This window comes from Myotis yumanensis, unplaced genomic scaffold (genome assembly GCF_028538775.1).
Source record: "Myotis yumanensis isolate MYYU_CA2020_CCGP unplaced genomic scaffold, mMyoYum1.0.hap1 SCAF_13, whole genome shotgun sequence".
Classification (NCBI taxonomy): domain Eukaryota; kingdom Metazoa; phylum Chordata; class Mammalia; order Chiroptera; family Vespertilionidae; genus Myotis; species Myotis yumanensis.
The window spans coordinates 24,081,311-24,142,258 of record NW_027223764.1 but is presented as its reverse complement, the minus strand read 5'-3'; the positions used below and the strand labels follow the sequence as shown (position 1 = coordinate 24,142,258).

Here is a 60,948-nt window from a genome sequence, read left to right as displayed (position 1 = left end):
CTCTCCCTTCTTCTCTGAAATGAATAAAAAAATATATAAAAGAAAAAGATCCTTCCCTTTGCTGAGTGAATGCAGTGTGGAGAAAAGAGCACAAATAGGGAGACCTATTAAGGAGGAAGTTAAGAATAGTTAGTTGTTCAGGAAAGAAATAAAAGAGATTTGAACTAGATTGGTGGGCAGGTATAATAAAACCAACAGAACTGCACTGGATATAGAGGACAAAGGTTTGGTTAGTGCCATTTGTCTAGATAAGAAAGATGAGGGTGGAGATAAGGAGGATAAAGAATTCCACTTTGGATAGTTCCATTTAAAAATATATATATATATTTTAAATATATTTCTTTATTGATTTAAGAGAGGAAGGGAGAAGGAAGAAGAGATAGAAACATCAATGATGAGAGAGTCATTGATTGGCTGCCTTCTACACAGGCCCCCACTGGGGACCAAGCCCGCAGCCCAGGCATATGCCCTTGGCCGGAATCGAACCCTGGACCTTTCAGTCCGCAGGCCTACGCTCTATCCACTGCGCCAAACTGGCTAGGGCAAAAATATATATTTTTATTTATTTCAGAGAGGAATGGAGAGGGAGATAGAGGCAGAAACATCAATGATGAGAGAGAATCACTGATAAGCTGCCTCCTGCACGCCCCCTACTGGGGATCGAGCCCACAACCCGGGCATGTACCCTTAACCCGAATCGAAACCGGGACCTTTCAGTCCGCAGGCCAACGCTCTATCCACTGAGCCAAACCGGCTAGGGCTGGATAGTTCCCTTTTTGAGATGCAGGTGGACCTTCTAAGAGGAGATATCAGTAGACATCTGACTATGCAAAATCTCCATTGACCCGCGATCGAGGCTTTAGATGTAGATGAATCTTGGGGGGAATACGGGGCCTGAGAGCTTTCCACTCGACCTGGCCGTTAACTTAAGAAACTAAAATAATATCTAGGTTCCTGTGTGCTAAGGGTAGCCAAGAAGCGCAGCTTCCAGGACTGGCTATGGCGAAAGCCCATAATCCGGTCTTTCCTTGACTGCGACTCACACCTAAAGGGGCTGAATCACAGCAAGCGTGTGCCAAGGCGCCCCTAGTGCGCATGCGGAAAGCCGGAGGTCACTGAGCGTGGACCCACCCCCGAGCGCTGCCTGTTGGGATTTGTAGGCTGACTACGGCCGACGTTTGCGCAACCTCCTTTAGACGCCCACGGGATGCTGCTCCAGGCACTTGGCGGAAAGCGCGCCCTGAGTCTGCATCAGTCCCTGCAAAATACAAGTCAGAAAGCGCAAATCCGATTATCCTTTCCTGCTTGTAATCGTTTAGCAATGGCAATGACTTCTCATCAGTTAAAGGATAAATTCAGAGTCCTAAAATGACATTCAAAAATGACTTTCATCAGGAGTTGGTGGTACCCGTGGTAGCCTTCTCTCTTAAATATTCTTCCTAATTATTCTTCAAGACTATACTGGACGCTGCCTCCGACATAGGGGCTCGTTTGGACCTCTCTTCTGTGCTTCTGTAGCACCCTCTTGCAATTCTTTCTTAAAAATATGTATTTTTATTGGTTTCAGAGAGGAAGAGGGAGAGATAGATAGAAACATCAATAATGAGAATCATTGATCAGCTGCCTCTTTGCACTGAGCCACGGCTGCCGGGTCAATTCTTTAATAATAATTATAATCATGGCCAGTCTTCCTGAACACTTACTACATATTCTAATCTATGCTATGTTACCGTGTTAGCTCATTAATCCTCACACAGCTGTCTGAAATGATTGCTATTATTTTTATTTTGCAGATGAAGAAATTTTGGTTTAGAGCTGTTATGTAATTTGAACAAGGTCGCGTTCAAGTATCTTGTTTACTCCCGGGAGTCTCTCATTGGATTACGAGTTCCAGCCCTGCACGGACGTACCAGATTTTTACTTTCCCGTGGGCCACGCCCCGAGGGCGGGGCTCTGGTGACGATGTCTCGTCCCATGGTGCCTTGCGCGCCCGCTCTGCAATTGGCCGGGCGGCTGGGCTCTTTTTTCAAATTGAGGCGCCTAGTCGTTGCTCGGTTTCCTGGCATCTGGCGGAGGCGAGATCGCTGATTTGACGGTCCCGGCTGGTGCGGGACTGCCTCGGGGCCAGTCCGAGCCCGCAGTGGAGAGCGGGGACGCCGAACTGCTTCCGTCGATCCCCCCCGCCAAGCCCGCGCCCGGCTGGGGAGGTGGGCATCCCAGCCCGCGCCAGTCCCAGGCCTTGTTTTCTCGGAGGGTCCCGTCATGGCGACCCAGCCGAATTCCTCCACGAAGAAGAAGGAGGAGAAGGGGAAGAACATCCAGGTGGTGGTGCGATGCAGGTAGGGCGAGCCTGGTGGGAAGCGGGACGCTGGGCTTTGCTGTTGGGCTCCCTCCTGCGCGGTCCGAGGAGAGGGATTTTTTTTTTTTTTTAAATTTCTGATGGGACCTAACCTTTCTGCTTCATAGTCCCCCGCATTCTGTTGAATAAAATGACACTTGCCGCGGTGAGGAATAAATTAGTGTCTTTTTCGGAAGACAGGATATGTGGGGGTGCACAGACATTTCCCTTGCACCTTCTGAATCCTTCTAGCTAGGGGCTAATAATTTAACATGAGACGGGTTAGCAGGAGAGAATGTTCAAAGTTTATTATGGAAGTGCATACAGGGAGGCCATAAGAGTGTGAGGCTCCAAGATGCATTGGGCATTTACGGCTTAATATGCCACTTGGGACAAAGGAGAAGGGGGTCGGGGTCTGGGATTTCCAAGGGAAAGAGGCAATATACTGGTAGAGGAAAAAGCAAACTCTTGCCGGACCACCCAGAAACTGGTACACAGAATGAAGATCAACAAACAGGCTTTGCTCGATTTCTGTCTGCTACATTTAATTGTATATCATGGTACCAAGGCGAATGCTCCCTTCCTTTAAGCAGTTTTTGTATCTGAACTCCTTTAGGCGGGTAAGGGGGAGGGTCTCCCCCCCCCCCCCCCCCCCGTCATTTATAACCAGCCTAAAATCAAAATCCCAAAAGGCATATTTTGGGATTGCAAAACTTTGGTCCCCTCCAGATATTTGTGTCGGAAGTTATAGTTTAACCGCTATATTCAGAAGGAGGATTTGATGGTTGTTTTTAGTGCAAAGTGCGTTCTTTTTTTAAAAGTGAAGTCGACAAAGATATGTGTGACTTTTATATGCCACTCCTGCATAGCCATTTTGCAGACGTTTTAGTACTTAAATTGGGATTGCCATCCTCTTCATCACCTCAAAAGCAATCAATCACCTGTTTATTCTAGATGCAATATTTTCTTAATCTCTCCTAAACATCACAGTATTTAAATTTTAAAAATTAAGTTACAGAGTGAGTTTATGTTTTTAAAAGGTCAAGGAGACTGCTTAAGCCAGGATAGCCATGGGCTTGTGCTGCAAGTTGGTCTCCCCTAGAACAAAGGAGACAGCCTTCTCTGGATGGTGGATGGAGGTGTTCAACTCTCCCCTGATTTATTTCCAAATAACTTCCCAGTTTTAAGATTAGATGGTACAGGAAAAACATACTTGTACAAACTGTTGCTTAATTAGAGATTGATTTATTCAGCTTTTTAGAAGCTCTCCACAGTTTACCGGTGAATGTGTGTTTTGCATGTTTGTTGTTGTTTTAAAAACTTTAACAACTTCAGCAAATTTTCTGTAAATCCAAAAGTATTCTAAAATTAAATCTTATTTTTGAAATGTGTCAATGAACTTTCCTAGGTTATCCTTTAGTCTGTTTTGGTGACTTACTTGTAGATGTCAAAGGCTATAGCTAGCTTCTCAACTAGGTGCCAGAGAGGAAATTTAGTGGTAACCTTATGTCGAATTTCCAGTTGCATTCTAGGGCTTCAGTTAATAGTTGCTTATGTTCTGAAGGTTTTTTAAAAAAAATCAGCAGCCTGTTTTAGAAATGAAAAATTTTAGGTTATTTTGCTCCGTTAATAAAGGCAGGCAATATTACATTGCTGTGTGGTTTTATTTTCTTTATTTTTTATTACAAAATATGTCAAGCCTATAAAAAGTTGTAAAGAATACTGCAATAGACATCTGTATATCCATCACCCAGATTCGAAACAAAAATAATCATTAGGGCTGGAGCACCAGTGTATTCATCCCCACTTCCCAACCTTCTTCCTCTACTCCAAGAGTTCAACATTACCCTGAACTTCATGTTTATTATCCCCATAAATTTCAAGCTTTAGCTTAGAGGGGATTTCTTTTACTTTATCACTAATGAAAAGTGCTTAGGTTGTATAGTATAAAGGATGTTTTATCAGATTAGCTTGGCTTTTTTGTTTTTGTTTTGTTTCAAGTAGCCTTTCTAGTACAAATATGTCCTCTATCTTTAGTAAAATAACAATTTAAGCCCTAGCCAGTTTGGCTCAGTGAATAGAACCTCGGCCTGTGGACTGAGGGGTTCCAGGTTTGATTCTGGTCAAGGGCACATGCCCAAGTTGCAGGCTGGATTTCAGTAGGGGGCATGCAGGAAGCAGCCAGTCAATGATTCTCTCTCATCATTGATGTTTCTATCTCTCCCTCTCCCTTCCTTTCTGAAATCAATCAAAATATATATATTTTTAAAAAACTCAATTTAATAGGCCCTCAAGGTGGTCAAACCTTTTCTGTAAAGGGCCCAGGTAATAAATATTTTAGTCTTTTCAGGCCACATATTATCTCTGTCATATATTATTCTCTATTTTTTTCCCCCAGTTTTGACTTTTTAATTCACACAGTTTATTGTACCCTAGGAGGCCAGCAAGATTTCAGGAGAGGAGAGATGACTTCATTACTTGATTATATTGAATACAACCTTTAGGATGTTCTTTACTTGTACAATAACTATATGAAAAAAGTTTTTATTCTATCTATAAATAGCTCAAGATAAAGGTATAACTTCTAGAGTTGAGGAACTGATAGTATGGAGAAAAATTTTAATAAAGAAATAGCTTTGATACAAAGACACACACATACACAAAACACCCTCTCCCCCTTGTATACTCTACAGGTTGGCAGAAACCCTATTAAAATCATAATACAAAGATTTTAGGATTTAAGTTATTTTTGGCATTTTAACCTAAAGTGCTTAGGCAATTTAGGTCTTAACCTATCTGAAGTATTCATATATTTTAAAGTATATCATTGTATTTTTTAATAGGCCCAGACCGTCTTTCCTTACACAGTAACCCAATATGACACCAGTTACCAAATGGAAAAGAAAATTGTGATTCTGTATTAAATCCATAAAGGATATTTGAGAGACGGGACAACTTGGAAAATAAAGACTTCAGAGTTCATTATTCCAAGTTAAGATCTTTTTAGTTATTAGCAGAGGTTACAAATAAGCTGAAGGTAAATTTCTTCAAGTTGCTGCTTATAATTTGCTTTGTTGAGAGAAGACGGTTCCACTAGTCCACTATACTATGGTGCAAGGGTTTTGTTTTATCCTTGAAAAGGTTTTCTGTAGTTGGTATTTTGTCAGCCAGGCGTCACTCCTGCCATACTCCTCGCAGTAGGACATGCGGTCCATGGTGCTGCTGAAACCTTGATTCGTTCACTGGAGGCTTCTAATCATAACTGCTGCACAGTTCCTGCCTGGGCTCTATTGTGGGTGTTTGCTGTTGTTTTGCTGGACATCTTTTACCTGAAGTCAGGAAGATGGTGTGGCCCAATGTTTGAGGTTTTAAGTAGAGGAATGAATCTGCCAGTGTACTGTTGCTGCTGCCACCACTGTTGAACACCCAGTATCTGTTTTTTTTTTTTTTAATATATTTTTACTGATTTCAGAGAGGAAGGGAGAGGGAGAGAGAGATAGACACATCAATGATGAGAGAAATTCATTGATCGGCTGCCTCCTGCATGCTACACACTGGGGATCGAGTCTGCAACCCTTGCATGTGCCCCGACCAGGACTTGAACCGTGACCTCCTGGTTCATAGGTGGATGCTCAACCACTGAGCAACACTGGCCGTGCTGGAAATATTTTTTATTGATTTTTAGAGAGGAAGGGAGAAGGAGAGAAACATCAATGTGAGTGGAATACCCATCCACTGCTCTCCTGCATGCCCTGTACCTGGAATCGAACTAGCAACCTTTGGTTACATCGGATGATGCCCAACCAACTGAGCCACACTGGCTAGGGCTGGAAAGCTTTTTACACCAAAATAGTTACATGGCTGGCTCTCTCACTTTATATATTTTGCTTAAATATCACCTTTATCAGAGAAGCCTTCCCTGACCACTCTAAAATAACAGCAGCAAATACTTATTTTCCCCATCCATCATTTCCTAACTCCTGGTCTGCTTTATTTTCATTTCAAATTTGTCAACACCTAATATATTGACTTGATTGTCATCCCTTCCTGACCCCCAACACACACACTTGGATAAAAGCTCCCTGAGAGCCAAAACCGGTTTGGCTCAGTGGATAGAGCGTCAGCCTGCGGACTGAAAGGTCCCAGGTTCGATTCCGGTCAAGGGCATGTACCTGGGTTGCGGGCACATCCCCAGTGGGAGATGTGCAGGAGGCAGCTGATCGATGTTTCTCTGTTTCTCTCTCATTGATGTTTCTAACTCTCTATCTCTCTCCTTTCCTCTCTGTAAAAAATCAATAAAATATATTTTTAAAAAAAAAAAAAAAAAAAAAAAGCTCCCTGAGAATTGGAACTTGGCATGTTTTGTTTTTCCCCCCTGAAACTTGGCTATGATCACTGCTATATCCCAAATACCTAGAAAAGTATCTATCACATAATAAATGCTTGCTGAATGTTTATGGGATAAATGAATAAATTAAATGCTTGCTGAGTGTTTATGGGATAAATGAATAAATTTAACACTTTTCCACAAGACCACTTTTTCTCCCCTTTTTAAAATTTTTTTTCAATTACAGTTGACATTTAATATTATAGTAGTTTTAGGTATACAGGATAGTAGTTAGACATTTATATGACTTATGAAGTATCCCCCCATAAATCTAGTACCCATACATAGTTATAACAATATTATTGACTAGAGGCCTGGTGCATGAAATTCATGCATGGGTAGGGTCCTCAGGCCTGGCTGGTGATCAGGGCAGATCAGGGCCTTCCGGCTGCAGGCCGGGGCCTCCCTTCCCCAGCTGCCAGCTGCCGGCCAGGGCCTTCCTTTGTTCTGCACCACCCCCCTGGTGGTCAGCGCATGTCATAGCGAGTGATTGAACTTCCTGTCTCCCGGTCAAACTCTCAAGGGGACACTTTGCATATTAGCTATATATATATACATGTGTGTGTGTGTGTGTGTGTGTGTATATATATATATATGTGTGTGTGTGTGTGTGTGTATATATACACATATATATGTATATGTGTATATATATATATATATATATATATATATATATATATATAGTATTACCTATGCTGAACTCTCCATCCTCCTGACTATTTTATAACTGGCAATTTGTACTTGTTTATTTTTGTTTGTTTGTTTGTTTAAATTCTGACCTGAGGGGCATTTTCATTGATTTTTAGAGAAAGGAAGGGAGAGTGAAACATCTATTAGTTGCCTCTTGTTCTTGCTCCAACTGGGCATTGAACCTGCATCTTAGTTATGTGCCCTGACTGGGAATCAAACCCAAAACCTTTTGTGTACAGGACAACGGTCCAACCAACCAAACTACCTGGCTAGGGCGACTGTTTGAATTTTAATAGAACACTAGTGAGGCCAAGGAATCGATGGGTTTATTAATGTCATCAGCAGAAACCGTGCAGTTTTTAATCAGAATAAGAAAATAGTGGCTTGGTAGTACTCTCTTTTGTAATACAATGAGTCCCTAAAGCTCCTCTAGGAGTTTTGATAACTTTTGGGAATGTGTGATCTGTGTGAATTTTTACTACTCTGTCCTGACAGCCTGAATGGTATCCATTTGGTAACTTAATCACATGCAAGAGATTCAAGGTTGCTAAGAATAGTAGACTAATTGGAAAAGCTTTAAGCACATGAGAATTCATGCTACTTTATACTCTTTGGCCTCTCAGTATAAATTGGTTTTGACTTAGTTTTGTTGAACTTCTAATAATGCATGCTGTGGATTACGCGTGCATTGTTTAGGTTTCAGTACATTTGGCAAATGACAGCATTACCAGATATTACCTGGGAGTTGCTAAGTTAAATTTCCTAGGATCACACATTTGGTCTTCTGATCAGTCAAAAATATGCTAGGGAGCCCTAGCCAGTTTGGCTCAATGGTGGATAGAGACTGATGGGTCCCAGGTTTCATTTTGGTCAAGGGCACTTACCTCAGTTGCAGGCTCGATCCCTGCCCGGGTCAGGGTGTGTGCAGGAAGCAACCAATCGATGTGTTTCTCTCTGTCTCTCCCTTCCACTCTCTCTAAAAATCAATGGAAAAATATCCTCGGTTGAGGATTAACAACAACAAAAAATATGCTAGGGAGTGGGGCATGCCAGAGTACATTGCGGTATCCTTAAAATGAAGCAACTTGGCTTGTCTAGTGATGAGGGGAAAGATAATTTCTTATTTGGCATGTCCTTCCATAATATGTGCTGCTTATTGGGGAAAATGAGCTCAAGTCAAGAGTACATCTCTCCCTTTTGCCCAGATGTGTGTTAAATATCTTATGGGTGCTACTATGTGGACTATGGGTGTTTTTTGTTTGTTTTTAGCTTTCCCATCATTCCTCTTAGGGTGACATTTATTAAGCAATATAATTGAACATATTTGAGTGCCTACTGGTTGCTAAGCATAGTAGCAGACTCTGGAGAAACAGTAAACTAAGAATTTCTTGCCCTACACTGCTGGTTGGTTGGTACTATAATGGTTGGCGGTATTACTAGGCCCACTTTTCAAATGAGGAAACAGACGCAAAGTGCTACATTGCCCAAGCAGACTGGCTCCGAGTCCTCACTGTACTGAAATGCCTAAGGAGGAATTAGCTTAGAAGATTACTCCCTCAGGAAGTCTTTGCCATCACCCATGCCTCCTCCATCCTGCCCTGTCCCAATCAGGACCACATGAAATCTTTGCTCTATGTTCCTAACAGTGCCTTTTGCATATCCTTTCTAAACATCACCTCGTTTATAATCATTTGTTTTATGTCACCATTCTCCACTAGACCTCACTGTGAGGACAAACTGAGTTTTACCACATATAACACTTGGAACAGTGAGTGCCTGACACATAGTAAGGACTCTATGCATTAGTCATTTTTTGTATCTATTTTTTATTTTGTTCAGTTACCCACTGGCAGGTTCGTATTTTGAACACAAATTTGGCATGTTCTTTCTACTACATCATAACCTAACTTGATCAGATGCTAAGAATAGTGGAAATGGAATTCTGAAAAATAAGTGTGACATTTTTAAAAAAATATATTTTATTGATTTTTTACAGAGAGGAAGGGAGAGGGATAGAGAGTTAGAAACATCAATGAGTGAGAAACATCAAACAGCTGCCTCCTGCACACCTCTCACTGGGGATGTGCCCGCAACCAAGGTACATGCCCCTGACTGGTATCGAACCTGGGACCCTTCAGTCCGCAGGTCGACGCTCTATCCACTGAGCCAAACTGATCAGGGCAAGTGTGACATTTTTTACAAGTTAATTCTGTTAGCATCTACTCTAAGAAACTGTCAGAATTGTAATGTTTTACATAACTTTGAAAATTTAAAAAGCTAATTTTATTTCTGGGAATTGAAACAATTCTGTTTGCTTTAGCAGTATCATTTAGCTACCATTTTGTCCCTATCACCAGTAGTGCAGTAAAAATGTCACATTGTTCTTGTCTAAGGTATTAATGAAAATTTCATCAGTAACATGATAACTAAAAGCTCTTGAATAACATTATGTATTTCTTTTTATAGACCATTTAATTTGGCAGAGCGGAAAGCTAGCGCCCATTCTGTAGTAGAATGTGATCACGTACGAAAAGAAGTCAGTGTACGAACTGGAGGATTGGCTGACAAGAGCTCAAGGAAAACATACACTTTTGATATGGTACTTCTTAAGATGCTGCTACTTCTCTATTATTCACTAATGTAAAGTTAACATAGTATACATATTTCCTCTAGGTTCTCGTGTACAATGACAAATTTCAGTTGACTTAGAGTTGTCAGTGGTTTCTAGTGAGCTGAATGAGTTAATATATTAAAAATAAAATTATTAAAGTGGGTAATTAAGAATTTTTTTATTGAAGAAATGCTTTGATTTTTTTAAAAACTTTATTTTTATTGTTGACACTATTACAGATGTTCTCCCCTACCCCCCCTTGCCCACCTTCAGCTTGATTTTTTTCCTTTATAGGTTTTTGGCGCATCTACTAAACAAATAGATGTTTATCGAAGTATTGTTTGTCCAATTCTGGATGAAGTTATTATGGGCTATAACTGCACTATTTTTGCGTGAGTGAAACATTTTTCACATTGATGAAAAGGTTTAGATGTATATGTTTGGTTTTTATTTAACATTTTTGTTCATCTTGACAGATATGGCCAAACTGGCACTGGAAAAACCTTTACAATGGAAGGGGAAAGGTCACCTAATGAAGAATATACTTGGGAGGAGGTATTTGTTGCTTATAACAGACTCTGTCTCTAAAGTAGCTGAAATATAACTGAATAAAACTTGGTTGAAGGACTTTGTCTTCAAATAGAGAAGGAGTACCCATGTTAAGTGGGAATTTAGGATTAACTACTACTCTAGTAAAATTAAAGTATATGGTATGGCTTCTGCTTAAGAAACATATTGTCTCATTGGGAGAGACTGGGCCAATACATATGGTACAGTTAAGTGCTCAAGAGAGGGGGCAGAGTAGTTGGAGCAGAATATTGTGGAAAAGTGAAATGTGAGTGTGGCTTGAAGGGGAAGACCTTGCAACGAGGGAATGAATCTCATAAAGTTATAACATAGCAAGGGGCAGTATGGTACTTTATTAATGACCACCTTGTGTGTTCAAGAAATTAAGATTACTGCATTGTCGAATATAGTAGAGAACAAATAGTACATTTCACAATGATTTTCACCAAATGTTTCAATTGATTTAATGACTAAATCAGTTTTCAAATTATTAACATTTGGGTAGGTCCTTTTTTCCTAGAGGTTACATAGTTGAGGCATTAACTTTATATATACATGGAATTGTAACTGTAGGAGATATGGAATAGGCTTAAGGCACAGTTTCAAAATTTAGGGATTCTTAACTATTGTATTAAGGATACTTACACATTTGAGAAACAATCCTGTTTATGTCAGAATTAGGGAATATACTTTTAATGGGCCCTTTTTTCTGATTAAAATGGTGGTGGTATATATTCATGAGAAAAGTTGGAAAAGATTATTGAACTTGGCTTTATAAGCAGCTCTGTTCAGTTGGTTTTTGTGTAATGCTCAGGCATAAAGTGTCTGGGAGGCATGGCAGATTAGTGGAAGGTATGAAGAATAATTACTCTTAAATAGACTTGTAAATGACTTGGCTTTTCTAACATTAGGTTAGCTTTTTTTTTTTTTTTAACAGTTTTAATTCCACATAAAATAAATTCCATTTATTTTAGTCCTTATTAATATTACAATTTCAGGATCCTTTGGCTGGTATAATTCCACGTACTCTTCATCAGATTTTTGAGAAACTTACTGCTAATGGTACTGAATTTTCAGTCAAAGTGTCTCTGTTGGAAATCTATAATGAAGAACTTTTTGATCTCCTTAATCCATCTTCTGATGTTTCTGAGAGACTACAGATGTTTGATGATCCACGTAACAAGGTAACTCAGTCTTTGAGAATGAAATATTTGCAAATTTTACTGTGTGATGCTTTGAGGTGTGTGTGTGTGTGTGTTAAGCAATCTAATGGGTGCTTTTTAAAAAATATTCTGTCAGAGAGGAGTGATAATCAAAGGTTTAGAAGAAATTACAGTACACAACAAGGATGAAGTTTATCAAATTTTGGAGAAGGGAGCAGCAAAAAGGACAACTGCAGCAACATTGATGAATGCATACTCTAGGTAAGAAAGCCATTGTCTTCCTCATGCTCCATTTTATTTTTAGGAAAAATTACAAACTTGGGGAAAGTCAAATTGGGGTGGTCAAAGTATGTGAATCACATACCTAGATTTTATGCTACATTGCATGCCTTAGTAATTGGTTTGAGATTTATAGGGAAGCCCCAATATTGGAAGAATGCTGAAAGGAGAACAAGGACAAGTTGAACTAGAGCGGAAGCATTAAACTATTTTAAAGTAGATTTTTTTAATCTGCTAAATGAAATTGTACATGGGAGCCCAGATTAAAATATGGCTGCTATAGTTGAATTTGGGATGGAATGCTCAGAGGCTTAGATCTTCAGCCTTAAGAAGGTTTACTCTGAGCACTTTTCTGAAGCCACTGTGTATATTTAGAACACAGTTTGAAAAACTTTGGTTTGAGGAAGGATTAGAAGAAAGTCAAATGACTTTATTTTCTTTTTTTCAACTTTATTTAGGTATGATTAACAAATTTGTATATATTTAGGTTGTACAACATGATTTTTTTCCCCCAAATGGCTTCTTGTTAATGTAGGAAGACGGATGATCACTAGCTGACTTTCAAGGGGACAAAAGGCCATATTTGATAGCGCCCTCTATAGGATAAACCCCAAATTCTACAAATGCAGTTTACCAAGTTAGAAGTGAGTTTTTCCCTGTTGGTCTTTGAAGGAAACATCAGAGTGTAATTGAAAGAGTTGTGGGTTGGGAATTAGGTATTTGTGTTTAGTTCCAGTTCTGCAGTTAGTTAAATATGTGGCTTTGGGTAAATAAGTGAACTTCCCTGAATATTTGTTTCCTTGAGCTACAAAATGATTATTAGGACTAGATCTCTTATTTCTTTGCTCCCTTATTGAAAATTTCTACAGTTATAACTGCAATTTTATAAGCAATTATAATTGCAACTATATAAAAATATGTATGTATTTAAAGAAAAAAAAAAGGCATGAAAGTAATTAATATCCTAATTTTAAATTTACATTTTCCTATGATAGCTTTCCATTTTTAAAACTTAAGCTATAAATCAATCATAAAATGAAATTTCCATTCTGATTGGCTTGTAACTTAATTTTATATAGAATTTGGAGAGAGAGAAAGAGAGAGAGAGAAGTATTGATTTGTTCCTCTTATTTGTACACTCATGGGTTGATTCTTATATGAGCCCTGACAGGGATTGAACCTACAACCTTGCCACATCCAGACAATGCTCTAACCAGCTGAGCTACTCAGACAGGGCAGATATTATCTTTCTTTACTTTTGTGGATTTAGATCTTTCTTGGCTGTTTTTAATATTTTATAGAAAGCAGATAATATTTTGTATTATAATGACTGTGTAACTTGATCTTTTCTAGTCGTTCCCACTCAGTTTTCTCTGTTACAATACATATGAAAGAAACTACAATTGATGGAGAGGAGCTTGTTAAAATTGGAAAGTTGAACTTGGTAAGCATCTACCTAAATACCACTGTTTCATTCTTGTATTTTTGCTCCAGCTTTATTGACAAATAAAATTATATGTTTAAAGTGGACAGTGTGATGATTTGATATACATATTCTTTGTAAAATGATTACCACAATCAAATTAACACATTAATCACCTCACATTATTATCATTATTATCATCATTATTTTGGTGACAAAACTTAGGATCTACTCTCAGCAAATTTCAGTATAGTATTATTAACTGTACTAGTGTATATCAGATCCCCAGAACTTACTCACCTTAACACTAAAGGTCTTTTTTTTTTTTTTTTTTTTAAATCTTTATTGTTCAGATTATTACATTTGTTCCTCTTTTTTCCCCCCATAACTCCCCTCCTTCCAGCTCCCACCCCACCCTCCACCCTCACTCCCCACCCACTGAGTTCATCCATAGGTGCATGATTTTTGTCCAGTCTCTTCCCGAATCTCCCATTCCCCTTTCCCCCCCAAGAATAGTCAGTCCATTCCCTTTCTATGTCCCTGATTCATTATAGTCACCAGTTCATTCTGTACATCAGGTTATTTATTCACTTGATTCTTAGATTCATTTGTTGATAGATGCATGTTTGTTGTTCATAATTTGTATCTTTACCTTTTTCTTCTTCTTCCTCTTCTTAAAGGATACCTTTCAGCATTTCATATAATACTGGTTTGGCGGTGATGAACTCCTTTAGTTTTTCCTTATCTGTGAAGCTCTTTATCTGACCTTCAATTCTGAATGATAGCTTTGCTGGATAAAGTAATCTTGGTTGTAGGTTCTTGGTATTCAGCACTTTGAATATTTCTTGCCATTCCCTTCTGGCCTGCAAAGTTTCTGTTGAGAAATCAGCTGACAGTCGAATGGGTATTCCCTTGTAGGTAATTGAGCCTCTTTCTCTTGCTGCTTTTAAGATTTTCTCTTTGTCTTTTGCTCTTGGCATTTTAATGATGATGTGTCTTGGTGTGGTCCTCTTTGGATTCCTTTTGTTTGGGGTTCTCTGTGCTTCTTGGACCTGTAAGTCCATTTCTTTCACTAGGTGGGGGAAGTTTTCTGCCATTATTTCTTGAAATAGGTTTTTAATATCTTGCTGTCTCTCATCTTCTGGGACTCCAATGACTCTGATATTAGTCCGCTTAAAGCTGTCCCAGAGGCTCCTTACACTATCTTCACATTTTCGGATTCTTTTTTCATTATGCTTTTCCAATTGGGTGTTTTTTGTCGAATCTTTGGTTTGATTCTTGCACTCCTCTGGTCTGCTATTGGGTATAATATTCTTTATTTCAGTCCGTGTATGCTTACTTTCTGATTTCTTTATCGTAGCATCGAGGGTCTCATTAGTTTTCGTGAGGCTCTGCACAAATTTATGGCAAGCCCTCAAAATTGCGATTCTTAGCTCCATATCCTCCATTTCTGTCATGTTTTTTTGTCTCCGCATCTTTTATGCTTTCTTGGTGCACCCCCTTGTGGTCTCTGTGCACAGTCTTGTTCTAGCGAAGCCTTAATTGTTGTAGTTAACACTAGAGGGATTTGACCAACAGGCCGACTGGCTGTAGGAATCAGCTGTGGGAAAACTTCAGTCCTCAGGGGAGGTGCTAGTCCAGCCCTTGCCTGAGGCGGTCGGCAAATGGTTGTGCGCAGGGTTTGGGCGGGGCGGGCTCAACAGGGCGGGGGGGAGGGAGCAGCTATGGCCGCTCTCAGTCCGTCCCCAGGGGCTCTGCCTCTCTGTCCCAGCAATCGCTGCAAACCTCGGAGGGGCCGTAGCCAGACAGTCCCGCTTCTCCCGTTTGAGTCTGGGTCCCTAGAAACTCGCCCGGATCTGTAGCCCAGAGTCTGAGATTCGCTCCTGATTGAAAACGACAATCGCGCCCTCAGCTGCCAGCCCGCTTTGCGCGCGCACCCTCACCACCGCACCGCCGTACCTTTAAATTTTCCACACTGCGCCTCCGCTGAGCGTCGGAATGCTGTTGTTTTTGCTTCTAGTTGAAGAGACTCTCCTCAGCCAGCCTTCCCGTGGTTCTGGTTGATGTCCGCTCCGACTTTTAGTTGTATTTTTGAAGTGGTTGTCCACGGCGGCAGTCTCCGGTGTTTTACCTATGCCGCCATCTTCGATTCTCTCAACACTAAAGGTCTTTATCCTATGACCAGCATCTTCTCCCTGTCCCGACCTCTCTGCTTCTGATAACCATTATTCTACTCTCCATTTCTATGAGTTCGACTTTCTCCCCCTCCTCGCTGATTCCACATATAAGTGAGATCATACAGTATTTGTCTTTTTGTCTTGCTCTGTCTGTTTTTTTTCAATTAGCATAATGTCCTCTAAGTTCCTCCATGTAGAATTTTCTTTCTCATGGCTGAATAATATTTCATTGTGTGTATATACCACATTTTTATCTATTCATCCATTGACAGACACTTAGGTTGTTTCCACATCTAGGCTATTCTGAATAATGCAATGGACATGAGAGTACAGATATCTCTTTGACATACTGATTTCATTCCCTTAAGATACTTAACCAGAAGTGGGATTGGTAGTTCTCTTCTATTACTTTATTCTTTTTTTTTTTTTCTAAAATATATTTTATTGACTTTTTACAGAGAGGAAGGGAGAGAGATAGATAGTTAGAAACATCGATGGGAGAGAAACATCGATCAGCTGCCTCCTGCACATCTCCCACTGGGGATGTGCCCGCAACCCAGGTACACGCCCTTGACCGGAATCAAACCCGGGACCCCTCAGTCCGCAGGCCGACGCTCTATCCACTGAGCCAAACCGGTTTCGGCTATTACTTTATTCTTGATCCCTTCAGAGAGCAGCCTGAAATTTTGTACTTCTGGACAATATTTTTATAGTCATTGCGTTATTAGCTTTGTAGTGGGTTGTTAATATTATATAGAAAACTTACTTTGCTGGTTATTTAATATATTATGTATAATATGAGAATGAAAGTCTTCGAGTCCAAATCCAATAGAATGACAACCTTTTTTTTTTTTTTTTTTTAATTCAAGGTTGACCTTGCAGGAAGTGAAAACATTGGCCGTTCTGGAGCAGTGGATAAGAGAGCTCGGGAAGCTGGAAATATCAACCAATCCCTGTTGACTTTGGGAAGAGTTATTACTGCTCTTGTAGAAAGAACACCTCATGTTCCTTACCGAGAATCTAAACTAACCAGAATCCTCCAGGATTCTCTTGGGGGACGTACAAGAACATCTATAATTGCTACAATTTCTCCTGCATCTCTTAATCTTGAGGTAAGCCCTTTGAACAGTATCTGCCAGTGAGGTAGCTGTAATTCATATTTAGCTATCACATTATTTTATTTTCTTTATTCTTTTTTTTAAATTTTTTTTTATTTTATTGATTTTTTACAGAGAGGAAGGGAGAGAGATAGAGAGTCAGAAACATCGATGAGAGAGAAACATCGATCAGCTGCCTCCTGCACATCTCCTACTAGGGATGTGCCCGCAACCCAGGTACATGCCCTTGACCGGAATCGAACCTGGGACCTTTCAGTCCGCAGGCCGACGCTCTATCCACTGAGACAAATCGGTTTCGGCTCTTTATTCTTTTTTAAAATGTTTTTATTGATTTTTTTTTTTTTTCTTAGCAAGGAAGTAAGAGGGAGAGAGAGATAGAAACATCTATGAGAGAGAAACATTGACTGGCTGCCTCCTGCATGCCCCCTATTGGGGATTGAACCTGCAACCCAGGCTTGTGCCCTGGCCAGGGATCAAAACAGTGACCTCTTGGTGCATGGGTCAGTGCTCAATCACTGAGCCACATCAGCCAGGCTCTTTATTTATTTATTTTTTTAAAATTTTCTTAGAGAGCAACATCAATTGGCTGCCTCTCATACACACCCTGACTGGGTATTGAACCTGCAATCTAAGTATGTGCCCTGACCAGGAATTGAAACTGCAACCTTTTTGGTGCATGGGACGACACTCCAATTATACGAGCCACCTGGCCAGGGTGCTGTCTCATTTTAAAAGTTCATCAATTGGCTGAATTAATTCTGTACTATAATAAAAAGAATCTGGACATTGCATGTGGACACATTTAGGAGGACACCACTGAAAAAAATGTCTTTCTCCTTCCTGACAAGAGTTTTTAATCTTAAAAAGCCAGTTGCTTACTGGCTTTTCCCACACAGTCTTCAAAGAAAATTGCTGTGGTCATTAGCAGTGTATGGTTACATGGGATATAGAGATTTCATTGAGGACTTAGAAGTTAAGTGAATGTTAGTGTTTAGCCTGCTTAGAGAGCAGTGAAGGTGGGGTTGGGTGTGTTAGAATAGGTGGGAAAATCAAAAGAAGCAACAAAGATGGCAAAATTGACTCTTACTTTATTGTAATAATCATCTACTTTGAATGGAATTAGAAAAACTTTATAACATCTCTAACTGTCCTGTCCTTAAAAAAAAATTTTATTGAGATATGATTCACATACCATAAAATTCACCCATTATTACTATGTTCACAGAGCTGTGCAATCATTACCAAAATCTAAGTTTAGAATATTTCATCACCCCAGTCTGCCCTAATTCCCAGCCTTTGGTTACTACTAGTCTACTTTTCTTAATCTATTAGATTTGCCTACTCTGAATATTTCATATACATGTAATCATACAATAAGTGTTCTTTTGTGACCAGCTTCTTTCACTTACCATCATGTTTTCAATGTTCATCCATATTGTAGCATGTATCAGTACTTCATTTCTTTTGGTGGATGAGTAATATTCCATTGTATAGATATAGGACATTTTGTTTATTCATCAGTTGATTGAATTCAAAAAATTACTAGATCAAGTTATTATAAAGTTCAAGACCCTAAACATTGAGGAGAAAGAAAAAGATAGGGATGTTTTGAAAAAATCTCTTTTTTAAAAAAATATATATATATTTTATTGATTTTTTTACAGAGAGGAAGGGAGAGAGATAGAGAGAGTTAGAAACATCGATGAGAGAGAAACATCAATCAGCTGCCTCCTGCACATCTCCCACTAGGGATGTGCCCCCAACCCAGGTACATGCCCTTGACCAGAATCGAACCTGGGACCTTTCAGTCGCAGGCCGATGCTCTATCCACTGAGCCAAACTGGTTTCGGCTGAAAAATCTCTTTTTTAAAGGTTGGGTATAATAGTCTTAGTGGCAGATTTTCAGATTAGCTATAACCATAAATTATTACTTATGAGTTATTTTATAGTACATTTTAGGTAACAGAACTACATTCTCATAGTATCTTTAGTAATTGGCTTTTTCATCACAGGAAACTCTGAGTACATTGGAATATGCTCATAGAGCAAAGAACATACTGAATAAGCCTGAAGTTAACCAGAAACTAACCAAAAAAGCCCTTATTAAGGTAATTGTGCATTTTTGTGGAGTAATGTAATCTTGTTTGACAAATGTGAAAATAAGAAATTGCAACAATTATTAAAAGATTTGTTGAATTGCCTATGGTAGGGCTTTTCATTTAATAATATAAACTAAATACCTTGTATGTTAAAATATTTTTTCTAATGCTAACATGTTGACTTTTCCAGCTCTATGAAATCAGCAAAATTTGAAAATATTTACATTTAAGAAGTTTATTTATTTATTTACAACTGAAGGGTAACATGTATAGTTACTATACATTAGGGTATAATTACTGTAACATTCACCCATTTTAAACCTACAATTTAATGATTTTTTTTCATTAAGATTCCATATATTAGTGAAATCATATGTTACTTGTCTCTCTCTAACTGATTTATTTCACTTAGCATAATGCTCTCCAGGTCCATCCATGCTGTTGTAAAGGGTAAGATTTTCTTCCTTTTTATAGCCGAGAGTAGTATTTTGTTGTGTAAATGTACCACAGCTTTTCTATATCCACTCATCTACTGATTGGCACTTGGGCTGCTTCCAAATCTTGACTATTGTAAGTAACACTGCAAAGAACATAAGGTTGCAAATATTCTTTCAATGTAGTGTTTTGGGTTTCTTCAGATAAATTTCCAGAAGTGGAATCACTGGGTCATAAGGCAGTTCCATTTTTAATTTTTTGAGGGAACCCCATATGGCTTTCCACAGTGGCTGCATCAATCTGCATTTCCATCAACAGTGTATGAAGGGCTCCCTTTTCCCCACATCCTCACCATTATTTGTTTATTGATATTGATGATAGCCATTCTCACACATGTGAGGTGATATCTCATATTGACCATCTGTATATCCTCTTTGGAGAAGTGTGTATTTAGGTCCTTTGTCCATTTTTTTTTTAACCTTTAAAAAATTTTTTATTTCAGAGAAGAAGGGAGAGGGAGAGATAGAAATATCAATGATGAGAGAGAATCATTGATCTGCTGCCTCCTGTACACCCCCTACTGTGGGGATGGAGCCCACAACCCGGGCAGGTGCCCTGACCAGGAATCTAAGTGTGATCTTTTGGTTCATAGGTCGACACTGAACCACTGAGCCACACCAACTGGACTAGGCCCATTTTCTAATTGGATTATTTGAGGTTTTTTTGGTTGTGGTTTGAAAGTTCTTCATATATTCTAGATACTAGTCCATATCACAAACATGGTTTGTAGCTTGTCTTCTCGTCTTCTTAAGGACTTTGGTAGAGCAAATGTTTTTGAATTCAGTGTGATTAATTTTTTCCTTTTATAAATTGTGCTCTTGGTGTCAGTTGTAAGAACTCTATGCCTACCTCTAGATCCTGAAGTTTTTTTCTTTTGAAATTTTTGTATCTTTACATTTCACATTTAAGTTCATAATTCACTTTGAATTGTCTTTTGATTAAGGTGTAAAATTTGGATCAAGCTGCATATTTTTTGCCTATTGGGTAGGGAGCCTTTTGGATTGCGTTAGCATCCTTTGTTGAAAAGGCTGTATTTTCTCATTTGAATTGATTTTGTACCTTTGTGAAAAATCAGTTGGGTATATTTTTGTGGGTACATCTCTGGGCTGTGTTCTATTCCCATTGATTTATACGTCCCTCCACCAAAATTACACATTGTAGCTGTGTAATAACTCTTGGAATCATGTAAACAGTTTAAAAGTAAGTTTATAAAAGAAAACCATTTTCTTTGTAAAGTATCTCAAAATTATCAGGCTCTGAGAAAAACTACATTGACTTTACATTTATTATTTTTAAAATATCAGCTCTAAGTATTTATTTTATTTAGACACTTGAATTTTTGAACCCTAGTTATATTAAATCTAAAAATATTTAATAGTAATTTTTTAATATGATAAAATATTCAGCCATTTAAAATGTCAACTGTTTCAGTGTATATACTTTTAAAATAGTTTGTTTTAAGGTCCAAGTAAGGCTTACCCTTTGTAATTTTTGGATTTATCTTTGGTTTCAATACATTGATTCTCCTTTCACCTTTTATTGCCCCTATAATTTATTTGTGGAAGCACCTGTATTTTTTGTCCTTGTAGTATCTTTTGACATGTTCTATTCTTTGTATTTTTCTGCATAGCTGGATTGTGAGGCTTCATAGATTTCAGTTTCATCTTATTTATGTACTTTTGGCAAAACTGGTTCTTAGGTGGTGGTATGTTCTCCCACCAGGAAGCACATGTCTGCTTCTTTATCTTTTTATTAAGAATCGATGATATTCAATGAGTTGATCCATTAGTTCTTTAAGGGTTGCAAAATGGTAATTTGCTAATTCAATTTTTCTTAAGTAATTGCTGGACTAACTCTATAATGAGGAACTTGCCTTCAGCTACCCTAGGGTATACTTCTGATAGAAAGGCAGGAAAAATGCTTCATTCATTTCCTTTATTTGACAGTTTTGAGAATAATGCATTGATTTTCTAGCTTGCTTTTTTTCTTTTCACCCAAGGATATGTTTTTTAATTAATTTATTTTTTTTAAAGAGAGAGAGAGGGAGACAGGAGAGGGAGTGAGGAAGGAGGGAAGAGAGCGAGAAAAGAGAGAGAGATAGTTGCCTCTTGGACAGGGAATTGAGCCCAAAACCTTTTGGTGTATGGGACAATGCTCCAACCAACTGAGCCACCTGGCCAGGGTGGTTTTCTAGCTTTCTTAATGTCATTATAAACTCATGGACTTAAAATCTTTGCGTTAATCCATTGTAGCTATTATCCTCAGGGATTATCAAATTGTTTCTCCTTTGACCTGTGGGAACTTCTCCCGGTGATTTCTTGAGCTCTTTTCATTATCATAAGCTTTTTTATCTTCATTTTTATTTTGTTTGACAAAATGTTCTAGGTTAATCTTGAATGTTTCTTGCCTCAACTCTAGAGTCAGATACTTCTCTAAAATACCCTGATGTGTATTTTTTTTAGTGTGAAATGCTACTTGAAGACCAACCTGGGTACTGGAGATTGTGTGGTGTTTTTTTCCAGAAGCCCATATTATTATAATGAGTAAATTTAAAGGCTTTTTGAAAGCTGTTGAAAGACTGTTCTGTACAGATTAATATTGAATGAAAAGTATGGCTATTATTTTTTTATCATACATTTTTATGATTTAAAAAAGATAAAAGGGCTAACTTTTTATATCGTCCCCAAACCAAATTTTAAAAAAGGTTGTTATGTATTGACACCTACAATATTCTTCTTGTGTAGGAATATACAGAAGAGATTGAGCGTCTGAAACGAGATCTTGCTGCAGCCCGTGAAAAAAATGGGGTGTATATTTCTGAAGAGAATTTTAGGTAAGCCATTAGCTATGGAAATTAATTTCCAAGAATAAGTATTTTCTGATAACAGGCTGTTGGAAGTAAAATTTAATTATTTGACAGTAAATAAAATCTTTATTTGTTGTTCTTTTTACAATGCTTGTTTTTCTTTTGATATTAACAAGTACTTATCAAACAGTTTAAAAAGATTTTGTATTAGCCCTAACCGGTTTGGCTCAGTGGATAGAGCGTCGACCTGTGGACTGAAGGGTCCCAGGTTCGATTCCGGTCAAGGGCATGTACCTGGGTTGCGGGCACATCCCTAGCAGGGAGTGTGCAGGAGGCAGCTGATCGATGTTTCTAACTCTCTATCCCTCTCCCTTCCTCTCTGTAAAAAATCAATAAAATATATTTAAAAAAAGATTTTGTATTAACCTCCCCCCCCCCCATTTATTTATTTATTTATTTAGAGAGAGTGGAAGGGAGAGGAGAGAGACATTGGGGTGGGGCACGAACCTGAAACCCAGACACATGCCCTGATTGGGAATCCAACCCATGTGAGGGCTGGCACTCTACCACTGAGCCGCACCGGCCAGGGCTATTTTTTATTTTTTAAATAATTACAGATTCATATGAAATTACAAGAAGAGTACAAAGAGGTCCCATGTATTTTCCATCCAGTTTCCCCAATTGATTACCTCTTAAGTAACTTTACTACATTATCAAAACTGGGAAATTGATATTGGTACAATGTATGTGTATAAATCTATCATTTTATCACGTTTGTATATTTGTGGAGTTCAGAACTATCATCTCAAAAATCTCCCGCTTGCTGACTCTTTATATTCATATCCACGTTCTTCTCCAATGATCCCTAACCTTCAGCAACCACTAATCTGTTCACTTTTTAAAACATTTTTTTAAAATGTATTTTATTGATTTTTACAGAGAGGAAGGGAGAGGGATAGAGAATCAGAAACACCGATGAGAGAGAAACAACGATCAGCTGCCTCCTGCACACCCTCCACTGGGGATGTGCCCGCAACCAAGGTACATGCCCTTGACCGGAATCGAACCCAGGACCCTTCAGTCTGCAGGCCGATGCTCTATCCACTGAGCCAAACCAGTTAGGGCTCTGTTCACTTTTTAAAGCCCTGGAGTAGTTTGTTCAAAGTAAAGTTAATCAAAAGACTGTTAGCACATACCTTGGTTGCAGGCTTGATCCCTGACCTTGGTTGTTGGGGTACCTGTGGGAGGCAACCAATCTCTCTCTCTTTCTCTCCCCCCCCCCCCCCACTCTCTCTAAAAAAAAATCAATGGAAAAATACCTTTGGGTGAGGATGAACAATAATAAAAAAGACTGTTAGAACTAATTCTCCTTTTGCACCTCAGTTCTAACTTTTCCTTTAATGAACAATATCTCCAGCTAATAATTTGAGGAAATTTGTACTCACAAAAGAATCTGTGCCATTTAGCACAATGTGGAATAGAAAATTGTTGGTAGCTATAAAGGAACTAGAAGATAAAGAATACAAAAGACAGCATTCACTTCTGAAACTTGCTAATGCTCAAGAAATCAGAGACCCATTAAAGTGGACCGGAGTTACCTGGTCCAAAATGATGTCAAGAGTGCTGAGACTGAGGATCTGCTCTAGAGAATAGTCCTTTGCTCTCCTGAGGATTTCTGTGGTGGTTTGATAGTGGCATGTGTGTTGAGGTGTATTTGGGTGTAGTAGGCAGTGAGAGGTGTAATTGCTCTGCCATACTTTAATCCTGTTCTCCAGTTTTGTGTCCTGTTTATGTTCTATATTCCTGATTACAGACACTCAGGTTGTATTCCCCCCTACCTCTTTTTTATGTGAGTTGTATTCCTCTGTTAGCTTCTTTGCCTCTCAAATTTTATATACACACATTTCTTCCCCTATGGGTAGGGATTCTCAGTTTCAAAACGGAGATAACAGGAAAACAACTTCAAACAAGGACAAAGAATACATTCATTTTTTGCGATATGTGTGTATTGCTTATTTGGCACTAGGCATCATTTTCATGATAGTGACAAATGGCAAAGCTGATGTGTAACTGCCACAATTGTGTTAGAATAAATTGTTTAGGAATTAGGAAAAAAAATGCTAATTGTTAAATTCATATTAAACTTTATTTCAGAGCCATGAATGGAAAACTAACTGTTCAAGAAGACCAGATTGTAGAATTGATTGAAAAAATTGGTGCACTTGAGGAGGAGCTAAGTAGGGTAAGCATTCCAAACAATATTGAATATTATGGAAAAAGCAAATATTTAAAGAAAATTTCAGAATGTGAGGGATCTATATTTTTAAGATTTTTTTCAGTATATGGGGCTGACCCATATACTATAAATAAGTTGTATCATAATTTTGTCACAATTGTAATGAAGAAACTATTTAAAAAAATTTTAAACTATTGATTGATTTTAGAGAGAGGAACTTGGGGAGAGAGACAGAGATATCGATTTGTTGTTCCACTTATTTATGTATTCATTGATTGAATCTTTTTTAAAATATGTTTTTATTGATTTTAGAGAGAGAGAATGGAGAGGGGGAGAGAGATAAAAATATAGATGAGGGAGAAACATGCAGGCTCGATCCCCAGTAGGGGGCATGCAGGAGGCAGCCGATCAATGATTCTCTCTTGTCATTGATGTTTCTCTCTCTCTCTCCCTCTCCCTTCCTCTTTGAAATCAATAAAAATATATATTAAAAAATAGTGAATGCTGCCTGACCGGTTTGGCTGTGTGGATAGAGTGTCGGCCTGCGGACTGAAGGGTCCCAGGTTCGATTCCAGTCAAGGGCATGTACCTTGGTTGCGGGCACACCCTGGGGGTGTGCAGGAGGCAGCTGACCGATATCTCTCTCTCATCGATGTTTCTAACTCTCTATCCCTCTCCCTTCCTCTCTGTAAAAATCAATAAAATATATTAAAAAAACAAACAAACAAACAAACAAAAACCCGTGCTGTTAAAAAAAAAATAGTGAATGTTGAGACATTTTCATTAATGTGTTTATCAGATGAGGGAATGGGATGTTGGGAGAAAACAGATGTTAAATAACTTAGATGTAAAGACCTGATCCTTTTGTGCCAACCTCATATTGGCAGTGTTGGATAAATCCCGAAGAATTAATACCACTACACTAGACCTGTTTTATTTGTTTTTAATTAACTTACAGGAAGAAACCAGATGCCATATAAAATGTGCTAACTAACCTACCTGGTAACTTACAACTTGTTACAATTTTGCATGGAAATAATTTGGTTCTTCTAATATATTATGAACTAGCCAGGTGTCTCACCAATCAGTTCAGCACTTTAATTCTTTAAAAAATGTTTAATGTATTAAATTTAGGTTACAGAATTATTCGTGGATAATAAAAATGAACTTGAGCAGTGTAAATCTGACCTACAAAATAAGACACAGGAACTTAAAACCACTCAAAAACATTTACAAGAAACTAAATTACAGCTTGTTAAAGAAGAGTATGTGTCGTCAGTTTTGGAAAGTACTGAGAAGAAACTTCATGATACTGCCAGCAAGGTTTGTCCTTTGTTTTGATTGTATTTGCATTGAAGAAATTAGCGAATGGGTAGAAGTAAATTACTTTGCTGTCTGTAGCATTAATTGTGAAATTCTATTATTCACTCCAAATTCACATTTCTGTCAACTTAAAAAATGTTATTTTATCTAAATTTTCCTCATTGGAGATGCTAGATTAAGGAAAAAGCTTCCAGAAGTTTTGAAAATAGAACATGACTTTAATATTCCTTATGGACATTTACAATAATGATGTAATACTTTTTTCTAAGGTCATGATTGAAGTTAATCAGTAATCAAGATTTTAGGACCTTCTAATGATGGAAGTTGTTGAAAGTATTTAATTTTTTATTAGGTATACTTTTGAGAAAATAGGAACGCATAATATGCAAAAAACTTGTAGGGCAGTATAATTACTATAATTGGCAAAATCAGTTTTCCTTGTCTAGATGGTAGGGGAAATAAACATTCTTAGGTTAATTAGCATGAGTTTAAAAATTTCTTCTGCTGCAATATGTAAAACTTTCAAGTTCTTAATAGGAGCAATCCTTATGTAGCACAGATACTTTTGTAGACGGCTTTTGTCATATCCATCTTATCAACTTTTATTTTTAAAAAATAATATATAGTTGCTTGACACAGTTGAAGAAACTACAAAAGATGTATCTGGTCTCCATTCCAAACTGGATCGTAAGAAGGCAGTTGATGAGCACAATGCAGAAGCTCAGGATATTTTTGGCAAAAATCTGAATAGCCTGTTTAATAATATGAAAGAATTAATAAGGGATGGCAGCTCAAAACAAAAGACCATGCTGGGACTTCACAAGACCTTGTTTGGTAAGTTCAAGCATTTCTAATGATTCTAATTGTTGTGTGTTTAGTGGGAGACTAATTTCAAAACTGATAGTTTAATATAAAAAAATTCAGGTGCCAGTGTCACTAGTTCTTCCAGTGCACACACTATGTTCAGACTAGAGGTTAATACTTTCACTGCCTTCAATTGAAAACAAATCTTACTTGGGCTGTTTTTTCCTGTTTTCTATAAAATAACATGTTTATTAAACAATAACTAAGTATATAAACTTTAGAAGTAAAAGTCCCTTTAACCCTGACCCTGTCCCATTCTCTATAGACACTGCTGTTAAATTTCTTGAGTTTCTCGAAATTTTCTGTCCATAAACATTTTGCATCTTTTTTCTTTTGAGAACATACATCTTGAATGTTTGCCGTATTGTCAGAATATGTTTATGTATCATTTTAACCAAACCATTATTGTTATCTTCATGGCAGGGGGGTTGCGAACCTCCTAAGTATTAGTTTATTTATTATGGAAGTATTATCCTTATTATAGAAAATTTGGGAGATGCAAAAATGTAAAAATTGTTTAAATCACCTAGAGTCTAGTCATTTTAAGCCAAATGCTATAAATTTTGTTTATTGATTTCTAGTTTATCTTTTCTTCTATAACCTCTTTTACCTATTGTAATACTGTATATTACTTTTAGTTAGAGATTCATTTTAGAGTGTTCTAGTTCTTTGTTTACTGTGAGTTATAGTTATGGGTCTGATAGACTACAGATTTGTCAACTGTTTATAGAATACTGTAGAACAAATATAATTTATACTTAAAATATTTCCTTGCTTATGTAGTAAGACACTTTTGTTAAGCTTATTTGTTATGACGAATTTCCACAACAGAGATATAGTTTTGCCAATCTCTTCGGGGTGGTTCAAACTGTATTTAAATATGTTAATGCTAAAGTTCACATCTTTTTTTTTTGGTTACAGGTAACCTGCTGTCTTCCAGTGTTTTTGCATTAGACACCATTACTACAACAGCACTTGGATCTCTCTCATCTGTTCCAGAAAATGTGTCTAAACATGTTTCTCAGATTTCTAATATGATATTAGAAGAACAGTCATTAGCAGAAGAAAGTAAAACTGTACTTCAGACATTGCTTGTTAGTAAATATTTTATTTTATTTTTTTAAATATATTTTATTGATTTTTTTACAGAGAGGAAGGGAGAGAGATAGAGAGTTAGAAACATCGATGAGAGAGAAACATCGATCAGCTGCCTCCTGCACACCTCCTACTGGGGATGTGCCCACAACCCAGGTACATGCCCTTGACCAGAATCGAACCTGGGACCTTTCAGTCCGTAGGCTGACGCTCTATCCACTGAGCCAAACCGGTTTCAGCGTTAGTAAATATTTTAAAGTATATTTGAAGGGTTACGTTTGCTAAGTCCTCAAAAACAATGTTAACTGTTCTTTCATCTTAGCTTTACTTAACACAGTGATAAACATCACTTTAAGAGAGTAGGTTTATATTTTAAAGACAAATCCTCCCCACTGTTTTTCTTTCCCAGAAAGAATACTTTCCAAATGCATATAATTAGCTTTGACAATTTTTTCAATTATATCTTGCAACATTACCACTTCTAATAACTCGAAAGGGTAGGTTTAGCTACAGATGAATTCAAGGGACCCATGGCCTGCCACCTAGCTCAGAAATAGTAAATTATTTTTCGGCTGGGTCCTGGAATCATCCTGCTGATGTTACATTGACTCAATCAGAAGGAGATATTAAGTGGTTAATTTAAAAACTACATTAATACAGAAATATGTGCAAGAAAAATAACTTAGAAGATAGAATTCTAGAACCACATAAAATAATTTGTGAGGTCAGATTGGTGTGATCAAGCCCTTCTAGGTTATAATTGTAAGGCTGTTTTTCATAGTTCTATAAAAGTCACTAATCTAATTATACTTTATTACCTCCTCCATACCTGATTTGTATTATACTCTTATTTTATAGTTGTATGATTTATCTAGGAAGTTCTTGGCCATATCACTTACTTTGTTTTCTTTTTTGTGTAGGCTCTCTGCCTCTCTTTTTGAGTTAAATAATATTGTTGAACATGATCCAAGTAGATGCTACAAATGTTAGTTGACACTCTGCCTAGATTCAATTCTTGTATGACATTTTTGATAGATTTCTTTAATCACCCAAGCTTGACAAAGTTAAAAGATACTGTTAATACTTAGTTATTTTTAAATATATATGTATGTGTGTGTGTATGTATATATATGTATATGTATATATATATACATACACACACATACATATATATATTCTTTTATTGATTTCAGAGAGGAAGGGAGAGGGAGATAGAAACATCAATGATAGAGAATCATTGATCAGCTGCCTCCTGCACGCCCCCTACTGGGGATTGATCCTGTAACCCAGGCATGTGCCCTGACGGAATCAAACTGTGACCTCCTGGTTCATAGGTCAAAGCTCAACCACCGAGCCACACTGGCTGGGCAATATTTAATTTTTAGAAATTGATTCGTTTACTAAGTGATCATCTGTATTTATTAATTCTTCTACCATGTTATAAACCAAGTCATAAGCATTGCTTGAGTCAGAGATGACTGCTGCTCACACAGAATAAGTTGAAATTGGAATGATAGTTCTTTCCCAAGGAATACCAGTAGCTTTTTAAGTATTTACTAATAATTTCTTTTCTTTTTATTTTTTTTACTGATCTCAAAGAGGAAGGAAGCGTGAAAGAGAGATAGAAACATCAGTGAGAGAGAATCATTGATCAGCTGCCTCCTGCATGCTCCCTACTGGGGATTGAGCCCACAACCTGGGCATATGCTCTGAAGGAATTGAACTGTGAACTCCTGGTCATAGGTCGATGCTCAATCACTGAGCCACGCTGGCTGGGCCTAATAATTTCTGTTACAGTTTCTCACCCTTGTCCTATTGAAAGGAGCTTACGTCAGAATATTTTTTTCCTTTTTGTAAAACTCTCAATGTACACTACATTTTCAGCTTCCCAAATGCCTTGACAAGAACAAGAACCTGACAAGTTCTTCTGATATAGTAGGATATAAATCTCAAGGTCTTCAAAGTTAAATACCTCCAGCCCAAAGTCTACTTTTTTTTTTTGCCCTTTTAGTTCTTAATTTTTTTTCTTTCTTTATTGATTTGAAAGCTATTTGATTTCAGCCTTCATGACTAAGAACCTAAATTACTTGGAATTTATTTTGTTAAACTGTACTTGGAATACTGAAATTGTATCAAATGACTATTATTTCCCCCTCTTCTGAATTCTTCTGACTTTCGTTGCATTAGACTGTTAGGAATCTGTTGTATGGTAAGTTGTCATTTTCTTAATCACTATAGGCAGGATTAAGTGATTTATGCAGAATATAAGCTCTGGAAACAAATAGGCCTCTAAAGCAGCGGTTCTCAACCTGTGGGTGGCGACCCCTTTGTGGGGGTCGAATTACCCTTTCACAGGGGTCGCCTAAGACCATAGGAAAACACATATATAATTACATATTGTTTTTGTGACTAATCACTATGCTTTAATTATGTTCCATTTGTAACAATGAAAATGCATCCTGCATATCAGATATTTACATTACGATTCATAACAGTAGCAAAATTACAGTTATGAAGTAGCAACGAAAATAATTTTATGGTTGGGGGTCACCACAACATGAGGAACTGTATTAAAGGGTCACAGCATTAGGAAGGTTGAGAACCACTGTTCTAAAGAATAGAAAATGGACACTTAGGATTTTAGTATGTGTGTGTTTAGTTTAAAAAGTAAGATATTTAACCAGATTTATGGAAGTGAAAATATTATTTTTCTTTTTAAAACTTGTTTGTTTTTATTTTTAAAACCAGAATGTACTTAAGACTGACCTTCTAAGTTCACTGGAAACAATTTTATCCCCCACTGTGTTGGCTATACTGAAAATCAATAGTCAACTAAAGCATATTTTCAAGACTTCACTGACAGTGGCTAATAAGGTAATAAATGTTGTTATTATCTCCAAATCAAATTGTTTTTTTTTTTAATTAAATCTTTATTGTTCAGATTATTACATTTGTTCCTCTTTTTTCCCCCCATAACTCCCCTCCTTCCAGCTCCCACCCCACCCTCCACCCTCACTCCCCACCCACTGTGTTCATCCATAGGTGCATGATTTTTGTCCAGTCACTTCCCTCATCTCCCACACCCCTTTTCCCCCCAAGAATAGTCATTCTATTCCCTTTCTATGTCCCTGATTCTATTATAATCACCAGTTCATTCTGTACATCAGGTTATTTATTCACTTGATTCTTAGATTCATTTGTTGATAGATGCATGTTTGTTGTTCATAATTTGTATCTTTACCTTTTTCTTCTTCTTCCTCTTCTTAAAGGATACCTTTCAGCATTTCATATAATACTGGTTTGGCGGTGATGAACTCCTTTAGCTTTTCCTTATCTGTGAAGCTCTTTATCTGACCTTCAATTCTGAATGATAGCTTTGCTGGATAAAGTAATCTTGGTTGTAGGTTCTTGGTATTCAGCACTTTGAATATTTCTTGCCATTCCCTTCTGGCCTGCAAAGTTTCTGTTGAGAAATCAGCTGACAGTCGTATGGGTATTCCCTTGTAGGTAATTGAGCCTCTTTCTCTTGCTGCTTTTAAGATTTTCTCTTTGTCTTTTGCTCTTGGCATTTTAATGATGATGTGTCTTGGTGTGGTCCTCTTTGGATTCCTTTTGTTTGGGGTTCTCTGTGCTTCTTGGACCTGTAAGTCCATTTCTTTCTCCAGATGGGGGAAGTTTTCTGCCATTATTTCTTGAAATAGGTTTTCAATATCTTGCTGTCTCTCATCTTCTGGCACTCCAATAATTCTGATATTAGACCGCTTAAAGCTGTCCCAGAGGCTCCTTACACTATCTTCACACTTTCGGATTCTTTTTTCATTTTGCTTTTCCAATTGGGTGTTTTTTGTCGAATCTTTGGTTTGATTCTTGTGCTCCTCTGGTCTGCTATTGGGTATAATATTCTTTATTTCAGTCCGTGTATGCTTACTTTCTAATTTCTTTATCGTAGCATCGAGGGTCTCATTAGTTTTCGTGAGGCTCTGCACAAATTTATGGCAAGCCCTCAAAATTGCGATTCTTAGCTCCATATCCTCCATTTCTGTCATGTTTTTTTGTCTCCGCATCTTTTATGCTTTCTTGGTGCACCCCCTTGTGGTCTCTGTGCACAGTCTTGTTCTAGCGAAGCCTTAATTGTTGTAGTTAACACTAGAGGGATTTGACCACCAGGCCGACTGGCTATAGGAATCAGCTGTATGGAAAAGTCTGCCTTCTGGGGAGGCGCTAATCCAGCCTTTGCCTGAGGCGATCGGCAAATGGCTGTGCGCAGGGTTTGGGCGGGGCGGGCTCAACAGGGCGGGCGGAGGGAGCAGTTATGGCCGCGCTCAGTCCCGTTCCCAGAGGCTCTGCTTCTCAGAACCCCGGCAGCCGCTGCAAAGCTCGGAGAGAAAGCTGCCCTCAGGTTCCAACTGATGCCGGATAATCCCGCTTCTCCCGTTTGAGTCTGGGTCCCTAGAGACTCGCCCGGATCTGGAGCCCAGAGTCTGAGACTCACTCCCGACAGAAAACGACAACCGCGCCCTCAGCCACCAGCCCGCTTTGCGCGCGCACCTCGGTACCTTTGTATTTTCCACACTGCGCCGCCTCTGAGCCTCGATTTGCTGTTCTCTTTCCTTCTAGTTGTAGAGTCTCTCTTCAGCCAGCCTTCCTGTTGTTCTGGGTGATGTCCGTTCCATCTTTTAGTTGTATTTTTGAAATGGTTGTTTGCGGCAGCGGTCTCCGGTGTTTACCTACGCCGCCATCTTGGTCTCCTCTCTCAAATTGTTGTTTAAGACAAAAATTATCTGAAACCACACCTGGAGATTTACATGTAAAATCCATGCGTTCTGAGAAGGAATCTAGAGGAGGGAGGAGATAAAATACTCTCTGCCATTGATGTAGTCAGCAGAATGATGGCTAAGAAAGATTAGAGGGAATGATAAAGATAAATGTTTAAGTTGGCAAAGTAACATATAGCATGCTATCATATGGTGGGTGAGGAAGATAACGCATCTATACATGTATGCATATACGCCTCGTTATACATAAAATGTCTGGAAGTATTTATAAATGGTAGTACTCATCTCAGGTGGGAATGGGACGGGGGTTCTAGAAGCTGGACAGAAAAAGGGACTTTGCACACTGTTTTCTACCTTTTCTATTTTGTATGTATTAAACTTATTTTTTTAATTTAAGAAAGTAATTAATTATCTTTCTTCAAAGATAGAAGATCAGAAAAAGGAAATGGATGGCTTTCTTTTTTTTTTTTTTTTTTTTTTTTTTTTTTTTTTTAATTAAATCTTTATTGTTCAGATTATTACATTTGTTCCTCTTTTTTCCCCCCATAACTCCCCTCCTTCCAGCTCCCACCCCACCCTCCACCCTCACTCCCCACCCACTGTGTTCATCCATAGGTGCATGATTTTTGTCCAGTCACTTCCCGCATCTCCCACACCCCTTTTTCCCCCAAGAATAGTCAGTCCATTCCCTTTCTATGTCCCTGATTCTATTATAATCACCAGTTCATTCTGTACATCAGGTTATTTATTCACTTGATTCTTAGATTCATTTGTTGATAGATGCATGTTTGTTGTTCATAATTTGTATCTTTACCTTTTTCTTCTTCTTCCTCTTCTTAAAGGATACCTTTCAGCATTTCATATAATACTGGTTTGGCGGTGATGAACTCCTTTAGCTTTTCCTTATCTGTGAAGCTCTTTATCTGACCTTCAATTCTGAATGATAGCTTTGCTGGATAAAGTAATCTTGGTTGTAGGTTCTTGGTATTCAGCACTTTGAAAATTTCTTGCCATTCCCTTCTGGCCTGCAAAGTTTCTGTTGAGAAATCAGCTGACAGTCGTATGGGTATTCCCTTGTAGGTAATTGAGCCTCTTTCTCTTGCTGCTTTTAAGATTTTCTCTTTGTCTTTTGCTCTTGGCATTTTAATGATGATGTGTCTTGGTGTGGTCCTCTTTGGATTCCTTTTGTTTGGGGTTCTCTGCGCTTCTTGGACCTGTAAGTCCATTTCTTTCACCAGGTGGGGGAAGTTTTCTGCCATTATTTCTTGAAATAGGTTTTCAATATCTTGCTGTCTCTCATCTTCTGGCACTCCAATGACTCTGATATTAGACCGCTTAAAGCTGTCCCAGAGGCTCCTTACACTATCTTCACACTTTCGGATTCTTTTTTCATTTTGCTTTTCCAATTGGGTGTTTTTTGTCGAATCTTTGGTTTGATTATTGTACTCCTCTGGTCTGCTATTGGGTATAATATTCTTTATTTCAGTCCGTGTATGCTTACTTTCTAATTTCTTTATCGTAGCATCGAGGGTCTCATTAGTTTTCGTGAGGTTCTGCACAAATTTATGGCAAGCCCTCAAAATTGCGATTCTTAGCTCCATATCCTCCATTTCTGTCATGTTTTTTTGTCTCCGCATCTTTTATGCTTTCTTGGTGCACCCCCTTGTGGTCTCTGTGCGCAGTCTTGTTCTAGCCAAGCCTTAATTGTTGTAGTTAACACTAGGGGGATTTGACCCTCAGGCCGGCTGGCTATAGTAATCAGCTGTGCGGAAAACTCTGTCTTCTGGGGAGGCGCTAATCCAGCCTTTGCCTGAGGCGATCAGCAAATGGCTGTGCGCAGGCTTTGGGCGGGGCGGGATCAACAGGGCGGGCGGAGGGAGCAGTTATGGCCGCGCTCAGTCCCGTTCCCAGAGGCTCTGCTTCTCAGAACCCCGGCAGCCGCTGCAAACCTCGGAGAGAAAGCTGCCCTCAGGTTCCAACTGATGCCGGATAATCCCGCTTCTCCCGTTTGAGTCTGGGTCCCTAGAGACTCGCCCGGATCTGGAGCCCAGAGTCTGAGACTCACTCCCGACAGAAAACGACAACCGCGCCCTCAGCCACCAGCCCGCTTTGCGCGCGCACCTCGGTACCTTTGTATTTTCCACACTGCGCCGCCTCTGAGCCTCGATTTGCTGTTCTCTTTCCTTCTAGTTGTAGAGTCTCTCTTCAGCCAGCCTTCCTGTTGTTCTGGGTGATGTCCGTTCCATCTTTTAGTTGTATTTTTGAAATGGTTGTTTGCGGCAGCGGTCTCCGGTGTTTACCTACGCCGCCATCTTGGTCTCCTCTCTCAAATTGTTGTTTAAGACAAAAATTATCTGAAACCACACCTGGAGATTTACATGTAAAATCCATGCGTTCTGAGAAGGAATCTAGAGGAGGGAGGAGATAAAATACTCTCTGCCATTGATGTAGTCAGCAGAATGATGGCTAAGAAAGATTAGAGGGAATGATAAAGATAAATGTTTAAGTTGGCAAAGTAACATATAGCATGCTATCATATGGTGGGTGAGGAAGATAACGCATCTATACATGTATGCATATACGCCTCGTTATACATAAAATGTCTGGAAGTATTTATAAATGGTAGTACTCATCTCAGGTGGGAATGGGACGGGGGTTCTAGAAGCTGGACAGAAAAAGGGACTTTGCACACTGTTTTCTACCTTTTCTATTTTGTATGTATTAAACTTATTTTTTTAATTTAAGAAAGTAATTAATTATCTTTCTTCAAAGATAGAAGATCAGAAAAAGGAAATGGATGGCTTTCTTAGTACACTGTGTGACCATCTACATGAACTACAAGAAAATACAATTTCTTCCTTGGATGAATCACAGAAGCTATGTGAAAATTTAATGGAAGAACTAAAGACAATAAAGAAAACCCATTCACAGGTATTTTATTTAGGTGATGTGGGGAGTGTAAAAAAGAAAATTTTATGATCTTTAACTTGATAATCCCTGTTATACAATATGAATGCTTTATAACTATTTTAGAAACCTGAAAATACCAAAGCCACTATTGCTCATAACAGTAATTAATATAAAAGAATTGAGAGTACTTTTATTGATCAGTTAATATTTGAGGATTTGCTACATGAAGCATTTTGAATGAGCCTGCATGTCTAAATTATAACTTGATAAATTATTTTTTTGTGTGGTAACATGTATAGTTACTTTCATAAACTATGCCCTGCTCTCCTCTTACAATTTCTGTCCCCTCAGTGTCAGACATTTAAATTGTAATAAATTAATACAGTTCTTAATTTTTATTAGTTGATTATAAATGTAATTCATAATTTATTGTCCTCCAGGTAAACTATTCCTTACAGTAAAGAATGTCTAAACTTTTATTAAGCAAAGTTATTACTGCATCGCAGAACTCTTTGGTCAGTAAAACTGTTGACATAATGTAGTGGGTAGTAAAGGATTCCTTTTAGAGGGGAAAGTGAGGGAGGGGGAATTCATATCCATATCACCAAAAATGAGAAGAATAATATATCCAAGATTTTTAGCTAAGAAATAAAGCAACTTTAAAATTATATTATTCAGTTTCTTAATTGATACTAATGAAATTTAGCAGAGACATGATTACTGTCAGAAATTAGTAAAAATCATAGTTCACATTTATTGAACAACTTACGTGTTTAATCTTTCCCATCAGTATAAATACGGGCTTTATTACCAGCCCAGTTTTCTAATGAGGAAACAAAGAGCCCTCACAAGCATTAAGCAGTATTTTTTAAAATATATTTTTATTATTGATTGCAGAGAGGAAGGAAATGGGAGAGAGAGATAGAAACATCCATGATGAGAGAGAATCATGGATCGGCTGCGTCCTGCAAGGCCCCCACTGGGGATCGAGCCCACAACCCTGGCCTGTGCCCTGATCAGAATCGAATCTGGGACCTTTCAGTTCACAGGCCAGTGCTCTATCCACTGAGTCAAACCGGCTAGGCGGGCATGAATCAGTATTTAGATCATCCTACAGTGGTGCTGGTGGTGATTATATTGCCTGAAAGGCATTTATTTTTGAGGGGATCTTCTGTATATTTCTTGAATATATTCCGGCAATTTGAAATTGCAGCAATTTCTTATACCCTCAGCATAGGGAATTTACCTTACACCTGCCTAGAATTTTTTAGGCATATATTCTAAGGTACATCAACTCTTTATAAATTAACTGTTTTGAAATGTTTAAAATTAGTAATCAAATGTTTAAAAACAAACAAAATACCTATGATCTGAAAAGTATTTTAGCATGGATGGTTTGATTTCCCTGTTTAAGGAAGCAAGTTTACTAAGTGAGCACTAACAAAACAATTATGTAAAACTCTGAACACCTATTTATATATAAGTAAATCTGATAATACCTGCATTTCCCTCTACTCTGAGACTAGTAAAAATACTGGCAGACTTTATTCATAATCACAGTGTTAGATATGTTTTTATCAGCTGATGTCTTATTCAAAGATGGACTGAACAGTGAATAAGGCTGGGTGCCTTTTCAACTCTTCCTTGGTTTTTACTACAAGTCCTTAGCATGTTGTGAGCCTATAAGAGCTTGTTTTTAAAGATGCCAAGTATGAGCAAAGGTCATACTCTATATTGACATTTTATTAATGTCATCCAACTAGATTCTGTAAAATGTTTCAGCTCTAGTAATTGATAACAAAATCTAATCATTTTGGACTGCTTGACTGATGAGATTATCAGCATTACTTTTTCCTACCAGTATTGTTATCAGTTAAGAAGCAACTGTATGTATCTGTCAAAGTGGTTCTCAAACATAATGTATTTGGTTAGTTAAGAGGTATATAGTTGCTAATTTAAAAAAAAAATCCTATAAAATCTTTATAATATCAACCTCCACTGCTTCCCTCTATGGGAAAGAGGTAAAGATCCCTTGTAAGGAATTTATGTAAATCTCACCTATGGAAAAATACTTCATGTCAGGGTAGAAAAAAAGTTCAAGTGTCATAATTTCAATCTTTTCCCCTCCCCACACCTTTCTTACAGGAACTTTGCCAGTTAATCAATCTTTGGGGAGAGAGATTCTGTGCTTTGGAGGAAAAGTGTGAAAACATCCAGAAACCACTTCATAATGTCCAAAAAAATACAGAGCAGTAAGTTGTTTTAAAATTCTATTTATGCCGAAACCGGTTTGGCTCAGTGGATAGAGCGTCGGCCTGCAGACTGAAAGGTCCCAGGTTCGATTCCGGCCAAGGGCATGTATCTGGGTTGCGGGCACATCCCCGGTGGGAGGTGTGTAGGAGGCAGCTGATTGATGTTTCTCTCCCATCGATGTTTCTAACTCTCTATCTCTCTCCCTTCCTCTCTGTAAAAAATCAATAAAATATATTAAAATAAAATAAAATAAAATTCTATTTAACTTTTCTCTGCCTGAAATTAGTTTCAGAATAACAAGCTTCAAATAGTACAAAAACAATCAACCCAGTTTCTCATTTAACATTTTTAAAAATATTTATTTTATTGATTTTTTACAGAGAGGAAGAGAAGAGGGATAGAGAGTTAGAAACATTGATGAGAGAGAAACATCGATCAGCTGCCTCCTGCACACCTCCTACTGGGGATGTGCCCGCAACCAAGGTACATGCCCTTGGCCGGAATCGAACCTGGGACCTTTCAGTCCGCAGGCTGACGCTCTATCCACTGAGCCAAACCGGTTAGGGCTCATTTAACATTTTATTTTGCTTGCTTTATCATTCTCATTCCTCTCATTTCTCCCCTCTAAAATATATGTATATATGTATCTTTTCTGAACTAGCTGAGAATGTATTATAGATATAATTTCACACTTTCCAATAAATACTTCAATGTGTTTTTCCTAAAAACAAGGATACTCTGTTATATAACCATAGTGTAATTATTTTAAATCAGAAAATTAATATTGATAACTGCCATTACCTAATATTCACACCTAATTCAAATTTTGTCAATTGTCTCACTAATGTTCTTTATAGGAAAAGGAAAAAATTTTCCTCTTGGTTCAGGATTTAATCCAGGATCATGCATTGCATTTGTCATGTCTCGAGTGTCCTTTAATCTGGAGCAGTTGTTTAGTTTTTGTCTTTCATGACCTTCTTTTTTCAGGACTAGAATATTTATGTCCCTCAGTTGGGGTACCCTTTTACTCTCTTTAATCTCTCCCTCCCTATCCCTCCTCCTCTCTGTTAACCACCATACTGTTGTCTGTGTCTTTGAGGTTGTTTGTTTGTTTTTATTTGTTCATTTGTTGCTTTCTACAAGTTTCTTAATGGCATATGTGACTCAACGTTATATTTCTATTGAACAGAGCTGCTGTAGAATTCTGGCTAGCACCTGTCTTACTACCTAACTCCCATCATCTGTTTTTCAGTCCTGTTGTTGGTACATGTTCCATTCTGAACTCTTCTTTCTTGAATCTGAATCTAGAAAATGTTTCCTAGTGTCTAGACTTAGGATTTCTGGCTTATTCCATAGCTTTGAAGGAAATACTAGAAGTAGGATGAAATAGGAAGGGAAGGGAACTCCGGTATAGACCTAGGCAAGTCATTTTTCCTATCTTTCTGGCATTGTATGCATGTAAAAGAATTAATCAGGCGTAGGGCCTAGGAATCTAGGTGAGAATTATGTATACTGTAGTTTGAGACCTCCTGCTTTCGGCATTTACGTCATAGTATGCAGTCACTTCTGAATAAGTTTCATCTTCCTACTAGGTTGTGATTCCTTGGGATAGATTTGTGTTGACAGTCTCCAAGTTTACCACTTAAACATTTTTTTTTTTCAATCATTTCCACTTAATCTGTGGTTGAACTTTGGTTTTTAACACACTTGCTTACTCACTTGGTCTGCTCACATGGTGTACCATCTAGTGGTAACAGATAGACGGTAACTTTCATTCCTCAGTTTAATTCTGTGGTGCTATAGCCAGGGGTGGGGAACATCTAACCCGTGGGCCATATAAGGCCCTCAAAATCATTTGGTGTGGCCCTCCCAAGGCATTAGGGATGAGTTAATTAAACGTTTGACCAAATATAACAGGCTAATTTTTAAGTCGATAATTTTGTATGGCTTTTGAATGATGTTATAAATATCCAAGTGGCCCTTCGCAGAAAAAAGGTTCCCCACCCTTGTGATATATGGTGATTTTGAAGACTATTAGAGAGAACCTGACTGAGAAGAGGAAGCCACATGAATTTTAAATGTATATTTTAACTGACATTAGGTTTATGCCAGGGTTACGTTTGTGCTATGTGTGTAGTTTGTCACACACCAATATTATTTTTTAATTTTTAAAAAAATATTTTTTTATTGATTTCAGAGAGGAAGGAAGAGGGAGAGAGAGATAGAAACATCAATGATGAGAGAGAATCATTGACCAGCTGCCTCCTGCACACCCCCTATTGGGGATTGAGCCAGGAACTCGGGCATGTGCCCTGACCGGGAATTGAACCATGACATCCTGGTACATAGGTCGACGCTCAACCACTTAGCCACACTGGATGGGCTTAAATTTTTTTATTCTTTATTTTTTAATATTTATTAATTAAATTCACATTGGTCAACATGAACATACAAGTTTTAGGTGTGGGTTTCTAAGACCTATATTTGTACCGTGTGCCCACCACCCCAAATCAAATCTTTTCTTGTCACTTTATATTAGCACCCCCTTTCTATCATTTTTTAATTATTAAAAAGCTTTACAGTTAACTTTTATAAAATTTATAATTTTTATGATTTATGTCATAAACAAGGCAAAACTGCAAATGAACACAATGACTGTGGACCATTTAGGGACTAGACTAGACCAGGGGTGGGCAAACTTTTTGACTCGAGGGCCACAATGGGTTCTTAAACTGGACCGGAGGGCCGGAACAAAAGCATGGATGGAGTGTTTGTGTGAACTAATATAAATTCAAAGTAAATATCATTACATAAAAGGGTACGGTCTTTTTTTTTTTAGTTTTATTCATTTCAAACGGGCCGGATCCGGCCCTCGGGCCGTAGTTTGCCCACGGCTGGACTAGAGGCTATAGATGCCCTTCAATAACATAATCTAGTAGGAAAAATAAAACATGTGGACAGATTTCATTTTGATAATTGTATAGTTAGGACTCTAAAAGGTACAAGTAAAGCATCATATCTGAAGGAGAGCCGAGAAAGGCCTTATGAGAAAAGATATTTTCAAAGGTCATCTAGCGGCAGATGTGATGCCAGTCTGCTGTGAAAAGACACTGGCCAAAGCATTCCTTCTCCCACGTGGAAGACTAGTAGGAACAAGGGCTCTGGAGCCAGACTGCCGGGTTTAAATATGCCATTTGTGAGCTGTGTGATCTTGGGCAAATTGTGTTTCCTTTGAGTCTAAGTTTTCCATTTTTACAATGTTGGTCTCTTTTCCTATAGGAAATCTAAGGATATAATCAGCAAAACAACTTCTCACAGTACAAAGTTTTGTGCTGATTTTGATGGCTTATCACAGGAACTCAGACATTTTAACCAAGAAGGTACACAGTTGGTTGAAGAGTGTGCAAAACACTGTGATAAACTCAATAGCAACCTTGAAATAACATCTCAAGACATTGACCAGAGATGTGAGGCTCTGAACACAAGCGCACTTCGCTTTTCTGAGCAGTGGCTATCTGGCTTAAATAAAAGGCAAGAGGAAATTCAGAACTTATTGGAGGTAATAACTTTGTAACTGGAACCTACTTTGGGGAAAAGTGATAAATTAAATATTCTTGGCTAAGGATTGGTTTAAAAACAAAAGACATTAAAAATATAATGAATGACAATATTTTAAAGTATATTATAGTTGGTATAACTTATACATGGTCTTGTTTCATGTATATGTCTCCTAGGTCTCAAAATTATTTAGTGTTTGTCTGGTCTGTATCTATTCTTGTTTTTTGACTTGTTAGTTCCTTCAGATAAGGGCACTCTGTCTTTTGATGTATAATACCTTCCACTTCTATATGCCTTTTATTTCTCTTCAGTACATTCAAATCTGTTACAGCTTTAAGTATTTAGGATGTTGTTCTGGTTGCTCAGAGGATACTTGATGGGTTTGTAGGTTTGTTTGAACTTAACACTTGCATGAGGCCTTTGTTGGCTTGGTTTTTCGTTCTGTGCAATAACAGGATTCACTAATAATCTTAGGAATTAGGTAAAAGAATTTAAGCATTTTCAGCTACATAAGTTATTTTCACTAAAAGGAACCAGGGCTAATGAAGAAATAGCTGTTTTTAGGTTTGAAGCAGGAAATGAACCAAACGAGCCTAGAGATCTTGTCATACCAAACAATAAGGAAGCTATTAAAGATTAGTGAGGTTATGTCAAAAAGACTTAGGAGCTAACCTGATGAAACTCCTCTGTTTAAAGATGGTGTAATTTGAGCATAAAAAGTTTTCTACAATAGATTAAAATACATGAAATACATTAAAACTCATGAATTCATAGGTCTTCTTTGGAGCATGCTAGGGAAGCAATGCATTAACCTGAAAACTGGTTATAAAGAGAAACAATTGAGTATCCATCTGTCTCTCTCGAAAGAATTCTGTCTTGGATTAGCAGGGTAATGGATGAAGAAAAATGTTTTGGTGACTACACCCAAACCCATTGATTAATCATAACGTAAAAAATACAACCAGGTATTATTTGCTTTCAGTACTACCTATGAAATATTTTTGCCAAAAAATTAAACCTAATTAATTAATTAATTTAAATATATTTTATTGATTTTTTACAGAGAGGAAGGGAAAGGGATAGAGAGTTAGAAACATCGATGAGAGAGAAACATTGATCAGCTGCCTCCTGCACACCCCCCATTGGGGATGTGTCTGCAACCAAGGCACATGCCTTTGACCGGAATCGAACCTGGGACCCTTCAGTCCGCAGGCAGACGCTCTATCCACTGAGCCAAATCGGTTAGGGCAATTAAACCTAATTTAGATCAAGCCTTTGGGTCTAACTAGTTTGTAGAAAATACAGAGGACAGACAAACATGAAAATATTGCATAGAGATGCAATTGACCAAATCCAGAATTTGAGATATTCAATAGAGCAAAGACCTGGTTTCTTCAACAACAAAAATTATTTTACAAGGAGAAAAGTATGAGGAAGGAGAAAAGTATGAGGAAGGAGAAACCTGTATCAAAAGATTATGAAGACTAGAGGGCTTAAGTCCTAGTTTGTCTGGGTTGGTCCTCTTTTATACATCTTTTGTACTACGGAAATTATTACGAATGGCCCTTTCACTCTGCAAAATATTTCAGTTGGGATGACAAATTATATAGGACCTACTTAAGACATATCAACCAAATATGATAAATTCTGATTCAAACAAACAAGTTGTGAAAAACACTTGAGACAACTGGTGAATTTGAACAGTGATTAGACATTTGATGTAAAGAAATCAGTGTTAAATTTTTTGATGTGAGAATGTTCTTGAAAAGCTCTTCACTCTTACAGATATAGGCTGAAGTAAATGGATGAAATGATACAGGATTTGCTTCAAAAATAATCCTGAGGGGAAAAGGAGTAAATGGCCAATCTTGTTGATTAAAACCCCATTTGTTGATAAATGTTGAGGCTGGGTAGTGAATACAGAGGTGTTAATTCTCTATTTTTGCATGTGTTTTTAAAACTTTTTATAGAAGATTTCAAGGTAAGAGGAAAAGATGTATTGAATAAAACATTGACAACTTTGATTTTAATAATAAAAGCTCATTTGCATTATTTACAGGTTGTAAACCAAAGTTGTGAGGCTTCAAGTTCAGAGATTACTGAAAAATTAAGTGGACATAAAGAAGTTAATGAGAACCACCGTAACAGTTTTCTTGGTCAGATAAATATTGACGAAGAAAAATTAATGGCACAAAATCTAGAACTTAATGAAACCATAAAAATTGGTTTGACTAAGCTTAATTGCTTTCTGCAACAGGATCTGAAACTGGATATCCCAACAGGTACTTTAAGAGGGGAATAGAATTGGTAAAATTTTTGAAGTTGAATTCAGCTTATACAGTGCCACACATTCAGGAAAACTAGATCCTGCCACAGCCCGATAAGAATTTACCATCACATGTAATCAACTCAAATATGGAAATATTAGAACCCGAAAATAGCTTTAACTAAGCATCCTATATAATAAAAGGATAATATGCAAATTGACCAAACAGCAGAATGACCAGTCGCTATGACGTGCACTGACCACCAGTGCACTCCCACAGGGGGAGTGCCACTCAGCTAGAAGCTGGGCTGATGGCTAGTGAGCATAGCGGCAGTGGCAGAAGCCTCTCCCACCTCCCCAGCAGCGCTAAGGATGTCCTACTGAAAGCTGACAAAGCTTTCAGTTGGACATCCCTGAGGGCTCCCGGACTGCTAAAGGGCGCGGGCTGGGCTGAGGGACCCCCCCTCTTCCCCCCTGCCCCAAGTACACAAATGTCATGCACCAGGCCTCTAGTTAGATATAATGATATAGGTAACATATACTCCTAAAAATTTGGGCATCATAATTCAGCAAAATTTTACCAACATTTGGGGAACTGGCTTTGTCTTAAGAGAGGACATTTTAAAAATAAACAAAATGAACCATCTATCTAGAACTGTAATTTATTGAATTATATTCCTCTATTTTTTTGTTCATATAAAAATAAGAGCCTGGCTGGTGTTGCTCAGTGGTTAAGTGTTGACCCATGCACCAAGAGGGCACCAGTTCACTTCCCAGTCAGGGCGCATGCCTGGGTTGCTGGCTGGGTCCCCAATGAGAGGCGTGCAGAAGGCAGCTAATCAATGTTGATGTTTCTCATTGATGTTTCTGTTTCTCTCCTTCCTTCCTCTCTCTCTAAAGTCAATAAAAGCTTTTTTTAAAAACAACAACAGAGGAATGTAATTAAATAAGTCTATTTTAATGCAAAGCTTACCGCATTGTGCATTTCCTTTTTCTTTTCTCTTTATATTTCATTATTTTTTAAAATTTATTTTGAATGAGAGAGAGAGAAAAAACCCATTTATTTGTTGTTCCACTTATTTATGCATTCATTGGTTAAATTTTATATGTGCCCAGACCAAGGATTGAACCCTGCAACCTTGGCATATTGAGATGGTGCTCTAACCACCTGAGCTATTGGGCCAGGCTACATTTTCTTATGTGTACCTCTCATTTTGTCATGGACTATTAGATTGGCATTTATAGATCACCATTTTGGGAGGTCAGAGGTTGTAAGTGTCAGTAGGCTATACTGATTCAGGGAAGCCAGTATGGAAGGAAGTTTAACAAGCTATTTAGCACAGGATGAGTAATTGAGTTATTCATTGGATTGTGGTAATGGTTGCCTACCCTGGAAATTTACTAAAAATTCAGTAAATTTTATGTTAAATCAATACTTAAAAGCTTTTTTAAAAAAGCAATTATAAAAGTATTTGATACTAAGTATTTTTTCCCCAAGAGTCCTTTAATATTTTTTTCAATAAAATTAGGAATATAAATGTTAAGCCAAAAGGTAAATGCACATGTAAATTATGAGAGTATGAGTTCATTATAAGGAAATTTTAACTGGTTGATATTTAGCTCCCACCAAATTTACAGTGAAATGAGTATCCCTATCAAAGTGATCATGTTAGGAAAACTACTCTTATTCCAAAAATGATGCCATTTCTCAGAACATTCTGACTCCTTTCAAAGCCTGTAACACATCTTTTGAACAGCCTCAGAGATGTAAAAACTTTATGTTTTGGGGTAGGTTGAATCTTGAAAACAAATTGTGTCTATTTAAGATCAGTTGTCAAGTTAGGAAATATTATTAGTTGTAAGCAATATATGCCTAACAGGTGACAAGACTAGTATAATTTCTAATTAAAAAAATCTTATTTACATCCCACACTTCAATTTTTTCCCACTTAAATGTTGTCTACTAAAGGAACAACACCACAGAGGAAAAATTATTTATACCCATCAACACTGGTGAGAACTGAACCACGTGAACTGCTCCTTGATCAGTTGGAAAGGAAACAGCCTGAGCTGTTAATGATGCTAAGCTGTTCAGAAAACAATCCAGAAGACACCAGTCAGGTAAAATTTAAAGAATCATAATTTTAGAACTCCCATAAACTCTTGATGTCGTTGATTTCACATGAAAAATTTTATTTTCCTTTCAATCCTACCCTATCTCTCATTCATAATAGTTGTCTGAGCATTAAACATGTTTCTTTTAATCTGGACATTTTAAAATAATTAGACTAATGGATAATATAATAATATCTACTTTTTATGTTGTGCTTATGTGCCAGATATGGTTCTAAGCACTATACATATATATTTACTGAGTTAATAATTCTCTCAATAACCCTGTGAGGTGGGTGCTAGTACTGTCCCCATTTTGTAGGCGAGGAAACTAAGAATTATATAGTCCCAATTCACAAGGATGGAGTTGCAGTTAGAATCTAGACAAGCTCCACAATCTGTGCTCTGAAATATACTAATTATAGAATAGTTGGGAAATCAAAAAGGGGCAAAGAAGAAATTAAAAAGAAAGTATAATCCCAGTATTCTGAGAATACCACTTTTAACATTTTATTTTAGGTACTTCTCTATATGAAAGCATTAGGGATTATTTTCATTATTTTGTGAGCTTTCTACTAATTTTGTTGAGGGTTAACTTATAAGTGGATATTGTTTTGTTTTGTCTTTTGTTAAAAAAATATATTTTATTGATTTTTTACAGAGAGGAAGGGAGAGAGATAGAGAGTCAGAAACATCGATGAGAGAGAAACATCGATCAGCTGCCTCCTGCACATCTACTGGGGATGTGCCCACAACCCAGGTACATGCCCCCAACCGGAATCAAACCTGGGACCTTTCAGTCCACAGGCTGACACTCTATCTACTGAGCCAAACTGGTTTCGGCTGTCTTTTGTTTTTTAATCCTTACCCAAGGAGTGAGGATATTTTTTCCATTGATTTTTTTTTTTTAAGAGAGAGTAGAGGGAAAGGGGCGGGGCGGGGTGGGCGGAGAAACATTGATTGCCTCCTGCTAGAGCATCGGTTTTCAACCTGTGGGTGGCGACCCCTTTGGAGGTCGAACGACCCTTTCACAGGGGTCGCCTAAGACTATCGGAAAACACATATATAATTACATATTGTTTTTGTGATTAATCACTATGCTTTAATTATGTTCCATTTGTAACAATGAAAATACATCCTGCATATCAGATATTTACATTATGATTCATAACAGTAGCAAAATTACAGTTATGAAGTAGCAACGAAAATAATTTTATGGTTGGGGGGTCACCACAACATGAGGAACTGTATTAAAGGGTTGTGGCATTAGGAAGGTTGAGAACCACTGTGCTAGAGCCTCAACTGGGACTGGGGATTGAACTTGCAACCAAGGTACATGCCCTTGACAGGGAATCGAACCTGTGACCCCTTTGGTCCATGGGCCGACGCTCTAACCACTGAGCAAGCCAGAGCTATTGTGTTATTTTCAAAGAAGAAAACTGCCTTAACTTTTGGGAAGATTTTTAAGCCCTTGGACTTAATCACCTACCCAGCTTCTTATTTTAGGACTCGAATGAAGAAAAAGCAGTTCTGGAGCACACGATTGAAGAACCTTTAAATCAAGAGCCATCTGTAAATGCTAGTGTGGATTGTTCCTCAAGTAGTGGGGTTCCGTTTTTCCAGGTACCTGATTATATCCTATCAGATAACTCTTCCACATCTGGTATAAGTCAGTTATTTGCTATTCAACATAAAGGCATTACTTTTAGTAGGTCGAACAGCATAATATTTTCAGCCATTCCTTTGAAATGGCTTGTTAATTTCTCTGATTTAAATTATTTACACAAATTAGATCATTGTACCAGGGGTTTTCTGTAGGATAAATAAAGGCTAAAATTGACTTATTCTCCATCTTCAGTTGGTAATCTTCAGCTGTTCCTTTCTGCCTCTTACATACTCAGAATGGATACTGAGAGTGGTTGTTTCTCTTCCCTCCACCTTTGACCTGGAAGTCCTGGAGCCTTTCTCTGCCCATAATCAGACTTTGAGAGCTATGAGGTTTATAAGACTGAGAGACCAAAGGCCTCTCGAGTTATATTAGTGATTTCTTCTGCCAAGGCTTTGGCCATGTTAACAATTCCCCCATGTTTCCTGAGCTCCTTGTGGGCCTTGATCTTGTGCAGTTAAATCTTGTAATCTCTCTTACCCGCTTTTATTTTATTATTTTTTTTTTAAATTCTCACCCGAGGATATTTTTCCATTGATTTTTAGAGAAAGTGGAAGAGAGAGGGAAAGACAAAGAGAAATATTGATGTGAGAGAAACACATTGGTTGGTTGCCTCCTGCACACGCCCTGACCAGGGCTGGGCTGGGAGGTACCTGTAACCTAACCGAGGTATGTGCCTTTGACTGGAATCAAACCCTTTGGTCTGCAGGCCGATGCTCTATCCACTGAGCCAAACCAGCTAGGTCTTTTACCCCTTTCTAAACCCTTTTGGGAATATGGCACTATAAACTGCCTAGCACCTTTCACCTATTTTGAAGACATGAGCCTAGACAGTCTGTGAAGTAAGGACTCCCTTACATAGGACATGGATGTCTCCGTTTTACAGTTGAAGGGCTGCTTCTGACATATACTTATACCTGTTTCTGATAGACTTACAGGTCTTTTCACCAAGGTCTGAAGATTCCATTCCTAATTTAAAAATATATATATATTTTAATTGATTTCAGAGAGGACAGGAGTGGAAGAGAGATATCTATATATATAAAAGCCTAAGCAACCATTATAACTGGATGAACAGCCAGTAGCTATGACACATACTGACCACCAGGTGGCAGATGCTCAATGCAAGAGCTGCCCCCTGGTGGTCAGTGTGCTCCTGCAGCCAACCTCCCTCAGTCGGCCAATTTCCCATGGTCCCTCCCCCGGCAGGCTGGGCCCGATTAGGAATGGACGAGATAGCCCTGATCGCCCTGATCACCCACCAAGCCGAGGGACCCCCCACCTGTGCATGAATTCGTGCACCAGGCCACTAATAGAAATATAAATGATAAGAGAGAATCATTGATTGGCTGCCTTCTGCATGCCCCCCACAGGGGATCGAGCCCACAACCTGGCATGTGCCCTGCCTGGGAATTGAATCCTGACCTCCTGGTTCATGGGTCGATGCTCAACCACTGAGCCATGCCAGCCAGGCTCCATCCCTAATTTAAGATGATAAAACTTCTTGCTCAGATTCTATTAAATTCCTCTCTGTCTGCCTTAAGGCAGTTTCACCCCCAAATTCTTACTTTTGTTTTATTGTTTGCTAGTAGAGAACTCTATATTTCTTTCCATTTTTCAACCCTCTCTTATATCTTACAAAGTTAAGAAAAGGAGAGTTAAAAGAAGTTAATTACTGTTTGGAAATTTGTTCATTATTACTGTTTAACCAGGCTTAGTGGTTCAGCTATGGCAAGGAAGTCCCTACAGTACTGGGAAAGATTTGGAATTGGATTTTAGACCTTTAGCTAAAGCCCGGAAATTATTTTCCCCATGATGGCATTCTTTTGGGGTGGAGGTTAGTTTTCTGTGTTTGAAACTCTAAAATAGTTTACGATTTGTCTCAGCATTGATAACTGGAACTACAATGATTATCAGCCATCTTTTAAAGCAAGTATGAGGATTTCAATGAAATATACGTCTCCAAATGAAATAAGTTTAAATAAAAGATAAAATAAAGTTTTTTAAAAAATGTGTTAAGGTAGCCCATATATCAGATTCTCTGCTTAAAATAGTATTGCCCTTTTTTGCATGATAGCACATCTTTGTTTCCCCAGGATTTCTTCACAGCAGCACTATTGATATTTTGAGCTGGATAGTCCTTTGTTGTGGTGGCTGGTCCTCTGTGCTGGGTATTTTGTTTAGCAGTATTTCTGGCTTCTACCCATTAGGAGCCAATAGCACCCCCTAGTTTAACAACCAAAAATGCCTTCAGGCATTATGAACTGTCCCCTGGGGTGGGGGAGGAGGGGCAAAATTGCTCCCTGTTGAGAATCACTATTCTACAGTAAAACCTGTGACTAGGCTTTAGAGTATCATATGGAAAATTAATATTTCTCTCCACTCCTTCCATTCGTGGTAAAATGAAGCAGGCATTCATTTCTACTTGCCAGATAGATTGTTAGTTCAAATTTGTCCTGAGTCTTTTTGGAAATTTTCCACACTTAATTTCTTTGCTTTAATCCATAGAATTTTGAAAATAAGAGTATAGCTAATATGTATCAAATGTTAACTTTATATTGACTTAATTTATCCCCTTAAATCTACAGCATAAAAAATCATATGGAAAAGACAAAGAAAACAGAGGCATTAATCCAGTGGAGAGGTCTAAAGTAGAAGAAACTACTGAACAATCTGTTACAAAGAGCAGATTACCTCTACGAGCCCAGATAAATCTTTAGTTAACTCGAGGGTTTTAAATTTTATTTTTAATAAAAATGAAAAATAAAACCCGTAACTCCAGAACCTTGAGCCTTGTGTATAGATTAAAAACAAATGAAAATATCAAGGCAATATTGTAAATTAAGTTGAATTTAATGTGTTCCCATTTTTTCTGTTTTTCTGTAGTTCACTGTGTATTAAGTGGGTTTCATTTGGGATTTTCATTGAGTAAACATGTATTTCTAGCTTTGGATATAAAATTGTCCTTTTATAACAAATGAAAAATATTTTTGTCTATTACTAAATAGCAAATATATAGGAGCTGCACTATTCTTCTAGGCTTGAACGGTAATTATTACCAATGCTTGGTCTTGGGAAGGATCATCTCCTTTCTTTTATTTTTTATTTTTTTACTATGATTGAATTATGTCTATATTTGCTTGCCTCCTTCCTTAGACTTTGCCATCCTGCCTTCTTAAGTTCACTTTCTCCCATTTTATTTGTCAATAAACCATTTGTAGAGCTCCAGATTGGTATCCATTTATTATGAGATAGCCAGAATTTTACCTTGCTATCTTCAATACTTTTTATGGTTATCTCTGAAATCACTGTCAACAATAAACATAACCCAAGGAGGTCCTTTCAGTTGTTTACTTTGTTACCCCCTAGACAGGCAAGCATTTAAATCCTTTATGAGGCCTCACACATGAGCCTCCACAGAGTTCATAAAAATCCAGCTTCTTTAGAATATAGATTGCTGTTATGGGAGAACTACCTAAATCTCTGATTAATGACTGTGTGACCCCATTTTAATGCCTGTGTCTTACACAGAAGGTCACAGTAGTTTAAGGGCTTTTTGAAGCTATTAATTATGACTATAATTTGTATTCTTTTGTTTACCTGATAAAACTTGTTCTTTGTATATAATAAAATGTGCATATGTGTATTTTTTTCTATTGAAATCTTAATCTTTAGAAGAGCTTTGATAATTTTTTTCTGGCAACCAAATTTCTGGAAGTTGAGATATTTCAACATGAAGAACCAGAACACTTAGAAAAAATTAATTAGGCCCTCCTTATCCACGGTTTTGCTTCTGTGGTTTCATTCACAGTTACCCATGGTCTGAAAATATTAAATGGAAAATTTAAGAAATAAACAATTCATAAATTTTTAAATTGTGCGCCTTTCTGTGTAGCATGGGGGAAATCTTGCGCTGCCCTATTCCATCCCACTTGGGGTGTGAATGGTCTTTGTCCAGCATATCAGTAGTGGTGTCCACAATCAGATTGCTGCAGTGTAGCAGTGCTTGTTTTCGAGTAACCCTTATTTAATGTCCTCAAGATGTAAGAGTACTGATGCTGGCAATTTGGATATGCTAAAGAGAAGCTGTAAAGTGCATCCTTTAAATGAAAAGTTGAAAGTTCTCAACATAATAAGAAAAAAAATATTCTGAGGTTGCTAAGATCTATGGTTACAAATTTTCTATCTGTGAAATTGTAAAGAAGGAAAGAGAAATTTGTGCTAGTTTTGCTTTACCTCAAAAACTGCAAAAGTTATGGCCACACACAGTGTTTGATAAGTGCGTAGTTAAGATGGAAAAGGCATTAAATTTGTGGATGGAAGACATGAATAGCAAACGTTTCAGAAAACACCGAGCCTATACGAACTCTAAGGAATCTTCTGAAATGAATAACACCAAGCTATTTACTGGAAACCAGGGATGGTTACACACACATTCAGGAATAGGTTTTGGACTGGAAGATGTAAAAATTACTCGAGAGGCTGTGTCTGCTGATGAAGCTGCTACCGCATTTCTGCCAGAGTTGAAGTTGATTAGATTCTGTTTCAGGGCATCCACTGGGGGTGGTGGAATGTTTCCCCTGCAGGTAAGGGGGAACTGCTTTATGCACAGTGAATTTTGTGCCCAGGTTAAGTATAAATTTAGAGAGGTTTGACTTTGATAGCTAAAGAAAACCAAATCCTATTGGAGAATTAGAAAACGGGCTATTTCGAGGAATAAATTTATCTTTCAGAGGTGCTCTCTTTATGAAAATGATATTTCTCTACAAAATCAGATGTCAACATAAGCTATGGATAATATCTAATAAAATAAATTGCTCTCAGTAAATCCATGATTAATAAATTTGGTTTCTCCGTTAACTTGCTTGCCCCATTATTTCTTATTTGGCAATGGGTATATTTTCAGAGTTAAGCAAATTGTATTAAAATTTCTAAAATAAACTTCTGTACAGAAACTACCAAGGAAGAAGGGCCTTGGTAAAACCCCAGGCTGTAGTTCCACTCCATAGGGCTACACCGTGGTGCAAGAATAATGAGAAATAGATTGGTTCTCACAGGGCCTGATGTCCAGCTAAGTTCTCATTCCCTGACTATGTTAAAGTTATCTAGGAATGATGATGCAACTAGTTTAATTACCTGACAGAAGCAAAAATAAATATCTGGAGAATTTAAACATTCAGAGTCTTAAATTAGCTCTACAAAGTTACATGTGCCATGTCAAAAAATAACCATTGGCAAAAATAGATAGCTTCAAGGACCCCTTCCACCTTAGAGGTAAAAAAAAAAAAACCCAAACATTCAGAAACAACTTTGTCAGAATTCTGGGAACATTTACAGCAACCAAAAAATGCTGAGTCAAGAAAAAGGCAAGCTAAAAACTAAGCAAGCTTTTTAGCGTTTTACATGCCCTTGTTCCATCGCTTACCCAGCTCTGGGTGGTCTTGAAGATAAGACAGCAGCCGTGTTTTCGGAGTGACACCTTGGTTCCTGGTCCCAAGGAAGCAGGTATGAGAATCTAAAAAAATTGTTCTAACCTATCTGGCGCCTCCTGTAGGAGGGAAGCAAGGAACTTAACTTTGTTTCATCTAACTCAGAACTTGGGGGTGGGGGTGGGGTGGGGGGGGAGTGGCAGGCATTTCTTTAAAATATTGTAGGGCAAATGAACAACCTGCTGCCTCCTGGGGCAAAGGATTACAGTTGAAGTAAAGAAAGTGCCAACATCTTGAGGAAAAAATAGGGATAATTTATTAAAGGAAAGTAGGCCCGTCAAAAACCATTGTACCAGTATGCTGGGGAGTTGGAAAGCCCTTTACGTTTGGGCCAAGTTGCATGCATGAGAAAGACCCTAAGCTTTTACTGCTGCCTGATACTTAGGATCAGTACAAGCAGTAAATGATAACTAAGGCAGATTAAAATGGCCTGCGTAGGCGTTTGAAGGTGTGCTCCGACACAGCCAATAGGCAAAGACTGGGAGGATCTTTTTCTTTTTAAAAGATTCTTGTTTTAGTAATTAAAAAAAATTTTTTTTTATTGATTTCAGAGGAAGGGAGAGGAAGAGAGAAACATCAATGATGAGAATAATCGATCGGCTGCCTCCTGCACGCCCCCTACTGGGGATTGAGCCCGAAACCCAGGCAAGTGCCCTTGACCGAAATAGAACCCAGGACCCTTCAGTCCACAGGCTGATGCTTTATATAGTGAGCCAAACCAGGGCTTGTTTTAGTAATTTTTTAGGCTACTGGCATTTAAGAAAATCTCTGTCAACACACTAGCTGAACACAAGCAAAAGGAAGAGACTTCAGAGACTACATAAGTCAAAGAATTGAGACTTCACACACACAAAAAAAAAGTTTGCAAAAGTCACTAAACAAATTGCTACAGCTCACAGTAAGCAACAAAAACCCTAGGCATGAAAAAACCGATTTCCAGAGTTACCACATTATAATATTCAAAATGTTTTATTTTCAACCCAAAACTAAGAAGCATGCAAAGAAACAAAATATGGCCCATTCAAAGAAGAAATTACATAAACCATCCCTATGGAAACACAAACATTGGACTTTAAGTAAACTGACTCAAATATGCTCATAAAGTTAAAGGGAATCCAGGAGAACAAATAGAGGACATCAATAAATAAATTTTTAAAAACCATACAAGCTTTGGCCAGTGTGGCTCAGCTGGTTGGGCATCCTATGTGCACAGAAAGTTTGCTGGTTCAATTTCCGGTCTGGATACATACCCAGGTTGAAGGCCTGTTTCCCCGGTAGGGGGCATGCGGGAGGCAGCCAAGTGATGATCTCGCAACAACGTTTCTCTCCCTCTTCCTTCTCTCTCCAGAAAATCAATAAAAAAATCTTTTAAAAAACACCATGCAAATTAATTTGGAGCTGCAAGGTCTAACTGAAAAGAAAGAAGTCACTAGAGGTTTCCAATAGATGTGAGCCAATAAACTTGAAGCTAGGTCAATTGAAAATGTCCAGTTGGAGTAGCAGAAAGAGAAAAGTATGAAGGAAAACCAAATAGAGTCCAGGAGATCTATGGAGCACAATGAAGCATACCGACATTTGCAAAAAGGGGAGTATCAAAGGAGAGGAGAGAAAGGGACAAAAAGAACACTTGAAGAAATAATGGCTGCAAACTTCTCAAATTTCTTAAACCACTTGAATCTACACATCCCAGCAGCTTAACAAATCAAACTGAATCGAATAAACTCAGAGACCCACAACAAGACATTATAATCAGACTGTCAGAAGCTGAAGACAGAATCTTGTAAACAGCAACGGGGTAATCAGGATAACGCCAATCAAAACCACAATGAGATACCATTTTACATCCACAAGGATAGCTATAGTGAAAAAATAAAGTGTTGAAGTTTACAACCGGAACCCTTGTACAATGTTGGGAATGTAAAATGGATCAGCCACTGTGGAAAAGCTTGGTGGTTCCTTAAAAAGTGAAACAATCACCATATGACCCAACAATTCCACTCCTATGTGTCTACCCAAGAGAAAGGAAAAAATTCCTCCACACAAATATTTGTACACAAATGTCCATAGCAGCACTATCACAATAGTCAAATGGTATTAACAACCTTAGCGCTCATAAACGTATGAATGGGTAAACAAAAGGTGGTAAATACAAGGGATTATTACTCAGCCATAAAAATGAAGTATGGATACATGCTACTAACTATGAGGATGAACCTTGAAAATAAAATGCTAAGATTAAAGAAGTGCGAGGCAAAAGTTTATGTATTGTATGCTTCCATGTAAATGGAATATCCAGAATAAACAAATTCATAGAAACAAGTTGGTATTTGCGAAAGCTGGTTGAAGCGGGGAAAGGGGCTGACTGCTTAATGAGTATGGTGTTTTCTTTGGGGATGTTGGAAATTTGTTGGCACTAGATAGGTGGGGTGGTTGTACAACATTGTGAGTATACAAAATGCCACTGAATTGTGTACTTTAAAAGGATTCATTAAAAAAATTTTAATTGAGGTATAATGGACATATACCATGTAAGTTTCAAGTGTACAACATGTGATTCAATATTGGTATACATGGCACAATGACCACCAAAATAGCCTTAAAATTATTCATTTTTCTATTATGTGATTTGACCTAAAAATAAAAGGTATTCACAATAAAAAGGGATTCCTATCATCTATTGGAGAAGAAGTAATTGAATCACAGAGGCATCAATATTGTAGGTAGAATTAACTAATAAAGAGAAAATAGGTCTTAAATGCTACAATTTAAAAATACCCTAAAGCCCTAACTGGTTTGGCTCAGTGGATAGAGCGTTGGCCTGTGGACTGAAGGGTCCCAGGTTCGATTCTGGTCAAGGGCATATACCTTGGTTGCGGGCACATCCCCAGTAGGGAGTGTGCAGGAGGCAGCTGAATTGATGTTTCTCTCTCATCAATGTTTCTAACTCTCTATCCCTCTCCCTTTCTCTCTGTAAAAAATCAATAAAATATATTTTTTTAAAAAAAGACAGTTTGTGTCTCTGGCTATTATAAAAAAAATTAAAAATAATTAAAAAATACCCTAAAAATAAAACAAAATAAAAATATCAAAAAGAGGAAAAAATAAAAATGTATACATCATGTGCCCATAAAACACAGCTGTTTACACTCCTTTAAAAAATAACTTAGTAGCTCTTCTCATCAGCAGCAGCCTGAGGTGATTTCTGAAAATGGTTTGCTATTCACTTGATCCAAAAACCCCCACAAAATCACGCAAATCAAGAGGTTCAAATCTTTGTGTTTGCTTTAAGGACACTTGTGAAACCTCACAAGCCATCAATGGTATGCATATCCAAAAAGCCACCAAGTATCTGAAAGATGTGACTTTACAGAAGCATTGTGTGCCATCCTGTTGTCACAACAGTGGAGTTGGTAGGTATGCCCCGGCCAAACAGTGGGGCTGAGCTCAGGGTTGGCGGCCCAAAAAGAGTGCTGAATTTTTGCTGCACTTGCTTAAAAATGCAAAGAGTGATGCTGAACTTAGGGGTTTAGATGTAGATTGTCTGGTCATTGAGCACATCCAGGTGAATAAATGTTAAATGAAAGCTCCCAAGATGTGGCACCGAAGTTACAGATTAACCCATACATGAGCTCTCCCTGCCACACTGAGATGATTCCTATTGAAAGGAGGAGATTGTTCCTAAACCAAGACGAGGAGACTATGTGGAAGAAGAAGATATCCCAGAAGAAACTGAAGAAACAAAACCTTATGGCCCAGGAGTAAATTCAGCATAAAATACATGTTAATAAATGTAAAAAGAGAGAACCCTGACTGGGTAGCTCAGTTGGTTGGAGCATTGTCCTGTTGCACCAAGGTTACAGGTTTGCTCCCTGGTCAGGGTACCAGGGCACATACAAGAAACAACCAATGAATGCATATTTAAGTGAAACAACAAACCGAAGCTGATCTGATAAGAAAAAAAATAGTCACAAAAGAAAAAAAAATAGGTATAAGTTTACTCATTCACACCAGACGGCTATTGTTGTATTGGCTGTTGCCATTGTTTTTATTTGACAATCTTAGGGCAAAGAGGTCAGGTATTGCATGTTTTAAAAATTCTGGTGGCACACCAGTGCGCAGTGGCACACTGGCTGAAAATCACTGTGTTAGATCATAAAACAAATCTCAATCAATTGAAAAGGACTGAAGTTGTACTGAAGTTTGTTTCGCAGCTACAATGGAATGAAATTAGAAATCAGTAACAGAAGGACATTTGAGAAATTTACAAATATGGGCAAATTAGACAACACACTACTAAATAACCAATGATCAAAGAAGTCACAAGAGAAGTTAGAAAATACTTTGAGGTGAATGAAAACAAATACACAACATACCAAAACATATGGGATGTCGATAAACAGTACTTAGAAGGAAATATACAGTGGTATATGCCTCCATTTATTCCCAACTTCCTTAGCTCTAGGCAGCCACTAATCTACTTTCTGTCTCTTATAGATTTGCCTATTCTGGACATTTCATATGAATGCAGTCATCAAATATATATGGTCTATTGTGTCTGTCTTCTTTCACTCAGCATAATATTTTCAAAGTTCATCCATACTGTCGCATGTCTTAGTACTTTATTCCTTGTTTTCTTTTTAAAAAAAACTTTTTAAAAATTGATTTTTAGAGAGAGAGGGAGGGAGAGAGAGAGAAACAACGATGTGAGAACAAAATGATTGGCTGCCTCCTGCACGCCCCCTACCTGGGCATGTGCCCTGATTGGGAATCAAACCAGCAACCTTTCTGTGCATGGGACAACATCCAACCGAGTCACATCGGCCAGGGTGTGTTCTTTCTTATCTCTCTATATATAAGGCTAATATGCTAAGTGTCCACCCAGGTAATGACATCACATAGTAACACCCGGCTTCCTCTCCCTAGCAACTAGCCTCCTTGCAGGTTTCTTCAGCCCAGGAGCACGACTTGCTTTATAGCCAGGTGGAAACATTTCACACTGTAACCAAATGTCTGTGAAGTGTTTTCCCGTGCCTCATCTCATTTGATCCTCACAGAAGTCCTGGAGTAGGTAGATAGGAGACTCAGTGGAATCCTATTTTCTTTTCATTAGCTGGAAAACAGAGATTTAGAAAGTTTAGAAACTTGACCCGACTGAAAAGAAGAAATGGTGGACCTTGAAAATGACTTCAGGTTTTCTCACTGTGTACAATATAGTCAAACACTGCTGCAGTGAAATATTTTACCCTTTGTTCTTCCTGTGTGATCTATAATAATAATCTGCTTTGTGTTGATATTTACTGCTGTGTTGCTGACAATTACCTGAAAGAGAAGTTGGGGTGTTTCACTGGGCTGGAAAAAGTTGAGCTAAATCAGAAAGCAGGTCTAATTAAGCAAGTTTAGTCTATACCTATAAAAGGCTAAGTTGACTCGTGCATGGGAGATACCTACAAAGCTCTACAAAGCTCTCGCTGGTGCCAATTGCACGTGTGTGTTTCGATCTGTCATTGTCAATCGTGAATTTGGTTGACACTTCTATTATAGAGAAAGGGCGAATAGTGATATTTCTTCTAATTAATTTTCTTTCAATGTGCACGAATTCGTGCACCAGGTCACTAGTTATCAAATAATATTCCATTGCTTGCATATACCACATTTTACCTATCCATTCATCAGTTGATGGACATTTGGGTTGCTTCCACTTTTTGGTTTTTATGAATAATTCTGCTATGAACATCTGTGTGCAAGTTTTTGTGTAGACATATATTTTCATTTCCTGGGTATATACCCAGGAGAGGAATTACTGGGTCATGTGGTAATTTGATGTTTAACCTCTTCAGGAACTGCCAGATTGTTTTCCAAAGTAGCTCCTTCATTTTACATTGCCATCGCAATGTATGAGGGTTCTAAATTTCCATACCCTTACCAACATTTGTCAGTTTCTGTTTTTTTTTTTTTTTTTTAAATGATTATAACTATCTTAGTGGGTATGAAGTGGTACCTTGTTGCGGTTTTGATTTGCATTTCTCTGATGACTAATGATGTTGAACATCTTTTTCATGTGCTTATCAGTCCCCTGTGTATCTTCTTTGGAGAAACATCTATTCCGATCTTTTGCCAGTTAAAAAAATTAGGTTCTCTGTCTTTTTATTACTGACTTCCACACTTTTTAAGTTGAGCAAATAACTATCATAAGCCCCACCTAAAGCTCCATGGTCAGTGAAATTCACTCGCACTATGATACGATGCAAGATACACTGTAGTATGTAAGATGTGGCCATCACTGAAGTGACATCATGGTGACTATTGTTCAGAGCTCTGATTTCATTCATGACATGAATGAGACATTTTCTTAACTCATATTAGCATTTTGTTAAGTTAGTAGAGCCCTAAACCCCCCACTAATAAGTTACATTTTGTCAAATTTTAAATAAAATGTATTACAATAGTTTGATATGTGATTAAATAAATGATTTAGTCATTTCAAAAGCTGAAGATAATAAAAATTTTAGTGTAAGTAAAAATAGAACCAATTGTTATAGTTCAATCATTGATGCTTTTTCCTCTGTGTATATTTAATTGTTGAAAATAAGTTGCAAAAAATTTACCTAAGTTCCTAGCAGATAAATTAGAGGTGAGAACCACCTTCTCTTCTTACAAAGTTTGGTCTCTTGCAGAATAGCAGTGGCTAAAATAAATGGTGCCAAATTTTTGGAGTGAGTCTTGTTTAATTCAGAATATAATTAAAATCTCATGTAGCTTTATTGGTTTTAGTATCCAGCAGAGAAAAAATATTGAAACTCCAAGAGATTTTGAATTAAATAGCTACAACAGTTTTGTTTTATTGGTTCTGACTGTGTGAAAAAAATTATAAGGACAACTTTGGAAAAATCTTGTTCTTTTAGAGCCCCAAATGACTTTTAAAACAATAAAACAAACTATAAAACCTCCACAAGTGATATTAAAAATTATGTAGTTCAATAAATGTGACATTCACAAATGTGGTTGTAATTTTTTTTTTAACTATAGCAAAATGAACATGGATCTGACGATTGGATTTAGAAGAGGTAGTGTTATATAGCTTAAGAGAATTAAGTGCTTCAATTTGCTAGTGAGGATTATGTAGCTGAGATGGAATGTTATACCAATGCCTTTTAAGATCTCCATTTACATCACAGAGTCTGTGGCTAAATAAAAGAAAGGGATGATACTTCCTTTTCCTAATTACTGATAATTTCCCTGGCATTTCCTATTTATTTTTTAAGCTTTGTAGAGTTATATCTTTTTGATGGCTGAGTCATACACAGAACAAATGATAAATCCAGAGTATTTTTTAAAATACATTTTTATTGATTTCAGAGAGGAAGGGAGAGGGAGAGAGAGATAGAAACATCCATGATGAGAGAGAATCATGGATCGGCTGCCTCTTGCAAGTCCCCCACTGGGGATCGAGCCCACAACCCGGACATGTGCTCTTGACCGGAATCGAACCTGGGACCTTTCAGTTCGAAGGCCGACACTCTATCCACTGAGTCAAACCGGCTAGGGCAATCCATACTATTTTTGAAGATGGAGAATGAAGGCTGACGAGTACAGGCATTAAATGAATTGTGATAATCGCAATTACTCAATAGATGGAAGGGGCAGAAAAACAAAGATGAGGGAGAAACATTTTTTTAAAAAATATATATTTTTATTGATTTTTTACAGAGAGGAAGGGAGAGAGATAGAGAGTTAGAAACATCGATGAGAGAGAAACATCGATCAACTGCCTCCTGCACACCTCCTACTGGGGATGTGCCCGCAACCCAGGTACATGCCCTTGACCGGAATCGAACCTGGGACCTTTCAGTCCTCAGGCCGACGCTCTATCCACTGAGCCAAACCGGTTCCGGCAAGGGAGAAACATTTTGTGAGAGAATAATAATCACAGTTATCTGAGTTCAAATCATTGAAAACCCAAACATAATTTAAAAAAATACTTTTTAACTTATCTCAGAGAGGAAGGGAGAGGAAGAAAGAGATAGAAACATCAATGATGAGCAAGGATGTTGAGAAAAGGAATCCTAGTACATTGCTGGTGGGAATGCAGACTGGTGCAGCCACTGTGGAGAACAGTATGGAGTTTCCTCAAAAAACTAAAAATGGAACTCCCATTTGACCCAATGACCCCCCCTTCTAGAAATATATGCTAAGAAACCAGAAACACCAATCAGAAAGAATATATGCACCCCTATGTTCATAGCAGTGC

General features: G+C 37.8%; 1 protein-coding gene across 1 annotated transcript; it reads left to right on the top strand.

Annotated features, from left to right (window-relative positions):
• The first annotated feature begins 2,133 nt into the window (after nt 1-2,133).
• Nucleotides 2,134-51,086, top strand: KIF11 (kinesin family member 11). Its single transcript, XM_070432697.1, has 22 exons — nt 2,134-2,339; nt 9,882-10,014; nt 10,321-10,418; nt 10,503-10,581; nt 11,592-11,777; nt 11,893-12,017; nt 13,389-13,479; nt 16,505-16,747; nt 18,766-18,861; nt 22,092-22,180; nt 24,308-24,395; nt 25,524-25,712; nt 26,339-26,546; nt 27,498-27,670; nt 30,420-30,545; nt 35,219-35,377; nt 37,502-37,608; nt 40,889-41,168; nt 43,227-43,449; nt 45,403-45,554; nt 47,052-47,168; nt 49,800-51,086. The coding sequence occupies exons 1-22, from the start codon at nt 2,263-2,265 to the stop codon at nt 49,929-49,931; spliced, it is 3,171 nt and encodes a 1,056-aa protein (XP_070288798.1). The 5' UTR covers nt 2,134-2,262; the 3' UTR covers nt 49,932-51,086.
• The last annotated feature ends 9,862 nt before the right edge of the window (nt 51,087-60,948 follow it).

What these genes read in the sequence shown, in the direction of transcription:
- KIF11 (XM_070432697.1), top strand. Translation starts at nt 2,263, where the DNA reads ATGGCGACCCAGCCGAATTCCTCCACGAAGAAGAAGGAGGAGAAGGGG. An exon ending in CAGGTGGTGGTGCGATGCAG is followed by an intron (nt 2,340 to 9,881) that starts GTAGGGCGAGCC and finishes TTCTTTTTATAG; the next exon opens with ACCATTTAATTTGGCAGAGC. An exon ending in TATAACTGCACTATTTTTGC is followed by an intron (nt 10,419 to 10,502) that starts GTGAGTGAAACA and finishes TCATCTTGACAG; the next exon opens with ATATGGCCAAACTGGCACTG.